Consider the following 62,302-nt stretch of genomic DNA (forward strand, 5'->3'; position numbering starts at 1 on the left):
GTGTGTGTTTGTGTGTGTGTGTGTCTGTGTGTGTGTGTGTGTGTGTGTGTGTGTGTGTGCGTGTGTGTGTGTGTGTGTGTCTGTGTGTGTGTGCATACTTGTCTGTGTACGTGTGTGTGTGTGCGTGTGTGCGTGCGTGTGTGTGTGTGTGTCTATGTCTATGTCTATGGGGCGGTTTCCCAGACAGGGTTTAAGCATAGTCTCAGATTAACTTAAATGTGAGAGATGCCTTGATCGAAAACAACTTGCACTGACATATCTTAAAATATATCACTGTGATTGTTTTGTCTCAAGATGCACACAGTAATATTTTTTTTGTAAAGTATGTTTTTTAAAACAACTTAATTATCCTAATTTAACTAAGGCTTAGTCCTGGTTTAAGATAATCCTTGTCTGGGAAACCGCCCCTATGTGTGTTAGTACGTGTGCATGTTGTGTGTGTGTGTGGAGTGTTTTGTATGTGGGTATGTCTGTCTTCTGTGTTTTCAACTTTTTCTTGTTTTTGCAAGTACAACTTTAATTGTTTTGCTTATAGTCAATATGTCTTATGTACAGCTGCTTTGTAACAATGAAAATTGTAAAAAGTGCTATATAAATAAAGTTGAGTTAATAGTATATTTACCGGTGCATTGTGTAGTTGCACATAGCGCACCAGAAAGTGAATTTTTTAGCATGCAAAAAAATGACTAACAACTCCAATGTAAGAAAGCTCGCACTGTATAAGTCACGGTTTTGTTTATACAGTAACACAGTCTTTGTGTGTCATGATGATGATGGTCTAGTAACTGATCATTGCTACACAAATAATTTCAATCATTTTGTCAGCGTGTATCTGTGCAAATGTATATGTTAAAACTGTTAACCATATGGTTTTGCTGTACACTGTATAATGTTTTGCTCCCTTACATTTTTACAATCATATTGGCTTTACGAAAAGTTTTCACTTATCATTTAAAATTTTGACCAGTGGTGAGCTGCTGTAACTTATTCAAATAAGTTTAATTTACTTTGATGAGTAATTTTAAAACATTTAATATAAAAGTGGTAAATTTAAATGATTTGTAAAGCCAATTTAATTGAAATCTGAGGCAGCAATGAAATTACAGTTTAAGATTAGCCATGTTTTCTTATATTACACTTTTAGAGAATAGATACCATTTAACATAATAAAACCATGATTATCTTTCATGAGGACCAATGAATATTTGTAGAAATATATAAGTGTATTTTACAATGAAAACATAGTGAACCGCTATCACGGAAGCAGTTTTTACAAACCCCAATAATTCAATGACGTGTTGTATGTCACTGTCAACACTTGTTCCCAAAGCATAGTTAATTTTCAGCCTTATGTTTATTTATAACCGTGATTGCAATGTGGAAAGGCAAAAAGAAAGACATTTTGGATAATAAGGTGAATTTGAGAGTTGTTTTAAGTTTTTCTCAAAACGTTGTCCTGACTATAGCTTGCCTAGCCCAACTTCACTAATTACTAACTTTAACAACTTGAATCAAGCATAGATAAATTCAGACTAGAAAGTGCTAGAAACGTGAACTTCTGCATTACACTATTAAATAAATACGTAACATTTTTTATATAAAACATTTGCACACCCACCCAACTAGGGGTTGACGTTCTACCTGAGTGGTGACACCTGAATCATATAATTGTCTTTTGTTGGTTTCTATGACAACTGATTGTTCAGAACCATTAGTGAGTGGTAATTGCAGGTGTTTAAAAACATCAGTTTAGTCATTCTGAAACAAGTTGGGGCACACCTATCTTATGGAATTGTACTAGGAGTGCTGAGTGGGGGTTGTTGCACTTTTGGTTCAGTATGGGTGTATTAACTTTAAGAATATTAAGGTGGTTTTCTTTTTGTCCTTTTTAGCATTTGTTAGATATTTCCACATCCAAGCTCAAATTAATATGTTTGTTTTGCAGGTTCTCTTTGGTGATCCTCCTGTCTGGTGTTCATGGTTTTATGTGGAGTGGTAAGTGTAGCCAGCCAAATTATGCAGTTAAGTTTACAGACCTTTTTAACTGACACACTTTGTTTTATAGTTTCGTGTTACAACTCTGATAGCAATGGAGGTTCTTCTGGAATTGCTTTGGATGCTGGTCCTCTAATGCAGGATGATGTCAAACGACAGATTTTCAACAGCTGGTATGGTGCTAAGAATGTTGCTTCCAATGCCATAAACCGAAACACTCCGACTAATTCTTCAGGAACACTGATTACAAGTGGATCTAATCGGAGCAGTGAATCTGTTCTTAAACCAATGCTTCTTGTTATGGGGAGTCCCGTTGTGCAGCAAGTAGTACCGGTGAGTGGACAGTCCATGACCCAGTCCAGCAGCCAAATAGTTCTGCCCATTGTGCAGCAGCTCTCACTGGTTGCCCCCCAACCCAACAGACAACAAATTGCTCAGGCTAGTTCTGAAGCCATGACCCATGCCAGCAGCCAGCAGCTAACACAGGCTAGTTACCAGTCCTTGTCCCTGTCTGACAACCAGCAGTCTCACTCCCAGCCCAGTAGCCAACAACCTGTCCATGTGGTCTCTGGAACCATTGTTCAACCCAGTAATCAGCAGTCAGTGCTGACGAGTTCTCAGCCCAACAGCCCAGTTCTTGCACTGGTCAGTTTTCAATCTGTGGCCCAACCCATCGGCCAGCAACCTGCACAAGCCAGCTACCAGTCTGTGAATGAGGTCAGCAGCCAGCAACCGTTGCAGGCTAGTTACCAGTCAGTTGTCCAAACCAGCGGCCTGTCTGAAGCCCAGCACATTGGCCACCACTCTGCTGCCCAATCCAGTAGCCAGCAGATACCACATATAAGCTACCAATCTGTTTCTCAGGTTGGTGGGCAACAACCAGTGCCGTGCCATCAGAGAATGGCTCAGTCTATTAGCCATCATACAGCACAAGGCACTGATGTGCAACCAGTACAGGCCAGCCTTGAGTCTGCTGCCCAATCCAGTAGCCAACAGCGACCACAGACAAGCTACCAGTCAGTGGACCATTCCAGCAGCCAGCAACCAGCCCAAGCCAGCTATCCATCAGGAGATCAATCCAGCAGTCAGCAGTTGGAAGAAGCAAGCTTGTTGTCAGTAGCTCATTCCAGCAGTCAACAACCAGCCCAAGCCAGCTATCTTTCTGTTGCCCAGTCCAGCAGCCAACAACCAGCCCAAGCCGGCTATCTTTCAGTGGCCCAGTCCAGCAGCCAGCAACAAGCTCGCTATCTGACAGTGGCTCTGTCCAGCAGCCAACAACCAGCCCAAGCCGGCTATCTTTCGGTGGCCCAGTCCAGCAGCCAACAACCAGTGACTCTCCAACCCCTTGCTCAAGCTCCTAGTGAACAACTTGGCCAGTCTAGTTACCAGTCTGTTGCTCAGGTTAGCAGCCAACAATCCTCACAAGCTAGTGGTGCACAACCAGTAAAGGCCAGCCTTGAGTCTGCTGCCCAATCCAGTAGCCAACAGCGACCACAGACAAACTACCAGTCAGTGGACCATTCCAGCAGCCAGCAACCAGCCCAAGCCATCTATCCATCAGGGGATCAATCCAGCAGACAGCAGTTGGAAGAAACAAGCTTGTTGTCAGTAGCTCATTCCAGCAGTCAACAACAAGCCCCAGTAGGCAGTCTTTCAGTTGCCCAGTCCAGCAGCCAGCAACCAGCCCAAGTCGGCTGTGTTTCAGTGGCCCAGTCCAGCAGCCAACAACCAGCCCAAGCCGGCTATCTTTCAGTGGCCCAGTCCAGCAGCCAACAACCAGCTCAAGCCAGCTATCTGACATTGGCTCAGTCCAGCAGCCAACAACCAGCCGAAGTCTGCTATCTTTCAGTGGCCCAGTCCAGCAGCCAACAACCAGCTCAAGCCAGCTATCTTTCAGTGGCCCAGTCCAGCAGCCAACAACCAGCCCAAGCCAGCAATCTAACGGTGGCTCAGTCCAGCAGCCAACAACCAGCCCAAGTCGGCTATCTTTCAGTGGCCCAGTCCAGCAGCCAACAACCAGCTCAAGCCAGCTATCTGACACTGGCTCAGTCCAGCAGCCAACAACCAGCTCAAGCCAGCTATCTGACAGTGGCCCAGTCCAGCAGCCAACAACCAGCTCAGGCCAGCTATCTGACAGTTGCCCAGTCCAGCAGCCAGCAACCAGCCCAAGACAGCAATATGTCAGTGGTTCATTCCAGCAGCCAACAACCAGCCCAAGCCAGCTATCTTTCTGTGGCACAGTCCAGCAGCCAACAACCAGCCCAAGCCAGCTATCTTTCGGTGGACCATTCCAGCAGGCAACAACCAGCCCAAGCCAGCTATCCATCAGGGGATCAATCCAGCAGACAGCAGTTGGAAGAAGCAAGCTTGTTGTCAGTAGCTCATTCCAGCAGTCAACAACCAGCCCCAGTAGGCAGTCTTTCAGTTGCCCAGTCCAGCAGCGAACAACCAGCTCAAGCCAGCTATCTGACAGTTGCCCAGTCCAGCAGCCAGCAACCAGCCCAAGCCAGCAATATGTCAATGGTTCATTCCAGCAGCCAACAACCAGCCCATGCTGGCTATCTTTCTGTGGCACAGTCCAGCAGCCAACGACCAGCACAAGCCAGCTATCCATCAGTGATTCCATCCAGCATCTATCAAGTGTCACAAGCAAGCTCCCTGGCAATGGTCCAGCCAGCCAGCCAACAAGCAGCCCCTTCCAGCTATTCTTCAGTGGCCCAGTCCAGCAGCCACCAACCTGCACAAGCTGCTTTCGAGTCAGTGGCCTGGTCTAGTGGCCAGAAACCAGCACTAGCCAGGTATCCATCAGTAGCCAAGCCTGTTGCCCAGCAACCTGCCCATGCGAATGTGCAGCCTCAGGGTAAAGAACTTTTTCAGATTGGCACCAAGCTGTATTCATGCTACGAGGTTGTTTCACAGCCTGGTTTTGACCAGCATCTATCCTATTCAGGGCAGTCCCGATATCAGCATCCATCTGGGCTCAGCTCTCCACCTAGTTCACGACCTGCAGTGCAATCCAGCTACCAGGCTCTAGTCAAACCTGGGCCGTCCATTTATGGGTCTGCATTGTCACCCAGCCACCAGGTCTTTGCCAGTTCATTGCAATCTGGTTTCATGCCCAAGCCAGCACAATCTAACTATGAGCCTTCAGCCCAAGAGGAACATCCAAGCTATCTGCCATTTGTTGGACCGCAAAGTTATGCTTCTAGATTACTGCGCACTGACCAAGCCGCAACTGTGGCATCTAACCACCGAGCTCTAGCAAAACCAGGCCAAGATTCATACCTGCCTTCACCTATGTTGGTTAAGCCAGTGCAACCAAACTATATTCCCCGAATTAGAATTGAGCCTCCTAGCTACCAGCCTCAAAAGCTCCCCAGCCGCCAGTCTGAAGCACAACCCGGTTTCTTTTCAGCAGTGAAGCCAGTGCAGTCGAGGTACCAAGCACAGTCAAGTTATGAGTCTGCATCTCTGTCTGCGCTGACTGGACACAGTGTTGCCTCAATGCTAGAGCAGTCACGTTCCCATTCTCAATCTGGCTTTGGATCTATGACAAAACCCAGTGATCTGCTTGTGTCTGCATCTACATCTACTTTATTGCAGTCTGGGTATGCATATCCAGCACAGGTGCATCATCAGACTGATTCTCACAACACTAAAAACTTCCCTATGCCTGCTGAAAGGCAACATTCATCTCGGAGCAAATTCAGGCATGTGCAAGAAGTGAAGTCATGATTGTTTACTTGATGTTTTAAACTTCTGATTTTTGGAACTGTAATTAAAACATTTTTGGCAAATGGATATGTTGACTGTGGCTTTATCAAACCCCTTCTCTGCAGCTTTTTAAACTGGTTAAGTCATTTTTTTTTCCCTAATTGAAGACTGCGTTTCAGAAGTATTTGGTTTTACTTGGGTACGTTATTCATACAAACTGGCTTAGTTTGGTCACAGCATTTTATACTAGTGGTGGTTCTTAAAAATTGACTCCCAGTGGTGTTATTTAGCCTACTTTCTAGTGGTATGTTTGTAGGTTGAGTCTTTTCAAGGTTTTTATTTTTAGCATTGTGTTACTTGCTTAGAGCTACATAATGCTATGTGCTTTATAATCTCTGCAAAATATGTGCCAATGACAAACTTTATAATTACTACCTTTGAAATAATTTTAAATTCCTAAATTGATTCGTGTCTAAGCTTTGCTGAAATTAAATGTGGTATCATCTGTTGCATTTTTAGCCACCGTCTATTTTATAGCTTCTTGATGTGACCTTGACTGTTTGTTGCAAAGAGTGATGAACCAAAAAACATGAGTAAATTGGATATGTGAAAGACATTAAACTAAAATGTAAAGTGGTTTTAAAATTAGTATATTATATACTGCATGTATAATACCTTGTATGCTGTTGCAGTTTCTTAGATTTTCACCTTTAAACTTTGCTTCCACACTTGAAGTTAATTTTGGAACGGGGTACGGTTTGCATGAAAAATTGCTAAACTGAAAGCTGTCAAGCAAACTCTGTGCACACCAAGGTGCCGAGTCCGAGACTACCTGAAGGAGGTGGTCTGAGTGCGGTTGCACTCGAACTGTGGCATGGTTCGCGTGAATATAAAAGCAACACGGACCCAGTTGCGCACTTGTTCAGGGAGTAAGGTAACCTGCGCATGCATTCTGGCTGATTATAATGTATTTACTTCAATACACCACATGTAAGAGATGATTGCGTTGATGATTTACCTTGGAACCGAGCGAGAGTGAGCCTGCATTACATTTGCGCGATGAGAGTGCAGTCAGAGTCAGAGTATCAAAAATAAATACCTCCCGCAGAACACCTACATTTACTTTGCATGTAAATTCTTATCATACGTTTACTTCAATATTTTGGATGAAAATTATTATCTTATCATGACAAACTACATATTGTTGGAAAGGTCTAGGAATACAAATATGATCAGTATTTTATGAAATAATTTATGAAGAAAGAGTGACTGAGTTATAAATGACAAGAGTATGCATGAAAATGTAGTCCCTCCATCAGGAAAAAACATTTACTTCAATATTATGCATGCAAATTCTTTTCTTATCATGACAAACTATATGTTGTTGGAAAGGTCTAAGCCTCTAGAATAAAAATTTCATCACTGTTTTATAAAATAAGTTATGTAAGAAGAATTGATTCATAAATGAAAAGAGTGCGCATAAAGACATTTATACACTGCTAAATGTCACTATCCCGCCTGCGGGATACATACGTTTACTTCAATATTTTGGATGATAATTATTATCTTATCATGACAAACTATATATTGTTGGAAAGGTCTAGGACTCTAGAATGCAAATATGATCAGTACTTTATGAAATAATTTATGAAGAAAGAGTGACTGAGTTATAAATGACAAGAGTATGCATGAAAATGTAGTCCCTCCATCAGCAAAAAAAAACATTTACTTCAATATTATGCATGCAAATTCTTATCTTATCATGACAAACTATATGTTGTTGGAAAGGTCTAAGACTCTAGAATAAATATTTCATCACTGTTTTATAAAATAATTTATGTAAGAAGAGTAATTGATTCATAAATGAAAAGAGACATTTAATATACTGCTAAATGTCACTATCCCGACAGCGGGACACATACGTTTACTTCAATATTATGCATGCAAATTCTTGTTTTATCATGACAAACGATATATCGTTGGAATTGTCTAAGCCTCTAGAAAAACATTTTCATCACTGTTTTATAAAATAAAATATGTAGGAGGAGTAATTGAGTCATAAATGACGAGAGTGTGCATAAAAAAACAATATCATAATAAAAAAAAAATGCAGACATTAGATATTACATTTTTATGTTTTTTATGTTGTTCATGGTCCTGTCTATATTTTCATTGTCTCTTCATGTGAAGAATAAAAAAAATGAAAAAGAAGAATCTCAATGTCTGTTGTGGTGTTCAATGTCAGACCAAAAAAAGGTGTCCCCTATTGGATTCTTGTGGTACTGCGGCTAAAACACTCACAGAAGACACAGAATTTGGTCTATCAAGCTCAAACTTCATAAACATATTGGTGGTACTTGGAACTTTGACCTTTTGACGTTTTTAGGCGGAAACACATAAATTTTATATGTTTTTTTTAATAAAATCTAAACATAATATTTTTATAATTTGTTATAGCAATAAACATAAACCACAATAACTTGTACATTTCATGTTTTTTCATTATGTTTTTCACGGTCCTGTCTATATTTTTATTGTCTTATCATGTGAAGAATTTTAAAAAAATGAAAAAGAAGAATCTCAATGTCTGTTGTGGTGTTCAATGTCAGACCAAAAAAAGGTGTCCCCTACTGGATTCTTGTGGTACTGCGGCTAAAACACTCAGAAGACACAGAAATTGGTCTATCAAGCTCAAAATTCAAAAAAATATTGGTGGTACTGGGGACTTTGACCTTTTGACATTTTTAGGTGGAAACACATAGTTTTTTATGTTTTTTATCAAATCTATACATTATATTTTTATAGTTTTGTTATAGCAATAATCATAAACTACAATAATAATTAAAAAAAAATAAAAATATATATTTTTTAATTAAGGAATAATCTTCCAAGTGTCTTCTTTCAAATGAGACCAACCGTAGGTCTCTACTCCAAAGCATTCATGAGTTACAACCATTTTAGTTCCAACAGTGCGTTTTCATGTGTAGGCTAAAAAAGGGCGGTGCCAGATAAGAGGTTAATGATAACTGATTCATAAATTAGTGTGTATCAAAAGTATAGTTTCATACAAATGTATTGTTTTATATTGTTTCTGTGCTTTTGTATTTTTTCATTGTGTCTGTTAATTGGAAAAGTAAAAAAAGAAACAAAAATAATCTCATGTCTGTTGTGGTCAAATATCAGATCAAGTGTTAAAACCAATGGAAAGCATGTGTGCCCCGGTCCGTGTACGTCTTGTTAGTTTGACTTTCAGTTTGAAACTGAACAAACACGAACGAGAAAACAGCGCATTTGTTCGTCTTTTCGTTCCGTTAAAAAACGAAAAAACGAGAATTCTGCTTGTTTTTTTTTCGTTTTTACGCTCAAGATTAGAAAACGGATAAACGGCTTTAATTCTCGTTTTCCACATGTGGGCGGGAAGAAACACCCTCTTTCCGCGGATTGGTCAAGCAAATACCGTACACGGTCCGGTCCGGTACGTCTTGTTAGTTTGATTTTCAATTTGAAACTGAACAAACAGGTCAAGATTGGTCAAGCAAATGCCATCCCTGACGTCATCAGCTCCCCCTCAGCTCGTTGGACAGAATACAGGTCCTCCGCTGCCGTACAGATCTCTGACATTAAACAGCTGTTCAAGGCGGATGTTCGACTGGGCGTTCTTCTGCGCAACCCAACGCGTTTTAGAGAAACGTTTATGTTGGAAATATTAATCTAATAATATTAACACGGCAGTTTTTTTTTGCTGCCCAGAGGTAAAATTGTGTGGCAAAGCTCCGCGACTCACAGCCCGGAGCGGATGTGAATCACAGACCATTGTTCCTTCAAGTTTAAATATGACTATAAATTTGGGTGTATCAGTTTCTCGGCTGTATATGAATAGACTGACTGAGCGCACAGCCTCGTGTCTTTACGTATTTTAGCCTGAGGGTGGCGCTCTGATGTTGATTTATTAGCAGGCTCTACAATCATACCGTAGAGAGGACACATTATATACATTGTGTTTAAATATGTGCTTAATGAAAATTTCCTCAGAACAGCTCATTGTAACTGACTGTATGAATAGGCTTACTAAAACACAACCTATTTGCAGGTTATTATAGCAATTTTTTATTAGTATTATTTAAAATGCTTTTTACGAGCGTTACCCAAGCTATCAGATGATACCAGTTTGGGGTAATTTCGTGACTTAGCGTAGCTGGCACGCCCCTCCATGCAATCGCATTTTAAATTCAGCAATCAACAATATAATAATTAAATTCATGCAAACATGTATATAAATAATGAAACTATATTACAATGTAAAATTCACAGATTAAACACATCAGAAATGTTTAGTAAAATACAAAATGTAATTATGCAAATAAAAATTCAAGATTTCTTTCTAATTTGTTCGCAGGGGCTGATTTAGTGATTTGGGGGCCCTAGGCAAATCCATGTATGGGGGCCCCAACTATGCACCATTTTACTTTACTGCAACCCTTATTTTTCTTCCTCAAAGCACACAACTTTTCACCCCCAGTCAAAGTGACAGGGGAAAACTAAGCTTAATAAACACAGATGCTGACTAATTAAAAAATATATAATAATGAATTCCGAAATGAAAAACATGGGATAAGTGTCTTAACAAAACACTTATATTAAAGTTCTAAAAAAATGATAAAATGAAAACTAATAAGTTATATAAAGCATTAAATTTATTCAATCAAACAGAAAAGTTGAAATTTTTAATATAAGCCTTTTTTATAAGACTTATTTTTAGCCCATAAGTAACCAGTCTAACTAAATGAGCAAAGCTCATTCACACCTTCTCTTGTAGTTCACTGAGCTTTGAACGATTCACTGATCTCTTACATTCTGTGGAAACGAATTGGTTCAAAGGAGTCATTTGTTTGCGAGTCGTTCTGATCGCAATGTGCGTTCATACTGGCGAACTCGCTGTGTACAGAATAACGCTGATTCAACGAGCCAACTTCACAGCTAAAAACATTATAATGATGTACAGCAAGTTATTTTAGGAAATATTTTCAAGAAATTCAAGAAAATGTAAATTGAACGTAAAACTCCTGAACAGCCGTGAAACACAGCTAATACAGCTCCTAATATAGCTCTTTCACTGAACTCTTCAGCGTCTCACTGCTGGTAACGAAACAGCGCCTCCGTTGTTTCGTAACTGCAGTTACAAATGAAAATCTGTTTAATAATGCATGCAGTGTTTTTTGTGAAGACACTCGACATATTTTTGACGAGAGTCTAAGGCGGCACGAAATTTTGTTTGTGTGGGGAAAAAGCAGAGACTTTGGCAACAATCTTTTGTAAATCGTCTTTTTTCCTCTCCGCTGGTATAGCTGCGTTCTTTGTTGTTTTATTTCCCTGCGACTTTTACTTCGTTTTGCAGCTAATGTACCACACAATGACACTCTCGCTGTGGGCAGTTCTACTAATTCTGCTGCGTTAACTTTCTCTAGCTGGTGTCGAACTCGTCTCGCGCATATACGGTGCTAATGGAATGGTCCACTCTAATCTATAATGAGGGGAGTGCCTTCGTACAGATGTAATAATGTAAAACGTTAACAGGGATATCCCAACTATTTTGATGATTACTTGGTGGCTGCTGACATGGCTTATTGGTTAAGTCCTCCCCTTCCTTTTGGGGGCCCCTGGTAGCTCGGGGCCCCAGGCGATTGCCTACCTTTGCCTAATGGTAAGTCCGCCCCTGTTTGTGCGCAAAACATTTGATAACATTTGATATTCATTTTAAAAATAAAAATACTTGACATAATCTTTCCGATATAATTTGATTACTAACCATTCAAAAGTAACGTAATGAAATAGTTACATGTTTTTCTTTACTCAGCCCTGGTTACAAACTGACCTGCGGCTAATGCTTTCGTGTATATATTCCCGGTCCAGCGGCAAAGTTTGCATTGCTTAACAAGAAACGGGCATTATTATGCAGACGGTGAGATACAGGCTGTCTATCAGAAAGCAAGAGCTCGCTCTTTAGTGTTGTTATATTGATGCGATCGTTTTGTTAGAGATAAAGCTCTACTGGGTACTTTTTCTGTCACTTTTTCTTTAAAGCCTGCTTTTGACATTTTTCTATATATTTTTTTCTATATATGCGTCTAAATTAATAATCTTCATTTATTAACTTCCGCTGAATTTATGTAGGCTATGTTCGGTGTATTTCCAGTTCTTTTTGTAAAAATGTCATACAACATTTGCTCTCCTCCAAGCAGGGGCGGTTCTAGGGGGGGGCAGAGGGGGCCAGTGCCCCCGTGTCAGCACATTTGGCGCCCCACTGGCCCCCCTAAATCTGGAATTGTTTTTGGAATTTTTTACCACAACCGAGCAATTTCGGGTGCAATGCACAGTTTGGCCTGCGAGTGGCAGTAATGATGCTTGTGTGCCAAAAGGAAGATTACGCAAGCAAGACGCAAACAATGTCGAATCTGTGCACCTTCAGCAAGATTACGTCTACATCATACAGGTAATGGAAATATTTTGTAAAAATATAACGAAAATGCATATCATTACACATCATATTAAAATACTTACCTATATTTTCCGGTGTTGCGCATGTTAAATGTACATATAAAGCAGTCGTGACTCAGATGCTGCCAGAGAACGTGTAATGCACTAAAGCAATTTTATTTGTTTAATGAAATGAGATCAAATGCAACTTACATTTATTGGGGTGAATGTTTGATAAAATGCACTTTTGCCTTATAATTAAAATAAATGGTCTGTCATTCCCAAGGAATTAGCAGCGTTCAAGTAATCAATACAGTTTATTCTATACTGTCCTGTATATTACTTGTGGTGTATTTGAGAGCGAGCTTTAGGTTTCATTTACACATTTTCATAATTTTCCATTTGCAGTTAAAATGAAGAGAAAAATTCTAAGGACATAATGTCCTTTTTTAATAAGAAAACTAAAGATAATAGTCAGTCAAGGCTGGAGAAAGAAGATACTTCTGAAAAAGAGAATGCATAAAAGCTTAGAGAATGAAGAAAGTCCAATAGAACAGTGGACCCATCAGCAAGGTGATTTAGTTGTGCAGAGAGACAACTTTTGTAACCCTGAAATTCCATGTGAAATACATGAGTTTTTACATGAGTATTTAGTTAACATGGCATTCACATGAAAGTGTGCCAAAACCACATGTTTTGAAAATTTTGAAATGCATGTTTTTTTTCTTTGTGTAAAGGAAATACCTGATAATTTGACTCATGTTTAGATGACTGCTTAAGTTGATTTTTGGATATCTTGTTTGTGGGTAGTTTTTTATTTATGTATGTACATTTAAGATGCAGAAAAGTGCCTAAATGTTATTATTGTTGTCATTGTTATTTTGACTATATACAATGTGTTGTGAAATAAATGAACATGTTTTATTAGCTTATTAGTTTACTTAGAAAAAACAGTAATACATGACAATGAAAAATGACTGAAAATTAATCATGACACATACTAGTGTGCCCCCTAAAAGCATAAGTGGCCCCTTTCTAAACCCCCCCGTTACAGTAGTCTAGAACCGCCACTGCCTCTAAGTTGATATAAAAAAGCCGTTCAGTGTCTTTCATACAGTGTCTTTCATGTCTTTTAGTTCAGTTCAATTTATTAGCTTTGAAAAAGCTATGCGAAATATGAAATGCTGTCCTCGAAATGGACATTTAGAATTGTTAAACTTCAAAACAGCAGCGCGCACTGGATGAAAAGCTTTGCATCTACAACTCGCATGTATTGCGCACCCATAGGCAGAATTTAACTAGATTTTTTATTGTGTTATAGTTAAAAATGTCTGGCTCTCAATGAAAAAGGCAGTGCGCGGCTGACGTGTGCGGACATGGATTTCTTCGCGCACTCATTATGTGCGAATGTGCCGCGCGAAAAGTGTGATTTGGTTACCCTACCACGTTGCATATACTGTAGATCAGGTTTTCCGCGATTATCTCTGATAAAAAAGTAAATTGGTAAAACTTAAACTTGAGAAGAAAACTGGGGCATGGCGGAGTGCCGCTTCTTAACACCAGAAGAGACGCACACTGAAACAGAACAGAGCCAGACCTCAGCCTATACAGTATGTGCCGTGTCTCAACCTCGAATTGTCCAACCTGTCAGCTTTTCCTACCGCAGGGCAAAATTTAGGCTATAATCTAAACCACATCGACAAAATAAACAGGTAGGATGATTTTACAATGCAAAATACCCTGTCAGATAGTCCTAGCAGTTTAAAGTGAACACATTAAATAAATTTACATCGTAAATACCCTGTCAGATTATCCTACCAGCATAAAAGAAACATGTATGATTAATTTACAGCGCAATACCCTATAATTGTACTACCAGTACTAAATAAACATGTAGGCCTAGAATGATTTAACAACGAAAATACACAATCAGATTCCCGTAGCAGTATAAAATAAACAAGTAGGATGATTTTATATCGCAAGAAAATGACGTAACATTGATGTGCGCATGCCTGGTAGGATAATCTGACGGGTAGGATGAAATTTCGGGACACCAGCCCATTCTAAACCCTTAACAACACCCCCCCTCCCCCCCCCAAACACAACATAGCAGCCCCCTCATTTTGTGCACCCTGGCGCCGACTCTGCTTTAACGATCCCCACTGTACAGCAGCGGAGGACTATTTATCCGGTTCATTCACGGAACCGAGGAACAACCGAAGACGTCGCTTAGTGATCTTTGATTGGCCAATCAGAGGAAGGGGGCGTTTCATACCGCCCACGTGTGAAAAAACAGTTTTCAAGTTGTTCATTCGTTTTTTATCCGTTAAGTTGAAAACGAAAAATCAAGCCGAATTCTCGTTTTTCCGTTTTTTTTTGAATGAACGAAAAACGAAAATGGCGCCGATTTCTCATTCGTTCAGTCGTTTTTTGATTTAAAATTGAAAGTTGAAAAATGAGAAAGAGAAAGTGAGTTCTGGGTTCGGCCGTTTCCGAGCTCGGCGCACTCCCCCTATTGGGGGGCGGGAGCGTACCGGGTTCGGATGGAACCAGCGAGCTCGGAACCCGCTCCCCGGACATTCATTTCAATGAACAGCTGGCGACAGTGAAAGTTGCGACAGGAAGTGAGCGTGTCTAGCGACGCGACAATGTTGAGAATTGCTCAACTTTATGCAAATGGTAAGCGACTTTCGGAATCGACTACCAATAGGAGTAAAGCAGCTGAGCTCACGTCATCCATCTCTCGTCAGTTACTGCAGGGTTTGTTTATAAATGGGCTTGTTTGACTTGATGCGGCGCCACAAGATCCGACAGGCGGATGACATCAAAGTACCGCGAGAGCGATTCGCAAAAAAATAAAAAGTTTGATTTCGAATCGCTCTCGCGGTACTTTGAAGTCATCAGCCTGTCGGATCTTACGGCGCCGCATCAAGTCGAACAAGCCCAATGTTTCTAGAGCAACCAAAGCTAGGAACGCCTTCTAACGACCTCATAGCAAGAGACTAGCATCACACAGTCGCTGGCAGTTTGAACAAGCCATAAGACTTGTTTCAACTTTGTTTAAAAGAACAGTTCACCCAAAAATTTCCGAGTAAACTTCATTACTCCCACTCAAGTTGTTCCTATCTGTAGAAATGTCTCTGTTCTGATGAACACAGAAAGATATTTGGAAGAATGCTTGTAACCAAACAGTTCTTGGCCACCATTGACTACCATAGTAGAAAAAATTGCCTTGTAAATTTTTGTTCTGTTGAACACAAAAGAAGATATTTTGAAGAAAGTAGGAAAGTAAAAGTTCTGGGGCACTTTTGACTACCGTTGTATTTTTCCTGCTATGGTAGTCAATGGTTACAAGCATTCTTCCAAATATCTTTCTCTGTGTTCATCAGAACAAAGAAATTTACACCGATTTGGGTGAGTCAATGACAGAATTTAAATTTTGGGGTGACCTGTCCCTTTAAATGTTTGGCAAGCTACTGTTGGGGAATTAAAGGTTTATAAAAAAAGCAAGAAATGAAACACCATTCATTTTATTGGACAGAATTTATTAAAACACATTAAACAAATACACTAAGTACAAAGTGAAATGATGACAGTTCACTTAGATCTTTTCCATATCTTATCTCATATAGCAATACTGTTAACTGTTTCGCTGCTAGCTGTTTATAAACCAGGACAATGATCTCTCAGGTCCATAGTAATCTGAAGACATCTTACAAGCGTACATGTTGACTTGCAATAACAAAAGATGCCTTGACCAGGGTTTTCTGGTAGCTTTTGAAGCCTATGTACTTGAATGAAAAGACTTTTCGTATTAGACTGAAGCGGTTTTAAATACTTAATACATTCATTTTGGCTTCAGTTTGATTGCATTTAAATGGAGCTTGATTAATCAATACTGTGAGAAAATGTACAACTGAAACGGTGTAAACTCATCACACAAGATTAAAACTGAACTGCATTTCACAACATATGCTGCTGGCACTCTCTTCATACCCTTGGGTTAAACATCCCCCTATATTCTTGAGGCTGTCTTTGTCTTTGAAGTCTTCTGAGGTTTCTCTAGCATGTGTGTGAACGTTTAATTGCATTATTTTCCACATTCGTTGTCCACCCAAAAATGAAATTGATCTCGAACCCTTAAGTTAAAACTACTCAATGCAGAAAACAAACAGAAATACTTTATCTACATTTGAGGAATTAACATGACTAATACCACAGACTGAAACAAACTGAGTCTAAGAGTTATTATTGAAAGAGGTTATACTGCGTTTGAAATTGCCCATAAGTGATTCCGTCTCTACAGACGTGTCCAGCCTCCATGTAAAGTGCGCTGCTTAAAAACACAGTTACACAAGGCATATCATTTCTGAGTGAAACAAAAACAACGCAAACCAACACGACTGATGGCTTCAGAACAATTGAGGCATTATAATCCATTTGCTTGCCTCGGAATTTGAGCGTTTCACAAAATGTTTTGCAAAAAAGGATATGATAACAACGACAATATGGATTATTCAGTTAACAGAGTATATTATAAATGTATAATTTCCCCACATAGCTTTGTTCCAGTAATGAAAAACTGAGGAACATTTGATAGTCATTACTGGCATCACCAAATTTGAGAAGATCCAGATCCATACTTACCCAATTGGTTAAGCAAATGCTGCCAGAATGTTCACATAGTTATCTGCATATTAAGATGGAACAGAATAAAGTATATTAACAATAAAAATGTACATCACTTTTATCCTTTCTTTTCTATGGTCCACAAACGTATCTCATTAAAGAGTCCCAAAAAAACAATCCAGTATAATTAATAAAGTAAACATGAGCTGAACTCTTTCTAAAACAGAAATTGTCCAGAGCCAATAACATTCAGTCTCTGTTTTTGGATGCAATACATAGTAACAACCTGCAGGGGCAGCAACAACACATAATCCGTGAAGCAGCAAAGCAGAGGCTGTAACTGTACCCAGAGGTGGGAGGTCTAGTCCTTGACTGATCAAGAACTAGTAACACCTCCAGATGGCTCAACAATAGCAAAGATGAAAATGTTCTTTACCGCAAGAAAACAAAGACGTAACATAAAAATATCCCACATCTCAGAGGACAGTCAAAATATTGGTGGCCTCCTCGAGTCCAGTCTCTCCTTAATCGATCAAGACTTTCACATTGCAGAAGTTAAAAAAGACAAAGGAAAAACAAAACTGAACTCTACTAAATGAAACTTACAGGCGCGTACAAGTGCAGATTCTTAAAGACAAAAGTGCAATTGATAAGATCTGCTGTTTAATATTGATTATCAGTTCTTCGCGGTTCTGCCTGCCGGTATTTTACAGAGAGAGGGCAATGTGTGTGTGTGGTTTAGTCCTCGATGCATATGACATCACTGGGTTTCACTGATTTTAGGTCAGGGGTGGGCACATCTCTCAGAACATCACTAGACCTCTTCTCCAGGTGGCTTGTTGGGCCCGAGGGTCCATTGGAGGAGACTAAGAACCAGGGAGACACAAAAGCATCTTCATGATCTCAGGAACGTCATAGAGTTAAAATAAAAAAATCTTAACTCAAAATCTGTACATTTCATTTCTGTGTTTTCTTTACAGTACATTCAGAGACACTAATGGCACAAATTCTGTTATTATTTACATCCAACTCCAACTTATTGTGTATAAAAGGAGTAGTTCACCCAAAAATAAAGATTCTGCCAATAGTTGCTTACCTTCATCTCATTCCAAACCCACTGAATTCCAATCTTTCTTCTGTGGAACACAAAAGGAGAAATTTTGAAGCATATTCAGGCTCTTTTTTAATACAATCAAAGTGAATTGGGACTGTGGCTAACATTCTGCCTCCTTTTGTGTTCCACACAGGAAAAGCAACAGAATTTTCATTTTTATGTGAACAATCCCTTTAACTAGACCAATGAGTATTTAATAAACTTATTCCCTTGACATTAAGGTTAATGTATGGCACTAACCACTGACGTATGGCCCCAGGGGCATCTGGCTGTAGTTCACCATCGCGGTGCCTCCAGGTCCTCGGAACCCTCCGGCAAAACTGCTATTATACATCTGAGAACATCCAAATGAGCCCTGAGGGAACGGCTGAGGGAAGATGAAGCAGAGCATTCTTATAATAAGGTTCATCCGCATGAGATTTATCAATTATTCATCTTTCATTGAGTTGTACAAGGTATGGAGGTGATGTAATGTGAGACGGTGCTGCTCTGACCTGCTGAGGTGGCGGCTCGTTGCCCCGGCTGGTGAGCCTGCTGAGTATACCGCGCTCGGACATCTGCAGCCGGGCGGACACGGGCGGCACCCGCGAGAGCATGGAGGGCAACCGCGTCACGTCGGCCTTCATATCGCTTAACAGCTCCTCCAGCTGGTTCAGAACTGAAACAGCAACAGTTTCATTAGCAAGTTTTGGAAAAATCCTTCTTTACTACTCATGCCCATAAAGTCAATGTGACCAACAACAAGCTAAGTATCAGTGCTGCTAATTATATTCTTGCAGTATTACCTTTGTGCAGCACGGCGTTGGCTGGCTTGTTTCCAGCTAGTGACTCTTTGGAGAGGTGTTGATGGGACTCAGCCAGACATTCCACCTCAGCGAAGCGTGTGTTGAGGGCCATGGCGGGGTGACTGGGGTCCTGAGTCATGTTCAGGTAGGCTGCACGTCGTAGCTGTTCCTCAATTACCAAAGCTTGTTCCAAGAGCTGAAATCGAGACGATTTAAGAATGTGTGAACGTAAGGTTCCTTTTCACATTTCTTCAAATCAAACGGGTGACGTGTACCTTAAATCGCCTTGCGAGAAATTTGTTCTTCATCTCCAAGTAGTTTCCTTTGTTTATTTCAGTCTTAAAAGGCTCGTTGAGGATGGCATACCGTGGGTCATTCTGAATGTCCTGCCATCGGGCATAGCCGTGTCTGATAAAACAGCTGTTAAGGATTCGCTGCTATACTAAAACTGAGGTAAACAAGAATTTTTTTTGGTATATTTAATTGTTAAAGCTGAAGATGTAAACAAAAGAATAAGAATACACAATTATAGTGAGGGGGAAATTAAGACAGTTCTTTGAAAAGAACTGGGAGGATACGTTACGATGCCAGCCAGCAGCCAGTAGTCATGGCGACGGTGCCAGATGTCATAAATTTTGCCAGACGACACAGCTGCGCGTTCCTCGTTCTGCCACAGTGTGTGTAACTCTAAACACACAAAATGTGCACATAAACACACATGCGCACTTATCCGTGCATTCACTGCTATCTTTTGAGCAAAATCTTCTGTCTGTGATACAAAGACCGTACAGGAACGGCTGTCAGACGAAGACAGCAAATCAAAACTACATCAATAAGAATGTAGCCCACCTGTGAATCCTCCATCTGCGATGTTGAACATGAAGCGTGCCTTGACGCTGTTTTTGTCATCTTTGTGGCTCTCGTCCGTGTCGTCCCTCACGTCTTTCTCTCCATTCAGCTGGTTCTCAGAAGGTTCTTCGGATTTCACGTCATCGGGATTAGCTATGGAAACAGCACAATTTAACAGGAACCAGAACAGAAGTGGTTTTAAATACCAATTTTACAAAAGAATCTGGAATTAAATAAATACAAAATACTGCTGACCTGTTTTTGGCTCCTTATCTTCTGATTTTGCTGGACTGGGTTTATTTTCACCTCTCTCTGGAGAAGTTTCTTTCCCTTTACCAGAGTCTAAAACACACAAAAAGTTTTATTTGTTTAGAGCAAAATTCGGAATTATTACATGCATGGTACAAAGCTCTCACCTAAAGCTGTCTGATTGGCTGACTGCTCACTAGATTTAGTGGACAGCTGTGTTTGATTGGACGATGGCTCTGAATTGACAGGTGGGGTGTCATTTTTCCCACTCTCTTCCTGTCGTTTCTCCCCTGCGTTGCTGCTCTTCGTCTCTTCACTCTCATTGGTCTTCTCTGGTGCAGGGGAGGGTTCTGGCATAGTTGGCTGCTTGGAGAAAAAACATTTTTTTAATAAAGACTGGAGAAAGGGGGGAGGAGAGGGATTTCTTCAGAAAATGTATTGCAGTGTGACCTCAGGGTCTGATGATTTGGCGCTCTCTGGTTCCGTAATCTCCTTGTCTTCTTGAGAACCGGATACTAACTCAGTTTTATCTGTAATTATGGGTAATGTTTGGGAGACCAGTTAACCTATAACATGAACATCCAGAATACAGTATTTTCATGTAGTAGACACACACACACACACCTGAGGAGACAGGAGTGCTGGGTTGAGTTGGAACCGGACTTGCTGGGACAGGTGTGTTGGGGTCCGATGAGATGCTATCGTTGAGTTTTTTAAGCTCTAATCCAACAGGAATTAAATCTGGTGTGCTGAACTTCCCATTCACATGCTCAAACTCCTGAACCTATTTCAATAGACATTATTTAGAAGAGATGGCATATCTAATAAAAAATAATAATTGTAATATTTATTTTAATGTCTAAGTGGATGAAAATTAAGGTGCGCTGGATGAAAGTACAGTCTGTTCAAAGGGTTGTACTGTTACGTAGCAGAAATCCAATAAAACATTCCACAAATTTGTATTTTTTTCTGTGCCTCATTACCTTCTTGCGGACTAAAGACATGACACCGATCCGGGTGAGAACGTGTTGGCGGGACAGCCCCTCTCTTGGGACCCCATCAGCGAACGTCTCGGCTCCATCTGCCCCAGGCTCACACAGGTGCCTCATGAACAGAGACACATAAGCCCTGAAAAATACATGAGAATGACCAGCCAATGAACATTTCATCACCACTGCGTTCTATTAGTGCTCTAGAAAGTGACACACAGTATGTATGACACACAGTACCTGAATTCCTTCTCACTTTTCCCTCTCAGGTCACGGACGAGCCAGTGAGAGTTGAAGGCATCTTGTGGGGGCATCCCCCAGCGCATGATGGCGTTTAGGAAGGCTTTCCTTTGCCGGGCGTTAAATCCCAACACCTGAAAAACCAAAGATAAACATTATGTGTGAGAAAGAAGAGAAGAAAATGTTTAAATCTCTTCTTGTAAATATCATAAGGAGCTTTACTTCTATATTTCCTCCAACTCTCGCCAGCAGCGGTGGCAACGGTTTGTCCCGATCGCTCTTTAATTGTCTGCGAGAATGTCTGCGTCCTCCTGGAGAAAGACGAACAAAATTGAAAAAACGTGTAGTGTTTTTTTTTTTTTTTTTTTGAAGTAAACTGAATGTTATTGCAGAAATGCCACATTTTCTACTTTCAGGTGTGTAGTCTATCAAAAATTAGCTATTAAAAACGTATCGTATGCATAAAGTCACATGATTCCACTTAATGTGTTCAGACAGGTGTTTTGTTTACCTTCAGGACGCTCTTCAAAATCTTCATCCTCATCCTCAGACCCAACGGAATATTCAGACTGGTTGTCTGAGAGATCATCCTGCCACTCTGAGAACAGTAACACGTGTACACTCATGTCAACTTTTTTGCCGTCTTATGCTGTGTTATTGTACTGTCAGCATCCGTATGTAGGTACCTTGGTCCTCCTGGGAGGCGTCATTGTAGTTGACCTGTTTGCGGATGCGTTTTCCTTTGCCCAGGTTTCTTGCCAAATCTTCCTGCTGCTGCTCGTAATGGTGCCTCAAGAGCTTCTCCCAGTAGTCTGGATCAACATTCTCTTCTTGCTTAATAATCTCCCTCTGGACCTCCTCCTGTGTGTCCACACACACAGATGAACATTTTTATATCATTTTGAGGACTTTCCACTGAGTCTAACTACTAAGGGCTGACATTTAATTCTAAACTTGGATTTAAAATAAGATTTATTTAGTATGATCTGTTATATTAAAATGCTTTTTACTGCATATGCTTCACATCCTAGATAACAATGAAAAAATAAAAATCTGACTGGATGGATGTTGTTTATACTTGGATTTCAAACCACATATGGATTCAGTCCAGAATACAAAACGTGACATACATAAAAAAGGTGTTCAATTACTTTTAAATGACTTTTTCTTAACCAAAAGATCAAAATACTAAATTTATGAGCTAACAACAAAGGAACCTTTGTATAAAAGCTACAATCAACTTTAAACACAGAGGAGTGAAATAAATGTACTGTTTCTCACTTCAAAACAACTTGCTTGTTCTCTGATCGCTTATTTAATAGAAACATGTATGAAGAATAAATCTATCGCCATCTCACCTCTTCGTCTTCCTCTCTTACTACATACTGAGCCACTTTAAAGGAGCTGAGGTACTCATTCATGTTCTGGATCTCTGTGTCTTCTGTGGCATCCTGACTGCGGTCCAGCAGTTTAGAGATGGCATCATTATCATAGTGGATCACACTGCCCTCTTCTCCGTCTTTATTATCTCCTACAGGAGAGACACATCATGTGAGGACAGACGTATTAGTAGAAACAATATATGTATAATAGGATGCTTAAGACATGAATTACTTTCTCACCCATTATAGTCCTGGCAGCTTCAACATCATCTTTAAAAAGCTCCTCGGTGCCAAACTTCAGGATATCATCCAATTCCTGTTTGGACATAGAGCCTGTTTTGGAGCCCAGGCCTGGTCGCACCACAAGGTGTGTCAGCATCATTTTTCGCTTGGCCACCTGGGTGATACGCTCCTCTACGGATGCCCGTGTTACAAAACGATAGATCATTACTTTCTTATTTTGCCCGATACGGTGTGCCCTGCTGAATGCCTGCAGGAAAACAGAAAGACAGATATACAGTAAGAAATATATGACCTGAATAATTGAGCAATAAGTGGATTTTTCTTAAAACTGTGGATACATATTTATAAGAAAAAAATCCTTCAGTGACAATGATGTGTCCTTGGTATGCAGATACACTACCCTTTAACTATTAGGCGTAACATTATTTAAGGACTAAAATGCCTGTGGAATATAATTTGTGTAAAAATTTATTGAAAAGGTTTTAAAAATGAATAATAAAAAAAGAAGAATGAACAAAAACATCCTTTGGAACATAAATAGCCACGATTCTCCCTGTTTGCATGTGCACATTTGTATTACCTGAATATCATTGTGTGGGTTCCAGTCAGAATCATATATAACCACTGTGTCTGCGGTTGCCAGATTGATGCCCAATCCTCCAGCACGTGTAGAAAGTAAAAAACAGAACTGCTGCGCCCCGGGTGCTACACGCAGAGTGACAGTTAGTTAGCTTGATTGTCTTAGTGTTGCTCAACACACGCAAACATCACTGCTGGCATTCTTACCATTAAAACGATCGATGGCCTCTTGACGCAACCCCCCAGTGATGCCCCCATCAATACGCTCGTATTTATACCCCTCAAACTCCAGGAAGTCCTCTAGCAGGTCCAACATCTTTGTCATCTGAAAGATCAACCATGCTGGATGAGACACAAATAAATGACAGTGTGATGCAAATGTAGCAAGGGTTGCCAGCTCGTTCTAAATCCCTTTTGTGCACAATGTAACAAGGTCAAAAATAAGCCCTCTCCTTTAATAGACAGAAAAGAGCATGTCATATACTCCAACATGAAAATGTATGTTTATTGTCAAGCATTTGAGAAAAGAAACGGGTGGCACAATGAAAAGTATCATCAAGACTTAGCCCTCTTTACCTGCGCCATTCATCAAACTAATGGATGCGATGATTCCACGGGCAATTTAAAAGGGACGGGAAGAGCGTCTAAGGACTAAACAATAAAGCGGAGATAAATATAGGCCCCGCCTTTTCATTTGTCAACTCCATTTAAAAGATGAATGAGCTCTGCTCTTATTTTCTATTCACAGTTTACCATCTAATTAATCTTTCTCTGAAATAGAGGCGAGACTCGTGCATATTTATGGTTGTATTGTTATTCACAGAGCGTTCAGAGTGTTAAGTGAGGGAATAAAAAATACACAACACCTGAGAGAATATAAGAACTCGGTGGCCTTCATCCTTGAGTTTTTTGAGCATCGTTTGAAGCAGAGTGAGTTTGCCTGAGGATTTCACCAGGTGGTTACCATCATACGAACCGTTTGGTAAGACAGGAGCTTCCTGCATACACGAGAAACAGATTACTGTATAAGACGTGAAAAAAATGAAGAATCTATCCTTTGGGTAAGCCTTAAATTTTATTACTTAAAAGTCCAGTGTATAAAATTTAGCGGCATTTAGCGGTGAGGTTGCGGATTACAACCAACGGCTCTCTCCACCGCTCCTCCCTCCCTTTAAAAGCACTACAGTGGCTAACAAAGGACAAAGATGTCATCACGTTTTCGCTTCTTTGCCAAAGGAGATAACGTATTTACAAAATGCACTCTGTAGAGCAGTTTGTCCGTTTAGGGCTAATGTAGAAACAACATGACGAATTCCATGCAAGGGGACCCACGGTGTATGTAGATAGAAATAGCTCATTCTAAGGTAATAAAACATTACGTTTCATTATGTAAGGTCTTTATACACCACTGAAGACATAGTTATGTATATATTGCATTTCTGTCAATAGAATTCCTCCAAAAAATAACACATTGGACTTTTAATATTAGTATCAGAATTATAGTCTTCTTGTATCCTTGAACATGAGAATGTAAGATAAGGAGAGCATTGTGCACTACGTTAGTTGCAGACACTGAGAAACAAAACACTCTTGAACAAAAGGTTGTGTCTTTAAATAGCTCTTATACAGCAGAAAATGTATTGCCATTACGCATGCTAAAAATACATCACAGCCTCTTTACAGAAGGTAAAATATGCCTCCATATGTTCTCCTCCCCCTCCTCACCACTGCAGCCACTGGAAACAGGTAAGGGTGGTTGCAACATTTCTTCAAGTCCATCATGATGTTCAAAAGCGACACTTGATTCCCACCTCCCTTGGAATTTAACGCTTCAAAGTTCCGTGTTAAAATGAACTTGTAGTATTTCCTGGAAAAAAGAGCGCCAGAATGTGATGTGAAATTATAACAAACATATTTAGGGACGCTAAACTGATGTTATTCATTTGAGGATCATAGAGAACATCAAAACTAGGATAGACTGACTTCTGCATTGGGCTCAGCTCTACTCGCACTATGAGCTCGGTTTTCGATGGCATGTTCTTGAACACGTCAGCCTTCAGCCTCCTGAGCATGTGTGGTCCCAGTAAGTCATGTAGTTTTTTAATCTGGTCCTCTTTTGAGATATCCGCAAACTCTTCCAGAAAACCTTCCAGGTTACTGCACAAAAAATCATTTGGATTTTGGAATAAGGAAATCACTTTCATCCAATCTTATGGAAAACGTATTCCAATATAAGCTCTGCAATGGCTCTGCGGGAGATCATTATTTTACTAGGGGATCTATGAATCACCAGGTGAATCATGCCGAATGCAATCTTACTTGAAGCGCTCGGGGGTGAGAAAGTTGAGCAGGTGAAAAAGCTCTTCTAGATTGTTCTGCAAAGGGGTTCCAGTCAGGAGCAGCTTATAGTAGATTTTGTAGCCATTCAGAATCCTGAAAAACTAAGTGTTGAGGTTTCGTTGATTAGGATTAACATTTCAAAAAAATAAAAATATTGCAGTATAAAATTGTAACAAAATTGTACCTTTGATTGGTTATTCTTCAGCCGGTGGGCCTCATCTACAACCAGACAGGCCCAGGTAATAGAGCCAAGAATAGCCTGATCAATGGTGATCAATTCATATGATGTCAGCAGCACATGAAACTTTATTGGAGTGTCCTTCTGTGACAAAAACAACAGCAACAGCAGATGTTCATTTTATTTATTGTATTTTTTATTACCATTTTGCAGAAAATAATAATAAAGGTGGTGTTGCTTATATTTTAAACCATGGTTTATAGAGCATTAACCGTTTGAAATTAAATGCAACATCAGTTTGACAGAATTCTCGAACCTTCATGCGGAAAACCTTGCGTCCTGTTTTGACTGCACTGTCCTCGAAGGTAAATTCATTCTCACGTATGACGGCCCTGCTCTCTTTGTCCCCTGTGTAAGTCACCACATAGAATTCCGGAGCCCACATCTCAAACTCTCTTTCCCAGTTAATGATGGTGGAGAGTGGTGCGCTGACCAGAAAGGGCCCTTTGGAGTGACCCTAAAACAAATCAACCGACTCTTGTTACACACCGCTCTCTTACTCTATCAAACACATTAGAGAGAAAGTTCAACTAGTGTTCAAACCTCTTTGTAGAGGGAGTACAGGAACACTATAGTCTGCACAGTCTTGCCAAGCCCCATTTCATCGGCCAAGATCGTATCAGTTCCTTGAGCCCATGAGAAGCGCAACCAGTTCAGGCCTTCTAGCTGGTACGGGTGCAAAGTGCCCCCTGTGTCATCGATGTACCAGGTTTGCTGTTCAAATTTGATGGTGGGCTGTGACCAATAATGAGAATAAAATGGTTTCATTCAATCTATAAAAACATTAAACTGAAATAGTTGTGCCGTGGCATAAATTCTAGTGCTGAAGTTTTAAAGAACTAAAACAAAAAGATCACACTCACATCCACAACCGGAGTGTCTGGAAGGGGTTCTCTCCTCTTTCCTTCATCTTTTAGAGGCTTTCCTTTTCTGAACAGCAGTGGGTTGTGGCTCTCACCGAGCACCTGCTCCCTGGTAAAGTCACAGTCGATTTGGAAGGGGCGCGCACGTGAGTCACTACGCACCAACTATAATAACATCAAATTTAGTAACGCAGCTCACCTGTGGTCCCAGTAGGCCTGCTTAAAGCTGTCATATTCTGGGACGTCGAAGTCATCAGTCTCCCAGGTGCACTGATCATATGGCAGGTCTCTCCACTTTATCAGGTAGTGTACATCTCCATCCTTATCAAAACTTTAACATGCACAAGACAACCTTAAACCTATTCATACTCTGTTCATATTTTGGCATGAAACATTGTGTACATTTTCATGGCAGCAGTCATTAAATATTAAATATACAACTGAGATGACCATCACCCGTGTGGTCAAAACACAGCCCCTCACCTGTGGTTAACAATTCTGTGAATAATCATCCACTCTGGCTTGATGCCGTAACGGTAGAACCGTTCCTCCATGGCTGCGTACTGAGGATCTTTGCTCCTCCTCTTTTCGTTGTTAAGCTCCTCCTCCCCAGAGCCATAGTCGTATGGAGGTGGTTCGTCCATGTCGTTCTTGCGCTGATAGTTACGGTACATTACTGTATGATATAGTTCCAACTGCATCAAAAAAAGAGGACGACCATAAGCTTTCTTGAAAAAGGCACTGAAAACATTCATCCTCAAGAGCATTCAATGATTGCGGTAATGTTGGTTCTGGTGTGGTAATGTGGAAACCCCACCTGTAGTTCGTTGACCCACGAGCAGTGCCAGTAAGACAGCCCAGCCCATTTCACAAACAGCTGCCTCTCTGGACGGCCCTTCAGTGGGGGTTTGGCTAAACTATCCACCTTCTCTCCATCTTGCCCAAGAGGAACTTCGGGAGGTAGAGGAGGATCCCCCCATGCCCAGTGTAGAATCTTTTGGACTTTCCCTTTTAGTGGTGGACACTAGGGTAGAATACGAGAAAAAGTTCATTACAGGTGGCATAATACTCCCAATGACATGCACACAATATTATCTCCATAAAAAAAGGAGGTTTAAAGGGATAGTTCACCCCAAAATGAAAATTCTGTCATAATTTACTCGCCCTCTTGTCATCAAACCTGTATAACTTTCTTTCTTCCACAGAACACAAAAGAAGATATTTTGACAGGCACCCATTCACTTCTATATGGACACAAAACCAATGAAAGTCAATGGGTGCCGTCGCTGTTTGGTTACCAACATTCTTCCTTTGTGTTGTGTGGAGGAAAGAAAGTCATAAAGGTTTGAAATGGCAAGAGGGTGAGTACATTTTTTTCTTTTTGGCTGAACAATCACTATAACAAAAAAGTATAAATAAAAAAACCCTCAATAACACATTTAAATTACAAATAGCTTGTATATTATGGTGAATAATGGCAGACTTATACAGTAGTATTTCAAGCAACTTTTAGGTGATATAAAAGACATTGTGCATTTAATATTTTCACTCCTGCCTTGCTGGTTTGTTTTCGTGCCTTTATGGCTCTGAACATAGTACATTGGCAAAAGATTCAGAAATGTGGATGTAAGATATTGGAGAACAGTGTTTATTTCACTTTGATTTGTTTATTTTGTCTTACTATCAAAATACTGGCTAACAACGCAAATATGTAACCAACAGCAGTTCACATCTGGATTAGATTCACATAAACCAGGAAATGTAGTGCGGTTCATATGAACCCCTACTAAAAGTGTAGTTCTCTGTGACACCCAATTAAATTAACCAAACTTTATTGTCAATTAAACCCAGTGTGGATTAAGTTCTGCCGGAGTCTCTTACCATGCACCGTGGACAAAGCCACTCTCCATTGGGGATCTCGGGCAGTGGTGGGTTGAGGCAGTGGATGTGATATGAGGAAGGGCAGGTGTCACAGCACAACAGCTCTCCCCCATCCTTACAAACTCTGCAGAACTCCATATGGTCATCTTCCTCCTCACCAGCAGCCTCATCTTCCTCCTCCTCATCATCTTTGGCTTCCCACTGGATGCCTTCTTTTTCCTAAGAGATGAGGTACTTGGTATTACAATAGTCCTGGATAACCTGTGGTTTGTCGTCAAATTGAACTGCCATTGTGAAGAGCACAGATTTTAGAGAAAAACATCAGAGATACTACAATCCGTATGTCTGTTGCTTTGCAAGTGTGTGTGATGCAGGATGGGATTTCCTCACACAATGGGGGCAGCTCCATTTTCCCTCAGGGGCTTTTTCCAGTTCTGGATCCAGACACACCAGGTGATATGCTCTGGGACAGGTGTCACATAGAATGATCTCTCCTCCTTGTTGACAAACCTCACAGTAGTCTTGATGGTCTGTCTCGTAACCGTCTCCATCCTCTCCTGCATTACCAATACATACAGAACAAAAGTGCATCGTGCATCAGTGCAAATTCCAATAAACAGCACACATATGCATATGCATACAACAATGCTGGTCATGTGATTTTGGTCATTGATTGCTTTTATTAAGACAAAAACAAAAAATAAATCTATGAAAAGCAAATGTAAAAAGAAGCATGAGTATATTTCAGTGGTTCTCAAACTGGGGGCCGCCAAGATGGATCTAGGGGGGGCCACAGATTTTGTGGCATTTTATAAAATATAGAAATTTATCACATACTTTATGCAATCAAACATCAGAAAAATAAGACTACCAACCAAAAGAATTGACGTTGCAGCATTCTATACAGTAGCTGAATATGTTTTTGGTTCAATTAAAATTATAAGTTTAAGATTATAAGTCTTTATTTGGGAGGCCGCAAAGCAATGCACATTACACAAAGGGGGCCTAACAACGAAAAAGTCTGAGAACCACTGGTAAAGATAACTCATTATTTTCATATCTTAAATTTTTCATAACTTATACCTTTCGTTTCATAAGAATGTTCTTTTTAGAATGTTCTGCGGTAATTTTGGATGAAAAATTTAACCACGATAAACTGATAGATATACAGGTATATTCTTTTTGGAAGTTGAAGGCATAATAAAATTAGCAAATTTGCCAACAGACTTGATTGTAGGTTCTCTAAGTAAACCAAATAAACAATATGATGAAAAAAATACTTAATAAGAACGTACTTTTTCTTTTTTTTCGTCCTCGGCGGTTTGATTTCTTTTTCGGTGCTGCTGACGTGTCTGAGCGTACAGAGGCACTGTGAATGCTGATGTCATCAAAGTCAGAAAAGTCATCCAGGAAGTCCTCCTCACTCTAAGAAATAAGACATTAAAAACAATACATTTCACGTGGTTATAACACAGGAACATAAAAACCTAATAAAACTAAGTGAAACCAAAATGAAACACTAGAAGAGTATTTGTAAATAACAATCCGTAAATTGTTCTGGTTAGTAGACCCAATTGGTAAAGTAAAAAATTCATCGACATCTAAAGCTTTTCCATGTGACGCAGGTTAGGCTCTAGAAAGATTTCAGTGAAAAGGCATTCTCACCGAAGAGCCTTTTTTCCTTTTTCCACCCTGGCCTGCTTTCGATTTGGACTTCTTCGGTTTCCCTTTCTTTTTTGTTTCTTTCACTGGCTTACTTTTTTTCTTAGCACCAGGCCCTGCAATGCAGTCCAGATGAGATCAACAAAACACATATTTGTGAGCCATGAGAACAGTACCCTATTCTTAGACATATATACTGTAAAATAAAACATTTTTCTTTCTCCATTTTTTATAAAGATGTGTATATGAACATTTAAGACCAAATTTGCACTTACACAACTGGGAGTTGCAAAATCTCAGACACACAAGCAAAATCTGAACAAAGGCTTGGCCATGAGCCAATCAATTATCATGTTGCATGTGTATCCAATGTAAATCTCCTATAAAACATCCTAAACAAAGGAAATAAGTACCCTTTCCCTCTTTGGTTTTGGCTTTTTTGATTGGTCCAGATGGTAAGATCTGTTGGATACTTCTAATACAGATGGGCGGGGCCACATTGACCGTTTCCACAGCAGCCGCCACAGCCGCGGCCACAGCAGTTGCAGAGGTGCCTTTGAAAGGGTTGTTTGCGCTGAACTCTCTCCATTTTGCTCCAAGTACCGTCATCATTTTCGACATGGGGATCTTGGGGTTCTTCTTGGCAATAAGGGGCCTGACCACCAATGGCAAAGAGAAAATTGCTTTTGAGAAACACTGAGGTTGAGATTTTGGATGTGTGAATAAAGCACAAAGCTACAATAATCTTTGCGTTACAATGATTTTGCCATGCCAGAGGATGTTCTTGGGCACAAAACAAAGAATTGCAAGAGCAACAGCACTATGATGAAAGTAAAAAAATGTTCAATTTCTCAGCCGAATATTATAGTTCATTAGCTGTAGGATGTGAACGGTTGCCAAGCAACATGGCGCATTACTCTAGAATGAGCAGTCTATATTTTACAATGAGTTTGAACACGCCCTATCCAATTTTAAATTAGAGTCTGAATTATGCATTTTAGAACAAATCCTATGAAGATTGTCTATCAAACATGATGTGATACTAGACCCCACATTGGCTGCATGGACCTGCATAGTGTGTATAAGAAAACTATCATCATCATGTCATTAGCATTTGCAAAATGGAGCGTTTTAAAATAGAACAAGTCAACCTGACAGCAGGGCATTTAGAATGTCTGTCAAAAAGGAAATCCTACCTAAGAAACTGGCTAAAGGCTTTGTAGTTAGTGATTGTTTTATAGTCGTCCTCCGAAAAAGCATACTGCACGTCTTCAAGTCCCCATTCTTGCATCAGCTGACTGGATGACTTTGGTTCCTGGAAAAAAAGCATTTCAGTAATTCTCATTTTTTAAGCAGTATCAATATTAAAGATCTGACCCCACCTTCATGTTTCCATCGTCGTCATCATCATCGTCCTCCTCTTCATCTTTCTTCCGCTGTTTTGTTTTCTTCTCTTTCTTCTCTTTGGGTTTCTTTTTCTTCTTCTTCAGGGTACCGTAGGTGCTGCTCTCGCTCCCGGATCTGTGACTGCGGTCTTCTCTGTCAGACATGTCGTCCAGCTCGCAAGGAAGGCCCTGATGGAACAGGCATTTTGAAAACTTTATCATAGACAACACTGATATATCGATTAAATAGTAGTATGTTCAGATCTGCATTATTTCATCCATCTGGCTCAATACTGGTTGACTAGTGAACAACTCTATTGATCTAGAGTGCAGATGTTTAAATGCCAGAAAAACACGATGAAGTACTTATCGCAGTATTAACAATGACATCCTACTATTTGGTAAAGTCCATGCATCTACAGATTTAAATAAAAAGCAGATACTGGCGTAACAACTGATAAATATAAAACCAAATGCACGTTTTCAATAAAGGAAAAGACATATCATTACAAATCTATTATTAGAGAAGCCTGGAAAAAGGAAAACCAATTGAAATGATCATGCTTCTGCGGAGCACATGTATGAGTGGGTGAATGTATTGTGTGTGTTCAATTGGAGAACGCCTGTTGCTGTGCTGCAGCTGTACACTGGCTGGCAGACGTCTCCTCAGCACAGGCCGGCATTGCCGCAGAGCACACGGGCTCCACCAGCAGCCGTTCTGTGTTGCCATGGTAACCAAACTGTGCAGGGTTGGGGGGGGGCAAGGGAAGCTCTCTCTCTGCTGCAGCAGCCAATGGAATGGCGCCATCCAATCAGATGCGTTTGCATAACGAGCTTGTTATGCAGAGTCCCCATGGTTGCAGTGCCTGTGTTCTAGGGCCGTCTAGACAAATCTCAATCACGTATATGGGGGAGGGAGAAAGAGAGACAGCTGAGAGAGAGAGAGAGAGAGAGAGAGAGAGAGAGAGAGAGAGAGGGGGGGGGCTCATACAAGAAGAAAAAGAAGAACCGCTAAAGAGCTTCACAGCTGGAGCTGAAAGGTCTCCCAAAATTCAAACCACATCTATCTGTCAATGTACCTCACAAACAAAAGGTCTAGAATAAATAAATGCTACAAATATGTTTGTAAGTTGACACCATTCTGCAGCTTTCTCCCATTCAAAATGCAAGTTCACCCAAAATTCTCATGATTTACCTTGTCATTCCTATCTGTATGACTGCATTCTCTTCATAGAGCACAACATGAGATGCTAGACAGACTGTATATTTTTCATGTGTCAAACCTCACTGATCCGCATATGCCTTTATCATTAAATTGCTATTTAATGTTTTTAACTGAAAGCGCAAGTGTGATTTGAGATTTTTGGGAGCATTTTTGTGAATATAGTAAGCGAGTCTATTCCCAAAAGAAAGAAATATCACAAATGATTTAATGAATTAATATCTCAATTTTTTCTCCAAGACGTCAGTGAGATTAATTGTCTCCTGCATCTCAGATATTTATCCTGAGATGAATGGAAAAAAAAACAGAAATATCACAAACGTCTCCAATAGTTTCAGAAGATATTTCAACAATGTCACAAACTGAGCTCAGATTTGCCAACTCTGTTTGCCAACAAACATTTCTGATAAAATTCTGCACAACTTCATTCACTTAATGTCTCATTTGTTTCTATTTTCATTTCTCCTCTGCAATTTTAGAAGGGACCACGAAGACATCTGAAGTTAATACTTAGATGAAACACTATTGAGAAATCTCCTGAGCTGTGAAAGAGCAATCACGTTTTCTTTTGGAATTGGATTGCTTCAGTCATATTCATAGTTATATTCATAGCCATACATAGCAAGAACCATATACACTACTATTAGTGAAATGATACTGACAGCCATCTACATTTGACATGAGGGTGAACGGCAGATTTTTTTACTATTTACTATTTTTTACTAGAAAAACAACTACAAAAAAAACTGTAAAGTCTGCTACTGAAATGTCACTTGTCATTGTTTACATGTGAAAAAGAATCAATTCTCACTCTCCTGTTACAATCTGAAGACTCTCCACAGTCAATCAGGCTTTGGTACAGGTGGTGGGCCAGCTTTGGCGAGCTGAGCCGTTAGACTTTCAGACAGCATAAGGGCAGGCGGTGGTTTTGACCCGTATTGATTTGAGCCCGTGTCTGACACGGCACTGCGGGGAGAGCATGACTGACGCCAAGCAGGGCGCTTAGCTGCTGAGGGGAGACCCCTGTGCCCTCTCCACGGCACATTTACCACCGCTGAGAGGGAGGGAGAGACGGAGCCCTGATCGAGAGGCTGGATCTGAACGAGGAGGCTGGGAAAGCAACGGACAAAAAGAGAGGGAAAGAAGAAAAAAGGAAATCCTTCTCATTATCTCAACGGTGACTACAGTCAGCTGGGGGGCCTGTGACCGACTGACCTGTCAAGCATTTTATCTCACTCCAAAGAGCAGACGACATAGCAGGCGCAGAGGGACGCTGGACAGGAAAGAGAGGGCTGATGGGTAAACAATGTGATACAACACACTTGGGTCGGGAAGGTTGTTTTATATGGATCATTCTGCTCTTTGGAAGAGTGCTTTAGCCGTGGCATAGCCGACAACGGCGCTCCTGCTCTTTCTTAGGATGTAGTGTGGGCTAAGGCTGGATCAGCATGCCATTTGCTGTGTGTATGATTTATTGTCAGCTTGATCCAGGTGAGAGAATGCCAGGAGCCTTGGTCCTGTGCTAATAAATATAATCGATCACAATACCCAAAGCCACAAATCAAAGGCTATAAATAACTGAAATGCAGATTTAGGCTGATAAATCACAATAATCAAATACAAGTACAAGTTGCATCCACGCTTGAAACAGTCATGAGGATGACGCTTACCTCCTTTTTCTTCTTTTTCTTCAGTTTGGGCTTTTCTTCTTTACCCTCTGTTATCTTGCTTGGTTTCTTTTTCTTATGCGGATTAACAGAGTCCTCGTGGAAGAACCTCTCTAGCGGTGACAGGGGGACGCTCCTTTCGCTCGACCGCTCACGCTCACCTTCTTCATCCTCATCTGAAGAAAAACAAATTCATTCACAGCTATGAGATTTAGTCACACAGCATACTGCCATAAACAGGGACTGTTGTATGCAATGCATGCGTTTCTTTATATACTTCTTGAACATGTGCTTGAATTATATAGATTTAGAATCTATGCAAATCATTTAAAGATCCAGTTTGTGAAATTTAGTGGCATCTAGTCGTGCAATTGCAAGCACCGACTCACCCCTCCCTTTTCAAGCACTTGGGTGGCTGACACAGGAAACAATGCTGTCACGTTTTTGCTTCTTTGCCGAAAGAGATTTGTATTTACAGAATGCGCTCTGCAGAGCAGTTTGTCCGTTTAGGGCCACTGTAGAAACAACATGACGAATTCCGTGCAAGGGGACCCGCAGTGTCTTTAGATAGAAATAGCTCATTCTAAGGTAATAGAAACATAACGCTTCATTATGTAAGGTCTTTCCTGTGGCTCAGTGGTTAGAGCATGGCACTAGCAATGCCAAGGTCATGGGTTTGATCCCAGGGGATTGCACATAGTCAGAAATAGGGTTGGGAATCGTTTCAATTTTATCGATTCCGATTCTGCTTATCAATTTCGATTCTTATCGATTCCCAGTTTCGATTCCACAGTTGAAGTAAAACATTTAGATATCAACCTGTATGGTCATTTAGCCTGCTTATTGACTTGTTAGCAAAATATGTTTATATATTAATGAGCACCGTTTTGTGTATATTTACACATAGAAACACACCTTTTCTGATTTATTACAATTTGTATTATCATAGTTGAACTACATCATGGTTAATTTATGCAGTTACTATAATGCAACTATGGTTAATTTGTGATTCCTGTGCTTTAATGCAAATTCTATAGCTAAACTATGCTTACTATAGTAAAAAATATCGATCATTTTCATAAGGCCTTTTACCTAGATATCAGCAGATCGTGCAACGCATGTACTTTTCTGAAAATATGCACACAGGAATTGATGAGAGGAATTCAAATTTTAATCTCAAGTATCCGATTCCTATTCCTTTCGAATTCCAATCCGATTCCTAGCCTTTCGATTCCGATTCCAAATTGGAATTGATTTTCGATTCCCAACCCTAGTCAGAAACAAATGTATAATACAATGCAATGTACTGTAAGTCGCTTTGGATAAAAGCGTCTGCCGAATTCGTAAATGTAAATGTAAGTATATTCATAGATTATTTTTAAATAATCAAAGCATTTACCTGAAAAGAATAAGACTGTTTTAAAATGATTAGAATCAAAAGCCCTTATTAAGGTAAAAACGCAAATCTGGAGGTAAAAATCCGTCAGTCTCTCTATCTAGTTCTGCAGGGGGCTTTCATGTGTAGGAGTGCAGACTCTTTTGGTCCTTGTGAGGAAAAGCAAAGACTATTGTTGACACACTGAAAGGGGGGCGAAAGGAGGTAAGGTGAGTCCTCTGCCACCTGCTGAACTGTGAATCTCACACTGTAAACAAAAACCACTGCCTGAAAAAGCATATGCACTCTAACACTTCAATACCACTGTGCTGACATCAGGGAGGCATCCTGTGCATTGGAAGCTTCACGGTACGACCCCCGCAGTCTGTCTAACTACAGCTCAAACAGTGGCCCATGAAACAAGTAGCGTGTGCGGTGGAGTCAATCAGCTAAAGCCCTGCCCCACAGCCACCACGCCCCGTGGGAGCTGCTGTAGATGGGGTTTTCCCAGCCTCTTGGATGCTATCCTGCAAATCCACTTAACCTTCACTTAGCTGCACTGTTTGAGGACTTTAGCTCTGGTGAGAGCAGTTGCGGCACGGCTAAAAACCCCCGGCTTGCAGCCCTGATGGGTGTTTTGAGTATTTACTCTGGTAAATACGGAGCTCGCCCATCTTTCTGTCAACCACAAGAATTTTTTTATATTAATCTTCTGCTGCACATAAACACATCCGTCGCTTGAGAGATGATGGATATTTAGGGCAGCGCGTCTGCGGTACATCTCACGGGGAGGCTCTTTCATGTCTGCAGAATATGTCTGCTGCCTGCCAGGCGCATCAAGCTCACATTTCCTCTTCATTCATGTCTCACTTACAGTCACAGTGATGCAATACAGCACACTTAAAGCAAGAAAACCTGGCATACATTGTCAAATAGTGTTTTAGTGGGTTGGATTGTGCTGCCCTTGTGTGAAGACTTTCTAATATGTCTAAAATGTATTCAAATAAATATTAAAATAAAGAAATATTAATTAATTTATCAACATAGCGATTATTAGATCAAATTCTTCACATAGAATACAGGTACAGAGCCATAAAATACATTGAGCAAACAGTAATATGCAGATGATGGTACAGTACAGAATATGAGTATCATTTGGAAAAAAGAAAGAGAGAGGGAAAGAAAAGATTTGCCCATCCATCCATTTTCTGAACCCTTTTATCCTCTGAAGCATTGCATGGGCAAAGATTATCCACACAAACAACATTTAATAACTGATATACGTGTACTGCACTGTCATTTGCATATTCGCAATAATTCACAGAGATGCACGACCTAATAAAACCGGCACAGGATGCTGTTCCTCATGAGGGCGGAGTCACCAAAACAGTCGCATTCTGTATCATGTTCCTGAGTAAACAGAGGCTCTGCCAGGTGTTTTAAAGCTATGCCATAGCCATTGGCTCCTGGTAGCGGGCCTTAAAATGTCACACCTGCAGCCACACATTTCTGTGTCAGCTAAGCAAAGACATTGGGGTAACGATGACCTTCCAGTAAGGGCTGGGTCATTGCCGCACTCCATTAGAGGAGGGATTCATGGCCGTGCTGGCTGTTACGAAGAGGAGCGTTTACAGGAAAGCGCATTAGCTGTCTGACAGACTGCGTATGTTAATAGTGCCCCCGCCATTAATGTGATGAGGCAGCATGTTTAGAACACCCCTCTCATTGAGACCTTCAACTTTTACTGAATGTGTCTCTACTTTTCGTATTCTATACAGAAAAATCCTTTCTTTCTTGAGTCTTAGGATATTGCTCTGCTTTGCAAACATATACCGTGGCAAAAATTGCAAGTACACAACCAGTGCAGCAAAGCAGTCTAAAATGAATGTCCTGATGACCCACAAAACAGGAACGAAGCCTCCGTTATTGAGTTTAGTCAGAATAATTCTCTCATTCGTATATATGTAAATTCTACGCTCCAGAAATAAGCCAGTTTGTTGGGAGAATGTTTTAAAATTTGACACTGGGAGTGTGATGCTGAAATTGACGACACACAAATGAGTGTGTGATGCAACAGTGATTTACACACAATTAGACACAAACTCTAGAGAAGAGGAAGGGGTGTCAGCTTTCACAGTGAGGCTTCCAAAAATATCCCCCACCAATCCGAGTTGACTTCTCTGAGCAAGAAACGCGCATGATAATCTTTCGATTTCAGAGAGATGAGAGTATGTAAAACAAAACCAGGCTGAGGTGGCTAATAAAGATGATAACACTGGTCCTTATGTGTACCAGGGATATGTCACAGGTAATCCCTAAATAAGTAAAAACAAAAACCCCTACCAGCAGCAACAGAGTCTTGAATAGGGCGAGAAATTTAATAAAAATAATTTTTTCTACTACGTTGTAATTCTTTACATCATTTGTTCTAAATCTTGCTGAGTTCCCAACCTCTCTTAGGAAGTGTGGGAAAATCACTTTCTTTGGAGCCTCTCCATTCTTTGTTCCTGATGCGGCACAGAAGGAATGTGGACTCAAGTTGCAACAATTTAAAACCATCTGATTAAAATGTACATATCCAAAAAGAGCCGACTGACGTCTATTAAGCAATTCTAATGAAGGTGAATTAACATGAAAAATCATGCAAATTCTAAACTTCCCTATGAACGACATTCCTTAGGTTTTCTTCTCCTTACATTTAATTAATCATCTGTTTGGCTCTTATTCCCACATTAAGTGCACGCACCAGTAATCTCTTCATTTTCCCTGGCTGGGGGCAGCAGTCATGTGTTCTGCAGTGTTTGGAGCACTCTGCAATAGCTCTGTTTGCAAATCTCACGTTTCTGACCTTCTGTGCCACACTGTATTTTAATTACAACTATAATGCATTGTTTATGCATCCTATGTTAATAGTAATTAAGCTTAGCATTTGGTTGTGCATTATGAATATGAAATAAACTGTCAATTTAATTTCTAAAAAGAATATACTGTAGGTTATTACCCAGGAAGCTGGAGGTAAATTGTTGAATGTAATCTGATTTTATGAAAATTATTCAGAGGTGGTTTACAAAGAAATAATTGAATTAGTGTCTTGAAAATAACCTAAAATTCAAGCACATTTACCTATCCACCACGAGCAAAAAAATTCATGAACCACCTAATAAAACGTCAGTAATGTGGCAGACCCAGTCAAGCTTTTCCGGCCTACACAAGCGATGCAGTGAAAAGCAATCACAAAAACACTGATCGGGACTAAACAGCATACCCCAAAATCAACGTCATTCCACAGCTGCCTATATTTCGCTCGTTTTTTTCATTCGCAGCACATGCGGGGGCTAACCATGTACATGGAGAGAGCCCACTGGCTCATAAATTATTTCTCAATTATTTATTCCTGCGCATATCACACATTTCTTCCGTCTGCAGTCTTCATCGCAGGCATGTTTCCGCCTCTTCGAAAAAGAAGGTAAATATGAGATTGGGGTGCAAATGAGATACTCTCACTCACGTTGGTCATATGACTAATTCAGAACTAATTCAGAGGCAGCCCAGACCTGGCTGTGGGCAAAAACTATTTGATTTTATTGCACTGCGTTCCATGAATGTATAAAAGGCAGACAACCACAGCCGAGTCTTAACTACATCACACAACTGGCACTGCATCCTGCTTTCACAACCCTATTTATTTAATGCCAAACTATAAAAACACAAAATTGATGAGTAAGACACAAACTGATCTCTACAATAAGCATGAAGACATTTACATATAGAGATAAAGACAGAGGTAAAACAGACACTGGCCAATTAAGGTTGGTGTTGGGCTTGACCTTGGATTGCATATGCAGAAAAAGTCATTACGGAGTATTGTATTTTCACAATAAACATAATATCACTTTTCAATGTTAGCTTTCTGTAAAACAAAAGTCTCTGCCTCTGTTGCATAAAATATCACTTTTCTACATTAATTTTTAATCTTGCATAGGCCCCCTCATTCAGTCCAAAAGGAGGTCTAGCAAACAAGAACTCCTTTGAGACTGAGTGGGCTTGGGCCCATCAAATAGACCATAGAGGCAGAGAAACATTGTAACTGATGTTTTCCTGTCACACGTGGCTCTATCAGGCACATGCACTACTTCTTCACCAAGACACTGTGACCATGGAGAGACATTGTAACCAATTGCTCTTTAATATTACACAAAGGAATGCATTATTTTGGGGGTAAATGTCATATTTTCTGATTATGCTACATGTTTGTTTCGATCATGTCTGAACAATGCATGAACCTCATACGTACATTAAATTACCAGAATATGAGTGCTGCATATGCACGCAATAGACTTTTTTTATAATAAAACATTGAAAGAGGTTTATAAATGACCGTGCCCACAGAATGCAATATCAAAGCAGCACAGCAGAAAAGACAAAAACACGTTGCATGCAATGTCTCATTTATATGCAAAGACAAATGCGCACAAGAACAAACTGGGTGAGGAAAACACGATCACCTACACAGATGATTAAAGAATGGGTTTGTCGCAGACAGACTGGTCTGCTGGCAGACAGTCGCGCTTTGGTGACTCAAATACAGTTGGACGGTGCGCCGTTATTTTGGAAGACCAGTGTCCGGTGTGAGAACAGAAACCACGGAGACTATTACCGGTTACGGGCTATAATAAATTGGACGCTCGTTTACGAACGCTAAGCGCAAGCCCCGTTTCCCGCATTCAACTAGGCGTAGCAGCGCAGTTGTGAAGGGCAGAACTCTCCCTCCCCTGTGACTCTTTACCCCCTCACCTGGCACGTCGTCTTCAAAATCCATATCGTCTTGTCCCTCTTCTTCGTTGCTCAGCGATCCGGGCATCTTTAGTGCATAACAAGGAAATCACATACGAGATACGGGAATAAAGTCTTGAAACTTAACCCTCTGAATCCCCAGCCGCTAGATTGAAGAGGAGACCGTCAAACTGAAGGTGAGGCTTTTTATTATTTCAATATGCTCAAAATAAAACAAAAGATGGCTGCCCTATTTTTTTCCAGCAGTCCCCCAAAAATCTCTTTCCCGTTCACTCTCCAAATCCTCGAGTCTGAAAATAAGAAAGACAAAAATGGAACACACATGCCCAGATTGTGACGTGTGGTCGGTTGCCATAGCAATCCATCCCATAGTTTCCCGACACAACTAGTTAGTGGTGCACTGCTGGTCACCGGCTTTACTAGTAGTATGCGGTGCTGCGAGTGCAGGCGGTCACGCGCGCGCTCGTTTCTCTGTCATTGCCCTTATCCCGCTCAAGTTCGCAGAATGTTAAGTTACACAGGGACGCGCGAGAAAGTTCACTCACCATTTCTTTGTCACGACTGTAGATTTTTTTTCTCGCCTAGGCAAAATATTCTTACAAGCCAAAAACAGGTTTTATTTCTTCTAGAAATTTGGGTCATATACATTATTTCCAAGGTCACAGGTGAGTGTTTATCTGTCAGACGACTTTACAGGTGTTTCTTTGAAACACTTAACTCTTTAAATGAGTCTAGGTTTAAAACTAAATGGTTGTTGTTGTTCTACAATATACTCCATATCTAGCAATCATATAATAATTAAAACACTTATTAAATCTGTAAAAATACATCATCTCATTCTCTAGAAAAAATACATCATCTCATTCTCTTGAACCTCTTCTTCAGGACAACCTGCGAGCCGTTGTCAAGGATACCGCAGAGACGCTTTACGCTGTCACGTGAGATAAGACGATTTTCTATTAAGAGTTACCACTATCAGGAGCACAAATGGACATTAAAAGCCATAAGGTTTACATTAAGTTTTTTTCTCCTATAAGCGAACTCTGTGAACCCTGGAACTGACCTATAGTTGTTGTGGCAATAACTGCTCATATCTGACTTGGACCTTACAGCACTTCTGCAGTAAAATGAATAAACTCATGCTGTTGCTCTTATATATGACAAGTACAAAATGATTCATTTTTTTCCTAAGCAAGTCTGAATGTCAAAATCATTGAAATAAACCAGAAATAAGTGTAATTTGGGTTCTTTTGGGAATTTATTGGATCTACAAAAAAGTGGATTTAATCTTCATCTTCCTCCTCCTCATCCTGGTTGATCTGGAAGTAGCGCAGTTCATAACTCTCCTTGGTGTTCGCTACAACACGCAGCCAGTCACGCAGGTTGTTCTTCTTGAGGTACTTCTTGGTAAGATACTTCAGATACCTGCAGATTACAAACACACTTGTTTACTATTCCATTTTTTTGCAATGTCACAAAATTATGGTGTTGCCTTTTATATAGTCTAAAACGAGGACTTAACACTACTTAAATATAACTTGAAGGGGTACAGGAAATTCAATTACGGGTTCCCACAGTCACAACAATGTACAATGTCATTTTAAACGTTAAAACTTTGTTACTAATATAAACTACCAATTGGCTTCAACTTAAATATTTTAACCTAAACATATTTCATCTTTAACTTGCAATTTGTTTTATGGTATTTTATAGTAATGCTATCGTAAGTCTTCCATGATACAGACATAGGCCTGGTTTCACAGACACGGCTTAGCTTAGGCCAGGAGATATTTATGTAGTGTTTATAAAAATGCCTCAGACTACATTACTGGTGAATATACTAGTGATCACACAAAAATCGTAACAATGAATACCTATCAAATTAAATAGTTGCCATAAAAATGAAAATTGGACCTCTAAGCCTCATTACTTAATGGAAATTAACAAAAAATGTAAAATTACACGATAACTCAAACACCAAACCTGGCTGAAAGGTTAGGTGGAACACAGTGCTGCATGTAATTTCCAATATGCAAACTGGATTTAAACTGCAGGCTAGTAGGGTGACCATACATGACATTTTTCCAGGACATGTCCTGCACAGGATTTCATCTGCATCCTCCAGAGGTCAGTTTATTATTTCAGGTTTTATTCTAGTAAAGCAACGGTTACATTTCAAGGTAAGAATGAAACTACAATGTTACATCTTAAGCGAAATACACGTTAATGTTTTTAACTGAAATAAGACAATCCCATTGACCTATGAAGTCGACAAATGCGACCTCCGGAGGACGCAACCGAAATCCTGGGCAGGACCAGAGGTTGCGCTAGACTTTTTTTATTGGACAGTCTCGTAAAAAATCAGTCATAATCTATTATTACCTGTCACTATGGTGCAAAGTGGCGTTGCGTGGTAATTAGCGTGTTCATGACATCATCACATTGTACTTGCATTTACTCTGTCTCGGAACTTGCTGTATTTTAATACAACTGAATGCCCAATAAAGCCTTTGTTGTTTATATTCATTTATATAGCCTATTTAATGTTTCTGTTGTCAGACATAAAATAATAATTACAGACAAATGTTTGTTCATATGTCTAGTCATTAACAATGACAGGTGCTTGTAAATGGTGTTTTGAACTCACTCACAAGTAAGCTGTGGTTTGGTCATAAATGTGCTGCTTCTGTCACTCACTGAACAGAGAAGACGCAGAGAGAGACATTTTTCCTCTCACTGAGAAGATGCGGAGATAGACATTTTTCCTCTCACTGAGAAGACGCTGGAGAGAGACATTTTTCCACTCTCTGAGAAGACGCGGAGAGAGACATTTTTCCACTCACTGAAAGTTAAGGTTTATCCAAAAAGAAGCTAGTAGCTTTTCTGAAGGAAAAAAGTTTAAACACCGCACCCCTGCGCGCCTTTGTGTGTATGTGTGCAAGCGACATCTGTGCGGGGGTCTGTGATAGATGCATATGCACCGTGAGTCTCCGCTGACCGTGCTCCTTTTCCAAAATGGACCAGGCATTTGTAAATAAAATAATGAGAGGGAAAAATGACCATTCGGTTAGGACAAAAATCTGTCAATTACGGAGAATTTACGGTTACCTCTGGGCAGGACGTGTCCCGTAGAAATGGCACGAATGGTCATCCTACTGTAGAATGCAATTTAAATCTAGTTTGCATATTGGAAGTTACATGCAGTACTATGGTACAGAGCAAACTAAGTATATAAGGTGTGTGCATACTTGTGATTCTGTTGAGAAATGAAAATGACAGGATATATGAGCACCTTCTTACCATGTACAAAACTTTGTGATAACCTGTTACTATTAGTTTTATAATGAAACTCATACTTTCTAGAAAGACCTTTATTCCCAAATACGTTTACACATACAAGGAATTTGTTTTGGCTTCAGGAGCTTGCAACGCAGTGTTACGGAATACGAAAGGATAGACCTAAAAAGTACCAATTATAACACTGGACTACTGGAACACTTAGAATTTCAGGGTGTAAATAAGATCTCAAGTAAAAACCTTCACATCTGAAAGTTAAGCACACAAGAAACTAAATCATGTGCATTCAAAATTGACAGGTAGTATGTGCTAAAATATCACTTTATTCAACACAAATGATTCAATACCTTGCAACAGGGCAGCAAATACACAAGGTTCACCTGAATTACTAAATAAATAAACATCGGAAACTAAGTGTAAGAAAAATTTGATCTCAAATGGAGTTCTTCAGACCTCAAACAGAATGGCATTTAAAAAAACAATGGCAATAGCGGTAGGCCACATGAGATGGACTATGGTTTAGTACACTGAAGAACCCTGAAATTCTCAGTGTTCCACTAGTCCAGTATTATAATTGCATCTTTTATATTAAGTAACCTGTTATATTTTCAATGGTCCAAGTGTTAATACGCTTGCAACCCAAAAGGAAACAGCAGTTTCTGTCTGGACCTTCAACCTCAAACCTACCTCTTGGAGAAGGGGACCTCTGATGACACTGTGATTTTGCTCTTGTTCCTTTCAATGGAGACCACACCACCACCCAAGTTACCAGCTTTCCCATTTACTTTGATGCGCTCCTGAAGGAACTGCTCCTGTTAAGATACAAGCATATTTCTCCATCAGATCATACTGAAACAACAGTAACAAGTCGTGAAACATCATGGCACCTGTGCGGCAGCGGCATTGTGTACACCACAATATTATATTATTTCGTTTGAATAAATGACAACAGCAAACAATTACATGCCTGCATACATTTTTGAATATAAACACTTACAAAGTTAGCAGCATCCATGATGCCATCCTCCACAGGATGGGTGCAGTCCAGGGTGAATTTGAGGACCTGCTTTTTCTTTTTCCCACCCTTTGTCACCTGCTTTTTCTGTAGATCAATACATTTACGTTCAGATACATTGGATAAAGTCCATGTTCTGGGAAGAGGTACAGTATAGGAATGGAAACAAATCTACGATACATTTCACTAAATGTCTGAGTGTCCTATGAATTGAACAAATAGATCTCTTTTAAAAGAGAACACCGAATTGAATGCGTCTATGAATTCATTTTGAAATGGTAACAAATGTTAAACCTTTACCGTAAGCTAAGCTTACGTTAGCTTACGTTATTCTTCGATGAACAAAGAATATAACAATGAACAAAAATAAACCGAGCACAATATAATCAAACTTATCGACATACATCTAGATTGTTTAAGAACAAACGTGTATATTTTCGCAAAAGATGATCGGCTAACGTCAGTGATTGCTACAACGTGGTTGCGGAGATGCAGGCCTTGCTCGAGACCTCCCATAAACAAACGGTTTTAAAAACTAGAACAATCAGAACAATCACTCAGTAACCATTACACTCAAACGCTCCCTGGTTCGAGTTTAAAATGCATGAGCTTCGACGAACCATAAATGCCGTCACACGATGTTTTTGTCGTTTTATTAAAGATTTATCGTACTCACAATCGGAGCCATGGCCGACAGTTTGTCAGAAAGGAAGAGGAAGGGGAACGCATGCGCAATGAAAGCTTCCCGTCGTAATCTATTCCAGATGTCATCGATGCGATCCGTTATTCTGAGGTTGATTCTTAAAATTACATGTCTAATTTCGCAGATTATAATATATACATATATATGTATGTATGTATGTATTGTGCAAATTTAACAAAACATACACTTGTTTGTGGCTGAATTTATCTGGGATAACATGTGGATGACAATATTTATGGAAAGTTAGAAACAAACCAGTTACGGAGTGCCGTTGTTGGCAATGGCAACCCCTTCAGTACCAGTATAACCCTCTCTTTTTGTCATCTTCTGGGTATCAGGCTTCTGTTGAAGAGCCCCAGCATTACTATCATTCTGCCTGTAGATTGTAGTTGAGACCACAATAGTAGGGTAACCCACCGGCCCCTCCTGACACTGTTGTGACTTTTTTGCCTGTGTGGAGAGTCTTCACAAACACTCAGTTTGCTCAGGGAGATATAATATCGGGAGTTTTTCTTTTTTCCCATTTTATGGATTCCATAATGACAGTCAACATTACAATGTGTTTGAAAAAGCTCATATGCCAACTAAGGCAGGACTCGACTGAAGTGGATCAGGTAAGGTTCTTTACCTGCATAGGAAATTTGCATAGTGTGTCATATTTTGAAATAATGTTGAAGGCAGCTTTATTAAAAGTTCACTGAAAATAAAACATTCTGTCATTATTTTTCACCCTCATGTTGTTCAAAACCTGTATAAGACTCTTCTGTGGACCACAAAAGAAGATATTTTGAGAAATGTCAAAATTTACTGACTGAGGGTCAGTAAATAATGAAACGAAATTTGTATTTTTACTAAACTTTTCCTTTAAATGGAGGATCACCTTTCTTTCAAAATAAATGGGTAAAATAATACCAGAGCACTAGAAAACCAATTTGACCCTTTTGACAACTTGAGAGAACCTATTTTTGCTTTTAGTAAGCTAATAAATAAGTGTTCACATAAAAAATGGTAATTGTAATCTCTTACTAACAGGAAAAAAATAAGAAATAATTAATAATGGAATCAATTATGCTGAACTTTTGTCATGATATTTTACAAATGGCAGGGATAACCTTGTTCTCTTAAGACAACCTGTGAGATGCAGACTATGCCAGTCCCCATCCTCGAATCTGCCACCTGTGTCATGAGCAATAGCCCACCGTCAGTCTTTTTAGACCGACTGCTACCACATCTTCTGTGCCAGTTGCCTGGATGGCAGGGCCAATAATTATCGCCTCAATTGCCCCCTCTGTGGGTAAGTAAAAAAATCACATATTTGTAGGTAAAACATTTTCAGCATTCAAACATACACAGTTTTGTGGGGTAGAAACAGGGTAGTGAGGTCCCTAATATCGCATTTAAGAGCAACATAGGATAGTTGCCATCGGAGGTTGGGACAGCTACACGACAACCCCGATGTTCTGATTTTAGCTCCACAAAAAGCTCCTTACATGGTGGTCTCTGATCACTTCACTGCATTGTGATGTGCATTTTGGCATGGGTTTCTAGGCTGCATTGATCCCACATCTTACAGTAATTACAAGCAATCTGGTGCTGACCTAGTTTGTCTTGTGCAGAGGTGACTCAGAGATCTGCTACTTTATTTATTTATTTACATTGTGTAAAGCATGCCAACCTGAAATGACCTTTTTTAATACCTGATGTTTTCCTAAAGCACAGACTGTGGATGTCACATCCATAGATGGTTTAGATTAACAGTGGATATGATAAGTAGTAGGTCAATAATAAGTAGCTGATGTTTGTGTATTGTCAGTCACTTTCTGTATCCATGTGTCATTTCTACTATTGTCAGTCAATTACTCTAAATGCGCACTTTTATTGAAAAAATTTTTTCCATCACAATAAAAAATCATGTGCATTTTGTGGTCTGTTGTGCATTTCGAAAACTGTATTTAAATGTTAGGATTTTGAGTGTGCCACTTAAAATTTCTGACAATGAAGCTCGTATGATCCACTCCTTCAAGCAGTGTAATCTAGGAATTAAATACTTTGGTGCTAATACTGGCACACAAAAACTGGTTTATAATGAAAACCAGATACATTTGAGCATTGTGTGAGGGGCATATTTGAGTCTTTGTGTCACACACATTGTGGTCCAGAGTTTTGGACTACATTCAGAAATCTGTGATTTTTCATTTGGAACATTAAACAGAAGGTTAAATGATTAAAAATATATATGTTTTATATAAAGTATATAAATATTTAACTCCCCAATCAAACATAAGGAAATTTGTAATGTTAATTTAAAAGATTCCCTTGCTTCCGATGAAGCACACAAGTTGTTTTTTAAACTTTAATGCTAGAATAATGTGGATCATTTGGCATGCAGCTTGTGAAATCTGAAAAGTTTGTAATGATTTTGTTGATGTTCACTGCATTTAAAAAAAAAAAAACCTTAACTAGTGGTCTCCTTCGTTGGGTCCAGTCCAGTTGTATTTGTCTAATTACAGCAGTTTTTTCCTCTTTGATCAACTAATACAAATAATTTAAAAAAGATAAGAAAGACAAAATAAATTCTATCTCAAAAAGTTTAAAATTTGTTAAGAGAGAACCACATTCAGATTATTGAATATATACTGTATATAATGTGATATATTACCATCATAATGGGTGGTTATTAAATAATTATGCAAACCAGCATTAAAGAAGCATGAATGTAAATGTTTCCTGAATGCCCTTCGGTGGTAAAGAAGACTAATGCACTTCCTCCAGAAGAACGTTTGCTTAATTCGACCGACAGTGTAGTGCAGTGTGTTAACTGTAATATGCAATGCAAAGCTTTGCAGGTAACTTACATGACCTTACAATACATGCACACTAAACTTTAAAAGCTAACTTTCAGTTATCAGCTGAGTTTTTTTTTTAAGTGTGCAGGATGCTGTACAATGCACTATACTGTACTACCTGCAGCCAGCCACTGTATGGAATGTACAGAGAGCTCAAACAAATCCAACATGTTTGCCTGGATGGTATTGTGTCTCTGGCTAAATGCACCAAACCGAGTCACTGCAAATACTGTACGTTTAGCTTATTATCTCTCTCCCAATATAATTAAACACATGCCATTAAAAGCTTTACATCGTGTTTTCATCAGAAAAAAATCCATGCTGTGCATCAAGTGTTTCCAAACCATGCAAGTGTGTGACTTCTAAACATTTACGTATATTGAGAAACGAATCTTGGCAATGATATTTAGCATGCATGTGTACTGAAACAGTACACAGTGAGAGCCGCACCCATTTCATTGACATGGATGTGAAATATTGGAACAAGATGTTCTGGCAAGCAGCAGATCCTGATCTGTAAAGCATGAACTTAATTGATATACAGTATGCTTTATATCTGCTTATATTTCTCATTTTACAAAATGTGAACTTAAAATACATTTATTAATAATATTTATTATTATTATTGTTTATAATGGAAGCTTCTGTTGAAGAAAGTGTGTATTTATAACAGAACTGAATGTAAAGTTCTTATTAAAGCTATTAGACTGTCTGCTCAATACTTGGGTCAAATATAACTAAGCCCTGCAGAATGCTTGGAGATAAGCAAACCTTAACCTGTGCTAACTTATGTTGTCCTGTAGGTAGTGAAAGAGTCACAGACATCAGCTGGCCTTCTGCTAAAGGCTATGATGGGTGAAGTGATTAATAATGTAGTGCAGGCAAGTGCTACACTGCAAAAAATTACTTTCTTACTTAGTCTTTTTTTCATGTTTTCCAGTAAAAATGTCTAAACATTCTTGAATCAAGAAGCATTTTCTTGATGAGCAAACTGACCTAAGAAAATAAGTCTTGTTTTTAGTAAAAAAAAAAATGAAATTTTAGTTAATTTGTGCTTAAAACAAGCAAAAAAATCTGTTAATGGGGTAAGAAAAAGAATCTTGAATTAAGGTTTACCTTTTTCTTAGTCACTCAATTCAAGATTCTTTTTGTCATTTTGCTTATCAAGAAAATGCTTCTTGATTCAAGAATTTGTAGACATTTTTACTGGAAAACAAGAAAAAAAGATTAAGTAAGAAAGTCATTTTTTGCAGTGTACTTGTGATCTATTCAAGCCACCAGTTGGGGGCACTCTGAGACCACATTACAGATTAATGGACCTCATAAACTTCAAGGCTGAACTCTTGACAATCATGCACTGTCCTAAAGACACAATTTGTGTCCTTCACTCAAAAACAGGCTAAATTTGTGCTCTAGACTTGTCCTTCGAGACTCACATTTAGAAATCACTTTTGTCTTGGCTGTAATATTTGAATGTTCAAGTTATAATATTGAAAATATTATGCAATTTAAGCCAAAAATGTCCTTTTTGTTTTTGTTCTAAGACACTTTTCAGAAGATGTGAGATTACTTGAATACGATGCTGCTTGTTTTTTTTTTTGACAGTTTCTCTGCATGACCTTTGGCAGAGCTGTGATCTGTGATGAGTCCTGTTAGCGGTCCAGTTATTTGTTTAGCATTTTTCTGCTGTTCTCTTTCCCATCATTGCCTGGAAGCTAGCTATGTCTTCCAGGAATTAAGCTATTTATGTCAGGCTGCAATCTAGGACTCGGACTGTATGTATGCGTGTGTATTTCAAAATACACTGTGCAAGAAACAATTCATATGCACTGTGTATATATACGTTTGCTTTGCAATTTAGCAATATGTTGCTGGTATCTTATCTGTATAGTCAACATGAAGAGAAGAAGGCTCCTAGGGCACAGCTGGCACATTTGGCTGCCATATGCCCATCCCACAGGTATAGAATAGTTTTATTATTTAAAAAATTATTATTCACTCACCTTCACTTGCTCCGAACCGTATGACTTTCTTTCCTGTATGGAATACAAAAGATGTTTTGCTGACAGTTTTGGGTGCTATTGTTTTCATAAAGTGACGGGTACAATTAAGCTTCAAAGGTGAACAAAAGAGATCTGTAATATTTTCGGAATGGCCACTTGAAATTGCAATGTTGCAAAGCAGCTTCGCAAACTCTTCAGAACAGACAGTAGAGACATAATAAAAACAGATGTATACAAATAAGGATAAACATATCTTATAAAAATTATGAAATATCTGGAAAAATGTGATATGCTAAAATATAATGCATGGTATTATAGTAAAATTAAATGTTGTGATATTTCTACATACACAACTACATAGATTATATCTGGGTACTCTGTAAAAAAAAAATGGGCAAAAGATTCTCCCAACTAGTGTAAACAAAGTATTAATGTAATAATTTGTTTAAATTCAACAGGTTTAGTTTTGTTGACCTCAGATTTCCTTCCAACAAATCATTCTTTGTAAATGAGAATTATTTACATGCAATACAGCACAATAGTTCACTCTGCAAGAGTATACAGTACATTTGTTTAGACTAATATAAAGATGATATTCCAATGATATTCAACCAAATGTCCCAAACAACCAAACAGAGACACTATTGTTGTTTTGTGGGTTTGTGAGTTCCTAGCGTGGCACAGCATGTATCGAATTTTGCAACTGTAGATTAAGTGGCTCTATGTTTGCGCCCAATGACCAGGTCTCGACACCAGACAGCAGGAAGGAGACGGTGGTGTTACTCAGCCACTTGTTAAGCTCCTAACCAGAGAAACATTTATGTAACCCATCCTCACCATTCACCAGGTGGCAACTGTCCGATTATAGCCAGAGTTAGTCCTGTGCCAGGTGCCGAGGTGACAACAGCAGGCAGAGGGAGATGGGAAGCAGACTTCCTGGAAAACTCTTATTTCAGGAGAAGGGCTCAGAGAGTTATGCCACTGACTGGACAGCTTTAGAGCCTTATTCATGATATAGCGTCATATGACTGCTTTCAGGTCAGTCTTGTTTTTTAGCCTGTAGTGAGACGGAATAGTGCAGCTTGATGAGAACCTGATCCCAGATCAACACCCAGTACCTTTTAGGGCTTTAGAGAGATATTCACAAAGCACTCTGGTGGTCTACGGTCAGTTTGTATGACCTAAATGTACATGGACAGTGCATGTGAAAGGAATCTGATGCTAGATAGGCTTTCTATAATCCACAAATCTTTCAGTGTCGTGGAAAGCTAGCTTGTGTTAGAGCTCCTGTTACTGGGTTTTAGAATGAACGAATATGAGGCTTTTACAAGCACTTTTCCAAGAAACTAAAGGAACAATTGAAGTGAAGGAATATTGGTGCAGCGTGGATCAAGAACAGCTGTACATTTCAGTTGTGAACATCCATGTCATGTGTATTAGCATTGGTACACTATGGTAGTCAATAGTGGCCAAGAACTATTTGGTTACAAGCATTCTTTCAAATATCTTTCTCTGTGTTCATCAGAGCAAAGAAATCTATACAGATTTGTAACAACTCGAGGGTGAGTAAATGAAGTTTTTATTTTTGGTGAACTGTTCCTTTAAGTGACTATATATTGTAGAACATCAGTATGTTCAGTAAGGTCCTAATCCTTCTGGCCTGTTACCATGATTAAAGGTTTCCACACAGGCACCGCAGAGCCCGTCCTCACCTCTTCTGTCAAGTTATCATGATGCCATTGAATTATTGCATGCATTTTACTTGTCATGCAACGGCACACCATGCTCTTCACATTTTCATATAAGACTCCTCATGGCCTCTACGCAGCATGTTCAAGGCGATAAGAGATCACAATGCATTTAACCATTCCCACACAGCGACTTCTATGACGCAAGTCTCTGTGACAACTTTCCACATCAATTATCCTTTCTGTAGGTTTGTGAAGCCCTCCACCAAACGCACTGGACCCCCGTGGGCCACCTGCACAACCCCGTCCCCGTGCAAACAGACGGTTTGGAGGTCAGACTTCTCTCACTATTTTTAACAGAATTTCAGGGAAGCGCCTGGGATTCAGCTCATAGCAACAAGCTCACACAAATGCGGGAGAGCAGGATTTTCCATGTAACTGATGTCACCCATGGTGCCAGTATCTTAAATTGGTCAAAAGTTAGGGGGCGGGGTCACTTGTCGCTTGGCTCTTACAACATGCAGTGTTTGAGGGGCACAGTGTCCCAACTCACTTGAGAGACAGTACATGTGTAGGAGCCCTGGAAGAGATATCAAAGGATCTTTGAAACTAAGGTAACTCTTTGTAATCTTGATGTTTAATAACAAGATAGGCATTAAAATCATTTGTTGAAGATCAAATGATCCAAATGTTGCATTTCAGTGCCCTTTTAATTCTAGTATATTATGACGGTCAAGGTTATGGAGCTAGAAAATGTATTCGTGTGTTATGTATCAATGTCAGGGTTATTTTAGTTTAGAATAGGACTTTTTAAATGTCAGTGCACCTCAGGTATGTGTTTTCAGATTTTAAGATGAAAACGTTTTTATGCATGCTTCTCTGTCCGCTTCAAAGGTTGCAGTCTCTGTTCTCTGCCGTGCCCGTTCCCTCCGCTCAGTGACATGCCATTAGGCCGCAGGTCCACCTCTCACAGACACATTTGCACCAAGGTGCTGCTGGCTGAGGGTAGAGAGTCACCGTTCACCGAACACTGTCGAGACTTTGAGAAAAGTTACAGGGTGAGAATCGATCCTCATTTAATAATAACTGCAGCCACACAGACTTTTAAATGTGTGTGTGTGTTTTGTTTAATTCCTATAAAGAAAACCCATGAAAAATAAAGGGCTGCTGTGAAAGTTTGATCACTGTTGTGCTCTTTAAGAAAGTCGATCTTTCAAATAATCTCTTTTGTACTTCATTACTCCTCCACTGTTTCCAGATACTGCTGTATATTTTATGACCTTTGCAAGCAAGATAATCAAATGTTTTCTCATTCCACACACACATATGCACCTAAAAAGCTTGTATTTTGAATCTCATTATGAAATAACAACGCATAATGCATTCATTTATTAATTCCATGCTTTTTTCATGAGCCAGGTTCTGCAGACAGAGGTCCAAAAGCTGAAGGATGAGGTTCAGGAGATGCACAGAGACCTCACGATGCATCATTCGCTCATTAACACAGACACCATGGATAGCATCCTCCAAAGGTCTCTGCTCATTGACCAACAGATTGCATCTCTGTATTCTACCGTGCAGACCCAGAGGGCTGTATTTGAGGAGGTGAGGCTCTGATCATTTACAATTCCATGAATTAAAGTTTAGCACATTATTCTTTCAAAACAGAGCAGCACCTTAAAATGTTCTGGATGTGTTTTCAGATGTGGGATGTGACATTTCAAAGAGTCACCAGTGAGCAGGAGATCTACGAAGGTGAGAAAAATCACAAGTCTGTTCTGCCTCTGGGCTCATTTTTGCTCATACATTTATGCAATGTCTGTTTAGCTTTCTCCTTCCACTCATTAGTGCACTAATTAGGTTACTGATTACAGCACAGCTTCATGACCTTCTGCAGTTAAGGCAGGAAAACGCATACTTGACAACCATCGCACGTCAGATTGGACCCTACATCTTATCAATAGCAAAAGTTAAAGAGCGCCTGGAACACAGGTTGTTTTAAAATTGTGCTATTTACGTATTTGTTATTGTATTAAGTTTTAACAGGCATGCAATCTGCATCATGTTAAATGAGATTTTTTGTTGTTGTATGCACACAGGTTACAAAAGCCACACAGTCCTGAGGATGATTGCATGGACACTATAAAGATACAAAATGTGGTACAGTATATTTTAAGCTTTTGCCATATGTTCACATAAAGGTTATGAAATGTCATCTGTTTTTCCACCAGTAGTAATGAGACGAGGTGCTCAGCAGTCTGGTACAGATGGATCTGTTATTCTGCAGCCTGGAGAGACGTTAAAAAAAGAGCATTGACTACTGCTGGCAAAGAGAGACGCACAATATTTTGGAGACCTCCTGCTGCAAAGAGCTGTCACTATCTGCATGTTTAGACAATTATGAACATTGACAGCAAACATGGCATGTGCCAGCATGAACTTGGGGCAAGGAGTAGCTGAAAGCTAAGAAGGACGTGGATTGTGTTAAAGGGATAGTGCACCCCTATGTCATTCCAAACCTGTATGACTTTCTTTTTCTGCATAACACAAATGATATTTTGAAGAATGTTATAAACCAAACAACATTTACTTCCATTTTATGGACACAAAACCACTGAGACATTTCTCAAAATCTCTTTTGTTTTTCAAAGAAAGACGAGTTATATACAGGGTTTGTACAACATGATGGTGAATTTGCACATGATGGTGGATATTTTTTTTAAGGTGAATAATCTCTTTAAAAGCATTTTAAGTGTGTGACACCAAATGGACCTTAGCACAGACAGATCAAGTGGATCAAATGGCTGATAAACTTGGTTATTTTAGATAGAAGTGCTATTGTTTTGAATTGGATTATGAACTGTAATGAGAGCACATTGTAAATATATTATAAAAAGTCATGATAAAATAAAAAAACTTCGAATAAATGATTTTATATTGTATTTTACTGAAACACTGGTATACTGGCTATGGGTGATCAATATGAACATCCTCAGTGAGAACAAAAAATCAGAGCTGAAACCATTTCATTCTAACCCTCTTTTTAGCACGTTTTGCTGATGCCAACTTTAGAATGTTACTGTAACAGACTCACTACAGAACATTACTTCAAACAAACTTTTATACTTCTGTCAGCTAACCAATTAGTTCGTACATATCACAAGTGGGATGGGCTTGTCATGATATATCCATCTACTGACTATGGCTGTTAACAACTACCTTATGTTTAAAAAAATTAAAAGAGGGACGTGAGTTTACAGTACTCATTGTAAAGATTTTTTACAAGGTGGCTAATTTGTATGAGTTTGTACGATGCGAGCCATGCAAAAGTAACAATTAATAGATAAAAAACAGTAACAAAGCCCACCCCTTAACTTAATGATCACGGTGAGATAGCAGATCATCCTGCAACGTATGACTGACATCGTAAAAATTCATACGAATTAGCCATCTTGTAAATTAGATTTCCTGTGCTGGAATATCTGTGGAACAGATAAGAAATGGTGTCACCTTGACCCTCATGAATCAGAAATGCATTAAGAATAATACATTTGATGAAAGTATACATTGGGGATTGGGGGATAAATGAATCAGGCCTATGTCCAACAGTCATATATCATCTCGCCTCACTGTTTTTACAAGGCCTTTGTAAATACACACAAAGTGCTTAGTTATTGTACCTTATAGCCACTACCGTACTGAGGTGAAAGAGGTTAAAATTCTCCATGTATCTCTCTATGTCAGAAATATTGTCACCATTAACGTGTTCCTTATTGTTAACTTTTATTTTCATTATTGTTTTCTCTTTGTGCTTTGAACTGTAATCACACTGACATTTTGTTTATCGAAATACATGTTATTATGATGCAAAAAATACATAACTGTCTATAATGTTGTGGGAAATCATTAAGGAGTGTATACCCACTGTTCCTTATTGCATAAGGTGACAAAAATGTACGATGATTTGTAATATTTAAATATAGGTAACACTTTATAATAACTTTCAGTAACTACCCTAACATTCATTATTACGTGGTTAACAGATAAGTTCATATCCATTGTGTTAGAAATCTAATAGTTAGAAATGTAAAGAAACATGATAATTATATTACGATTTTATATTTACATTAAATATACATTGCATTGTAAACATTATACTCAACACATTCATTTTGGTTACAGACTGTTATTGTAATGTGTCACCCATGAAATAAACATTCATCGGAGGGGCTGCACGATGTCACACAGAAAAGCAAATAAACAAGCAAACCACAAGTAAACAAACAAACTTAAGTAAACAAAGTTCTTTCCCCAAAATGGAAAAACGTCATCATCAACTTTGGATTCAGCGATGAGTTCAACTCAGAAGAGAGAGAGAGAGAGAGAGAGAGAGAGAGAGAGAGAGAGAGAGAGAGAGAGAGAGAGAGAGAGAGAGAGAGAGAGAGAGAGAGAGAAATCTTATAGAACGTACAAAAATAACATGTGTAAAATATCAGTCATTTTCAAAGTCTGTCCACTGTTACCGTTTTATTTTCCATAAAACATCTCCAGTAGAAGTTCCTCCATGTTCACTGCTCCAATGACCGGTTTGAAAAAGAGACCGGCCACCACGTTGGCGTTGATGGATCTGAGCATGGAGAGCGCGAGGAAGAGTTTAGCGAATCTCGCACTGTCTCCGCGGTGAATCATCTTCACGTATTCATTGAGTGCCTGGTTCGCCTCGCTCTGCAGAGCCTGGATGTAATGTTGACACTGTAGCCCTGCAACATCTGGAAGAGAAAGAGAGACAGAAATAACTTCAGTACAAGAGAGGATCTTCTTAAGTATCATAGAGAAAGATATGAAAACACCATTAAAGAAACACACTTTTATCATTTCATTATACAGTTTTAAATATTTCAAAACACTTTTTGATAAATTTGTTATTCAGAGATCTGAGCATAAGTAAAATGCTGTCTTTATTGTAAAAATACCCTATTAGGCTATAGCCTTGTTTACAAATTGACATTATTTATAGATATTAATTCGACGAAGAAACTATAGCCTATTTTAAAGTTAGGACTTGATCTGTTTATTATGAAAATCACAATGCTACCCGTTAACATTAACAAAACACCATTATTATTTATAAATACTAATATTATTATAGACTATCAATGTTTTAAAGAAACTACTACCAACGAACATATTTTAACCCTTAATATTAACAAACAAAAAACATTGGTATTATTATTAAGTTCGATATTGTAACTATTTTAAAGTTAATATAATATAAAAAGATAATATAATAGTGTGTAGCCATGAGCTGTCGTCATTCAGGTATGACTAAAAGCATGACTTACCTGGGTTGAACAGTATCGCTCCTTTCAGATACGCGTACTCCTTCGTACGTATATCAAGTCCCCAGCATTTCCTCAGAAACATTTTAATACCCTGCACATCTGTCAACGCCACCCCGCCATTACTCTGGTTCTCGAGCTTGTCCTGTCCGCTTGTTAAAATCCGCTGTAACATACTCGGTTCTGGCGTCTCCGAAGTCTCAAAGTCTATCCTGTCCTGCGCCATCCCGAGCACCAGCAGGGGCGCCCAGCCGCTGCGCACCAGCGTGTGCTGGTCATCCACGTGCAGCTCCCGAAAACACGGTACGTTCTTCACGAACTTCAGGGTCTTCACCAAAACCGCGGAGGCTGCTTTGCATGTGGTTTGAGGGGAGCGCAGAGAGACCTTCCTCTTGGATCCGCACGCGCAAGCGCGCATGGAGACGGCGAGCCTCGGGTTCCTCGGCTGGTTCCCAAATTGCGCAGATTGACTGTCGTTCTTTAAAATGCTGTACAAAATGCTGTTTTGTCTTCTTTCGCTGCTGCAGTGACAGCTGCTGTCAAAGTAAGCCATGCTGGGTTGGTGCTGTGGAGAGTTATGTTTCGTTGATGAAACCGGGATGAGCTTTACGCGTGGAGATGTCCATGCAAGGCTGAGATCCGCGTGTTGTCATCCACTCAAATGGCCAATAGTTTAGAGTTTTAAAGAGCACTGGACGCCTCCCACTGTTTGTTTTTTGCTGATGCGCACATAGGGGGCGCTACAGTCCATTTACATTTACGTACAGTATATTCATTTAGCAAAAGCTTTTATCTAAATCGACTTGAAATGAAGAAGCAATTATCATTTATATATTTATAGTCATACAGTACATACTAATACTAGTAAGTATTTTATAGTCATACAGTACATAATACTATTGAAATATACGTTGATTGTAATTCCAGTGATAAATGTTTTGAATGTTGCAAGTGTCTGAAGACACATTAACACATTTAAATGTGTTTAGATCATTGAGTAACATTTATATATGTATACATGGTAGTAATTTTGGTCTTAATGAAATAAGATTAGATTCTGAGTACTGTAGGTGACAAACTGAGCTACTATGTTGTGTCTTAGTCTAGACTTGTAATTTGACAGTTTACAGTGACGTGATGTGTGTGTGTGTGTGTGCATGCCACTTTCCTCTAAAGACCCTGTGATAATTTATTCTTTTAGTTTTGTTATTAAAGTCCAGGGTCATCCATATTGTGCACTGTGTACCGGGTTTGTCTGAGGCAGACGGGGGTGTATTGATGTCATTGCTTTCCTGAAGAAGAATATAAAAGCATATTGATTTGCTGCCTGTATGGAAAGTCATATCAAGGCACCACTCCTGAAGCTGAATAGCCGAAGGACAAGTCCATGGTGGAAGTGATGAAAGCATTAGAATATTGTGCCTCAAAAGACAACTCCCACAATTGATCTTTTTGAAAAATAAATGTTTTTACCATTTTCATTAAGGTCAATGTCAAATAAACAGCCTTCACAGCTTCTAACACCTGTTCCTGCCCCCAAATGAAGCAATACACACATGTACACGCACACACATGCATTTGTATATATGTACCCAACTGAGCTTCTGTGCAAAGTCAGCAGGTCTAACCGCCAGTTTCCGCACAAATTACTTTCCTACCTGTTCTCTACTATCAAACTGTTACTAAATTAAGGCCTTGGTCATGTTTTGTTGAGTAAGTCTGAGGGCCAAAGCTCATGTCAACATTCCAGATCCAAATACACACAGCACAATTTGTTATATACAACCGAACTAACCAATCCAAAGACTTCAGATGGTAAAAAGCATGTTGTCTCAAGGCATTCGTATTGGCTTATCTTTCGGTTACTGTACAAACAAAATCAAACAATCACAAGGCTAGTGTTTACATGTCACTGTTAATTTTTTTCCTTGTCAAGGATAAGAATCAGGACCTTGATGTTATAATGTAGAAATAATTACATAGACCTTATAAAATATTATGGCCTTCACAGACAGGGTTTAACTTAAGTCAGGATTAACTCTTAGTTAAGATATTTAAGTTACTTTTTTTAAAATACGTTTGTAAAAAACATTACTGGTGTGCCTCTTGAGAAGTAACAATGGCACTGACATATGTGACCCTGGATCACAAAACCAGTCTTAAGTAGCACGGGAACATTTTTAGTAAAAGACAAAAATACATTGTGTGGGTCAAAATTATCGATTTTTCTTTTATACCAAAAATCATTAGGATATTAAGTAAAGATCATGTTCCATGAAGATATTTTGTAAATTTCCTACCTTAAATATATAAAAACTTAATTTTTGTGAGTGGATGGTCTGCCACAGTGCCCCTCATTAACAACTTCAAAGGCAATTTTCTCAATATTTTGATTTTTTTGCGCTCTCAGATTACAGAGTTTTAAACGGTTGTATCTCAGCCAGATATTGTCCTATTCTAACAACTCATATATCTATAGAAAGTATTTATTCAGCTTTCAGATTACGTAAAAATCTCAATTTCGAAAAATTGACCCATAAGACTGGTTTTGTTGTCCAGGGTCACATATTTTAAGATCTTATAGAGTTATTTTCAGTTAAGACAGCTCAAACATTCCTTTTACTCTTGGACTTAAGCCTTTTCTGTGAAACCGGAAAAGAGTTTACCGATTTGATTTTTGTAGTCCAAATCCAAAAAAGTCACATAGACAGCATGTGTGTAGTTGGGGTGTCACAATATACAGTGTTTGACAATAACCGTGATATAAAAAACCCACAAGTATCGATATCGTGTTAATTCTACACATAATATGATAATATTGTAAATAATTTAGCACTTGTTCAAAGTTGTACCTTAAGAGCCACAATGGTTACAAACTTTCTCTCAAATCCTTTCATTCGAATTTGAAGTTTGTTGGCCAATAAAGGAGAAAACACAGAAGAAACAAAACTAAAGGTGTATATATATTACCACCCCAGCAACTAAGTTTTTCCTTAAAACATAAATAATGATACATGAACTTTAAAACTCCAAGTAAGCACCAATGCAAAATTTCTCCACTGACACCGATAGCCGATTATTGTGGGTGATATAAAGTGTCTGCCAAAAATGAATAAATGTAAATGATATTCTGCTGATACTGATAGTTTGGTGGTTATGTAAACTCGCTTTTATCTATCATTACCGTTATTGGCCGATATATCGGTGCATCTCTAAATATAACATAATATATATGCTTTTTCCTATTATATAAGCAAGACTTCAAGTCCGCTGAAGCTATCAATTTATTTTCAACCTTCTGAAAAAATGCTGATCAAACCAGTCTAATGTGTTTTAACCATGTTATAAATCATGAATCAGCAATACCATATTAAAAAATTGTCGTATTGTAAGGCATTATGCCTTTACTACTTTTATTAGAATATGTAGCAATAATACAACTTTAGATACTAATGTCTAAAATGAGCTTTTAAATTAAAGAGTGACCATCAGCGGAGGCCTGCGTGTGTTTGAATTCTAGAGTTTATCAAAAACTAGAGTTACTGCATTTTCAATCATGGCTCCCTTCATTGCAAGGTCATGGCCATACTGGATGATTTGAGGTGTGAGCGAGCACATATGTGTGTGCGTATCTCCTCGTGCCAACATCTGCACTTGTGATTAGGCAGCTGTTTCTGGTTTCTAGAGTCCACACTAACTTCATGGACTGATATGTGTGGATGACAATAAATGTGACAGAAAGTTAGTGAAGTGATTCAGATGATAAGTTTCTAAGGATATCACTAATAAAAAATAATAATAATGACATTGATTTGTTTAGCAATTTTCATATATTTGATATAGCTCAAAGTGCTTCACAAGCATAAAAACTGCAGTTTCAGAATATCATAAATAGAATATCATAAAAACAGTCCAACAGTTTCACATGGTTTTTTCTGCAGAAGTCACTTTAACAACATGTCTTTACTTTCATTTTTAATTATTGCAATATATACTGTATAATAATATTATGTGCATACTTGTTTTATATTTTTTCAAAAGTTTTAAAAGCTCAGAAGCAAATGTTTGCTTGTAGAGATGTTCTCGTGGTCAATGTTTTATACAGAGTGATGATGTTTGCTTAAATTTCTGTGTGGAAACTAAATCCACTCCTAGCGTAGCTTCGCCTCCCTTTAATGACACATAAACAGAACACAGAAACAGCCGAGCAGGTTGTCATGACCCACTGAGAATAAGAATTTGGCTACATTGTCAGCAACAGCCTTGAAGAGTTTGAAAAAAACAAAAATATTCCTCTATGTTTGCATTTTCGTTTCTTTTCTGCACAGATTTGCATCATGCTTTGTGTAATTTTGATGTCACAACACATTCAGCTGATAAAATAAACGATGCAGTGTGAGAAACATGTAGCCTTGTGTCCTGGACACTGAAAAACAAAGTAAAACAGACCAGGATAGTCTTTGAAAAATAATTTACATTAACTTTTGTCTGTTTCTAGCTGGCTTGTGTTATGAGAAGTTCTGTCTGTTACTATAGTAACTAACTTGAATTTCTTCCTGTCTGTCTCTATGACTTTACCCATAAAGTGATGCGGCCTTGTGTCGAAGAGAGTTACAAATTGAATATTCTTTTTTCAAGGGCTTCTGTCATTCTGTCTGTGGCTTTAAGAGGTATGGGAGAGGAAATTCATTTGACATACTGTGCTCAGATAGGAGTGTACAGTGTGTGTGCGTCTGTGTGTG

At 39.2% G+C, this 62,302-nt stretch overlaps 5 protein-coding genes across 9 annotated transcripts; 2 read left to right on the forward strand and 3 right to left on the reverse strand.

The window, feature by feature from the left end:
* The first annotated feature begins 1,776 nt into the window (after nucleotides 1–1,776).
* Nucleotides 1,777–5,790, forward strand: LOC130571364 (serine protease filzig-like). Its single transcript, XM_057362278.1, has 3 exons — nucleotides 1,777–1,867; nucleotides 1,946–1,995; nucleotides 2,066–5,790. The coding sequence occupies exons 1-3, from the start codon at nucleotides 1,839–1,841 to the stop codon at nucleotides 5,728–5,730; spliced, it is 3,744 nt and encodes a 1,247-aa protein (XP_057218261.1). The 5' UTR covers nucleotides 1,777–1,838; the 3' UTR covers nucleotides 5,731–5,790.
* A 9,918-nt stretch (nucleotides 5,791–15,708) lies between these two features.
* chd5 (chromodomain helicase DNA binding protein 5) lies at nucleotides 15,709–41,548 on the reverse strand. Of its 2 annotated transcripts, XM_057361753.1 has the most exons (41): nucleotides 40,670–41,548; nucleotides 34,504–34,676; nucleotides 31,609–31,800; nucleotides 31,423–31,541; nucleotides 30,640–30,881; nucleotides 30,230–30,342; nucleotides 29,860–29,989; nucleotides 28,955–29,121; nucleotides 28,565–28,783; nucleotides 27,501–27,707; nucleotides 27,167–27,378; nucleotides 26,883–27,014; nucleotides 26,684–26,792; nucleotides 26,364–26,555; nucleotides 26,077–26,277; nucleotides 25,767–25,904; nucleotides 25,562–25,683; nucleotides 25,226–25,399; nucleotides 24,968–25,109; nucleotides 24,109–24,240; nucleotides 23,450–23,567; nucleotides 23,244–23,368; nucleotides 22,661–22,910; nucleotides 22,397–22,569; nucleotides 21,725–21,899; nucleotides 21,550–21,636; nucleotides 21,261–21,349; nucleotides 21,039–21,172; nucleotides 20,793–20,937; nucleotides 20,434–20,593; nucleotides 20,260–20,339; nucleotides 19,977–20,172; nucleotides 19,816–19,902; nucleotides 19,561–19,713; nucleotides 19,290–19,398; nucleotides 18,987–19,119; nucleotides 18,712–18,907; nucleotides 18,421–18,584; nucleotides 18,167–18,293; nucleotides 17,909–17,948; nucleotides 17,566–17,678 (listed from the first exon to the last, which is right to left on the reverse strand). In XM_057361753.1, exons 1-40 carry the CDS (start codon nucleotides 40,734–40,736, stop codon nucleotides 17,911–17,913), a joined length of 5,922 nt encoding a protein of 1,973 aa, XP_057217736.1. In that variant the 5' UTR covers nucleotides 40,737–41,548; the 3' UTR covers nucleotides 17,566–17,678; nucleotides 17,909–17,910. The 2 variants fall into 2 exon arrangements, with proteins under 2 accessions (XP_057217735.1, XP_057217736.1); XM_057361752.1 differs by lacking the exon at nucleotides 17,909–17,948 and having other exon boundaries at nucleotides 15,709–17,678.
* Nucleotides 40,737–55,087, forward strand: rnf207a (ring finger protein 207a). 3 transcript variants are annotated; one of them, XM_057361755.1, is made up of 6 exons: nucleotides 40,737–40,845; nucleotides 53,116–53,279; nucleotides 53,641–53,826; nucleotides 53,925–53,976; nucleotides 54,096–54,213; nucleotides 54,321–55,087. In XM_057361755.1, exons 2-6 carry the CDS (start codon nucleotides 53,163–53,165, stop codon nucleotides 54,418–54,420), a joined length of 573 nt encoding a protein of 190 aa, XP_057217738.1. In that variant the 5' UTR covers nucleotides 40,737–40,845; nucleotides 53,116–53,162; the 3' UTR covers nucleotides 54,421–55,087. The 3 variants fall into 3 exon arrangements, 2 of the variants coding, with proteins under 2 accessions (XP_057217738.1, XP_057217737.1); XM_057361754.1 differs by lacking the exon at nucleotides 40,737–40,845 and adding an exon at nucleotides 52,742–52,835; XR_008965048.1 differs by lacking the exons at nucleotides 53,116–53,279; nucleotides 53,641–53,826; nucleotides 53,925–53,976; nucleotides 54,096–54,213; nucleotides 54,321–55,087 and adding an exon at nucleotides 41,555–41,780.
* Nucleotides 41,904–45,726, reverse strand: rpl22 (ribosomal protein L22). Of its 2 annotated transcripts, none has more exons than XM_057361757.1 (4): nucleotides 45,658–45,726; nucleotides 44,964–45,068; nucleotides 44,654–44,778; nucleotides 41,904–42,094 (listed from the first exon to the last, which is right to left on the reverse strand). In XM_057361757.1, the coding sequence occupies exons 1-4, from the start codon at nucleotides 45,667–45,669 to the stop codon at nucleotides 41,953–41,955; spliced, it is 384 nt and encodes a 127-aa protein (XP_057217740.1). In that variant the 5' UTR covers nucleotides 45,670–45,726; the 3' UTR covers nucleotides 41,904–41,952. The 2 variants fall into 2 exon arrangements, with proteins under 2 accessions (XP_057217740.1, XP_057217741.1); XM_057361758.1 differs by lacking the exon at nucleotides 45,658–45,726 and adding an exon at nucleotides 45,602–45,620.
* Nucleotides 55,088–55,989: 902 nt separating the features above from the next.
* nr0b1 (nuclear receptor subfamily 0, group B, member 1) lies at nucleotides 55,990–58,182 on the reverse strand. The gene is made up of 2 exons (XM_057362316.1): nucleotides 57,564–58,182; nucleotides 55,990–56,990 (listed from the first exon to the last, which is right to left on the reverse strand). The coding sequence occupies exons 1-2, from the start codon at nucleotides 58,111–58,113 to the stop codon at nucleotides 56,749–56,751; spliced, it is 792 nt and encodes a 263-aa protein (XP_057218299.1). The 5' UTR covers nucleotides 58,114–58,182; the 3' UTR covers nucleotides 55,990–56,748.
* Nucleotides 58,183–62,302: the final 4,120 nt, after the last annotated feature.

Source organism: Triplophysa rosa, linkage group LG20 (assembly GCF_024868665.1).
Source record: "Triplophysa rosa linkage group LG20, Trosa_1v2, whole genome shotgun sequence".
Taxonomy (NCBI): Eukaryota; Metazoa; Chordata; class Actinopteri; order Cypriniformes; family Nemacheilidae; genus Triplophysa; species Triplophysa rosa.

Coding starts and splice junctions, on each gene's coding strand:
- LOC130571364 (XM_057362278.1), top strand. CDS start 1,839: ATGGGTGTATTAACTTTAAGAATATTAAG. Junction 1,868..1,945: donor TTAACTTTAAGAATATTAAG/GTGGTTTTCTTT, acceptor TTTGTTTTGCAG/GTTCTCTTTGGTGATCCTCC. Junction 1,996..2,065: donor TCATGGTTTTATGTGGAGTG/GTAAGTGTAGCC, acceptor TTTGTTTTATAG/TTTCGTGTTACAACTCTGAT.
- chd5 (XM_057361752.1), bottom strand. CDS start 40,736: ATGCCCGGATCGCTGAGCAACGAAGAAGAGGGACAAGACGATATGGAT. Junction 22,570..22,660: donor AGCTGCCAGGACTATAATGG/GTGAGAAAGTAA, acceptor TCTCTCCTGTAG/GAGATAATAAAGACGGAGAA. Junction 19,120..19,289: donor CTGCTGGCTGGCATCGTAAC/GTATCCTCCCAG, acceptor CTGTTTTATCAG/ACACGGCTATGCCCGATGGC.
- rpl22 (XM_057361757.1), bottom strand. Junction 44,779..44,963: donor TCATGGATGCTGCTAACTTT/GTAAGTGTTTAT, acceptor GTATCTTAACAG/GAGCAGTTCCTTCAGGAGCG. Junction 42,095..44,653: donor GAGGTCCCCTTCTCCAAGAG/GTAGGTTTGAGG, acceptor TGTAATCTGCAG/GTATCTGAAGTATCTTACCA.
- rnf207a (XM_057361755.1), top strand. CDS start 53,163: ATGCCATTAGGCCGCAGGTCCACCTCTCACAGACACATTTGCACCAAG. Junction 53,977..54,095: donor TGAGCAGGAGATCTACGAAG/GTGAGAAAAATC, acceptor TACTGATTACAG/CACAGCTTCATGACCTTCTG. Junction 54,214..54,320: donor AAAGAGCGCCTGGAACACAG/GTTGTTTTAAAA, acceptor GTATGCACACAG/GTTACAAAAGCCACACAGTC.
- nr0b1 (XM_057362316.1), bottom strand. CDS start 58,113: ATGGCTTACTTTGACAGCAGCTGTCACTGCAGCAGCGAAAGAAGACAA. Junction 56,991..57,563: donor AGCGATACTGTTCAACCCAG/GTAAGTCATGCT, acceptor TTTCTCTTCCAG/ATGTTGCAGGGCTACAGTGT.